The sequence below is a fragment of the Eutrigla gurnardus genome (genome assembly GCF_963514095.1).
Source record: "Eutrigla gurnardus genome assembly, chromosome: 7".
NCBI classification, from domain to species: Eukaryota; Metazoa; Chordata; class Actinopteri; order Perciformes; family Triglidae; genus Eutrigla; species Eutrigla gurnardus.
In genome coordinates this window covers 11,120,878-11,192,966 of record NC_139921.1, presented here as the reverse complement: position 1 = coordinate 11,192,966, position 72,089 = coordinate 11,120,878, and the positions used below count along the sequence as shown (strand labels likewise).

The following is a 72,089-nucleotide window of genomic DNA, read 5'->3' as shown; positions in this document are numbered from 1 at the left end:
ATTTATGCAATGTTTAAGTACATTCCTATGTTGAAATATCTGCTTATATTTACTGTTTAATATGTGAAATATGATTAAAATGATATGCCTTAGTCAACGTATTTTCGCAATATTCTTATGCTTAATTTTCAACTGAAGCCACTTTCTTTCTGTGCCTGGGGGGATTACTCCCAATGAAAATCAAAATGTATTAATTGCGCTACTTTGTGAACTACAGGAATTGAACCACTGCCACCTGCACCATAGGCAGCATTGCTAACCGTTACACCACAGTGTCGCTCTGCAAAGCTGAAAATGAACACTTATTACCTTTGGATCAATCGACTGTTTCATTCAGTTATACACATTAAAACGTAACACTGTTCTGAAACCGAAAACTCAGAGTTGCCCATCTCAGAGTTGGTCAACTCAGAGTACAGGGTTAGATTCAGCGTTTGTTGAACCTGCTTTGTGAAACGGGCCCCAGGTCATTAGTTTATGACTCCCAGAGGGGAGGAAGGGGTCTTCAACATGACTTAGGAGCAAATGGTGAGGAAGAGATAAGGTGTTATCCTTTATACTTCAATCGAGGCTCTCTGTCAAACAAAGGTGTTAATCAGTTTCCTGCTGTGTTTAGGTGCCTCAAAGTCTGGTGACTCTGAAGGTCTGGTCCTCCTCGTTCGGGGGTGCGAGGAGAACTTGTAGATGCTCTGATTTAAGGGTTCGTAAATCCTCTAACCGAGCCATAAAGCGGCCTCACATTATCTCCAGTTAGTCCAGTGACCTGTAGGAGAATGTTTACTCATCTGCTGCAATGGGACCTTTGTCGGTATATCTTTTAAGGGTGAATAGTTCATCTTTCGTTCGTTGAGAAGTCACATCCGAGAATCGTGGTGCTGTGGCCCCTACACCACTGAAGTCCAAGCTGAGGGCATGCAAACTAACCGAACTGCAAGGCCAGTATGACAGATCTACCCAACTCATCACAATTAATTTCATTTCAGAAACGTGCAAACGATCGCTTCGTTAAAGGTATCGTGGGTTTTTTGGGGCAACATAAAAAAGCATTAAGTGAAGTGCTTGAACGCCGATGCTGAGACATTATTTTAGGGGAAAGAAAGAGAAGAGTTGTGTTGTTTTTAAAGGCCTTAAGTTCATTCGCTTGGGACTACTTTATTTTATTTGTGGTAAATTATTTAGTTGATTACTATACAAGTGTTGAAAATTGACAATAAATATTGTTGAATCCATATGAAAATGTAGGTTAGGCTATAAGACATAAGTTGGACTTGTGAGGTTCGGACCTTCACTTGGAGGAAATTTTAGTTTTGGACCTCAGTGACTTTTAATTGAATGCCCCTGGACTAGAGGGAGCCTGACTCAGCAGTTGGAAGCTACTGATTTATGATCACAATGAAACGCAGTATATGCTTCCATGAGTAACCAACCACTGCTGACTGACGTGAAAAGCATCACTCATTTTGAATGTCGCCACAGACACGGAGATCCTATTTCTGGGCAAAGCAGCAAGTACAAGCACTTTCATTAGTGGGTCACATGATCAATCACCATTGTTTTAACTCACTCTTTGATAGATAAGTTAAAAGACAATTAAATAGAATTAAATATATGAAAATATTACGGACTGCCACTTCACTTAAATTAAATTGTATTTATAGTGTCATATCACAGCAGAAGTTATCTCAGGACACTTAAGGCTCATTTATGCTCTACGCTAGACCCACATACGGATACGGACGGAGCCTTCTGTCCGTTCTCTGCGTACATTTCGTCCGTATTTCTGTCCATATCCTGCAAGCTTGCGGATGCGTACCGATACGGACCAAACGTTGCAGTTCCAACGGAAATCGTGGGGGCAGTGTCGGGCATTGTACACAGAAAGTGCCGTGAATAGCATACACAAATTAAAAAACGTTTTAAAAATGACTGATCCCTGACGTGAGGAAGCGATTGGTGACCGCTAGTCGCTCAGCCGGCGTCACCGGTGAATTGTGTGAGTTCCCATACTTAATGTGAGCAGCCACCCGGCGAAGCCAGCTGTCGAAAGCCCCGACGGACATCCTGATATACTGAAAATTACGTTCGTCATCAATTTCTCTCATCTGTAAAACCAATGACTGGAATTCTCCGTCCACACTCGGGATGTATTCAGTGGTCTCACAGACCACCGCCGTCTACAACGCTGCCTGCATTGCATTATCTCCTCCATTGTCCAGTCGCCATGTTTGTTGTTGTGATAAACTTATTTTTTTTCAACTTTATTGGAGTAACGTTTTAATGTGAACGACGCCCTCTAGAGGATGTTTTGCTCAACTTCCATTCCAATGTAGAGGACGCATGAAAGCATGAGGGCAGCGACGTTTAGAACGTTGATAACGCACGTCTCTATTTACGCACGAAATGGAAGCATAAATGAGCCTTTACCCCCAATTTCCACTGCATACGTCTCCGCTGCGTTGCGTCTCCGCCACGCCAGCGGAGCAGATACGTTTCACTTTAGTCTATTGGTCAATCCCCAGCAGGTCTGCTGCGCTGCGTGTCCGCTGCGTCTTAGCTCCGGCAGTCCGCAGCTCTCCGCAACAAATACGGAGGACTTCTATTTCTGGCAGATGCCGGACCACGGCGCAGCAATTCAGCACAGAGCAAATATTGCGAAACAGGAAATTCGGTGCATAAAACATCCGGTTACTTACGATGGATCATATTTCAGTTAACTACGTCACAAAAACGTCAGAATGGGCGGGGCCAGGTACGGAGTCAACAGGTCAGAGGTTTTCAGAGTTCTTTAACTGCAGTCTCGCGCAATTACGTAATTATCGCGTCTCGCGACGCCACAGTCGTTCTACCGGACTGTGCCGTGGCGGACTCAAACGCATCCTGTGGGGATTGGCGGACGGCGGACCGAAGCCGGATCGGAGACGCACCGCAGCGGAGACGTATGCAGTGGAAATTGGGAATATACTCATGATTTTCAGAGTTAATACATTTTCCCAGTAATACAACACCATCATTACCGCATTCCAGCAATAGTGGCGAGAAAAACAGCCTTAATAGGCTTTTATGCAGAAATCTCGTACAGACCAGGCCCTTGGGTTCCATCTGCATTTGGTGTTGGTAGTAGTATAGTAGTAGTAGTATTAACAGTAGTTGTAGTATCAACAGAAGCAATAGTATGAACAGTAGTAGTCCATGGCGGCAGGCACAGCTACGCCGAGATGGATCCATCCCAACCATGTTGCCGTAGACCAAAAAGCAGTAGTTGTTCAGCAGTCACACAGTGGGCAGGTGGAGCTACAATATGGTGTTTCCAACATCAGGCCAGTTAGTAGCAGTCTGTATCAGTCAGGAACTCAGCGGACTCTGCTGGACAAGAAAATACTGCCAGACTCCCATTAGTAATTCTGGAGGAGTCGAGTAACAGTAGAGATGCTGATTTTAGTCAATTTCTTTAATCAATAGTCAGCCACCTTAAAAAGTGAGTTAAAGACTCACTTAAATGTTTTAGATCGTCAAACTAATTTTAATAAAAGACAAAGACAACCAGTTTTTAAATTATTATTTAAATTGTCAAAGGGAAAAACTATTCAACCCTACCAGGCACTCTGTGAAAGTAACACCCAAGAATGATTACTGCCAGACCTTTATCTGAACATTAATTTGATATAACCTGTCTGGCAATGTGAAGTAATTAAAAGTTCTCAAAAACAGCACTCAATGCTGTGATCAAAAGTACAAATGAGGAAACATTTCCATTGATCAGTCCGGAAAGGGTTACAAAGCCATTTCTAAGGTTCTGTGACTCAAGCGAACCACAGTGAGAGCCATTATTAACAAATGGAGAGAACATGGAACAATAGTGAACCTTCCCAGGTCTGACCGACCACCAAAACTCAACTCAACTCATTCACGAGGTCCCTAAAGAACCCAGAATGACGTAGCCCGGCAGTCTGAACAGCCATTCTAGTTCAGATTATCTATGTTTTCAGGTTTGGTGGCTCGCCGCTGCCACCTAGTGGTGTAACTGAGTGATAGGAAGTGGTGCACTGATGAGTGTTTCCAGTCAGAAAAAAACAACAGACACGAGTGTGGAGAGTGAGCTTAGCAGCATCAGCAGAGAGCTGTTATTAGCACAAAACAATAGTTCACTACTTGTCTTTAAAGGTTGTATCAGCGATTCTGGTTGCCCTCACTTCCGTTGCGAGATCCAAAACAAACAGAGCCAGCTAGCCCCTCCCTCCCGTGTTTTGAAAATGATCATGGACGTCAGCTGACCTCCTTTAGCTACTACTTGCACGAGCGTGAAACACCACAACACCCACCCCTTGTCTGTGATTGGTTGGAACACTGTTTATTTTGCTTTTGAGGTGTTGGTAGCACCATTTGTTTTTGTGTGCGATCTCGGAGCCTAGGCTGCCTAGAGAGACGCGTTTTTTTGACGGCCTGCTTATGGGGCGGGCAGCTAGCGGATCTTGAGGTAAAAACAGTTGAATGTGATCATTTATGTTTCGGCCCAGAATCGCTGATACAACTTTTAAAGTAGGAAGTAGCAAGGCTACGTTAGAAGAGTTTTTTGACTGTGGAAAGAGAAGTCGTCCGACGTCGCGGAGGTTCCTGACCCGTCCGAACGACAGGGCTATTGAATATCCCGGTGAGTTAGCTGTTAGCAAATACGGTGAATTAGCACATTCAACTAGCCTATGTGCTGACCTGCAACGTCTCTTTAGAGTATGAAAAGACCGAGGTGAACTCTGGCTTCTTCTACAAGAGTGCTTGGGAGAGGGAGAAGCTTGTGGCTGCAGAAAGGAAGTTAATTGAAGACCGCGTGCAGAAGATCATACCTTCTGTGTGGAGTTTGCATGTTCTTCCCGTGTAAGCGTGGGTTCTCTCCGGGTTCTCTGGCTTTCTCCCACAGTCCAAAGACATGCAGGATGGGGATAGGTTAATTGATGACTCTAAATTGCCCGTAGGTGTGAATGTGAGTGTGAATGGTTGTTTGCCTCTACGTGTCAGCCCTGCGATAGACTGGCGTCCTGTCCAGGGTGTACCCGGCCTTCGCCCAATGACAGCTGGGATCGGCTCCAGCCCCCCCGCGACCCTGAATACAGGATAAGCGGTAGACGATGGATGGATGGAACTAGCACGGTTAATTAGCATTCTGGTTGATAACTTGAAAAAGGTTTATAACTTCAGACTGTGGATTTATTGTGTTAAAAAAACAGTTGGGATATGCTGATAAGCTCATGAGGGGTATTCCACCAAACTCGCTAATTAAAGCGGCGCTTACCTGGTTAAGCCTGGTTAGAACTAACGCCAACTTCCACTTGCGGCTAAACCCGTTCCATTAACGCATTTCAGCCGCGCCTTGTTGAGGCTAATTCAAGCCAGGTTAAAGTTGTCTTGTGCTACGCCGTTCACAGGATATGAAGCCAGCCCAGAATTGTGAATGTCGAATCATCGAGAAAATGGCAGAAAAGACCAGATGGAAAAATATTGATGGAACTGTATGAGGAGTACAAACCCATCATAACCAATAAAGGGAATACTGTAGTGATAAATAAAAATCGCGAGGCTGCTTGGGCAAGAATTGCTGAACGATTAAATACGGAAGTACCGTTAAGAGTAACATGTTCTGATATAACTCTGACTACAATTTGTCGAACGTGACGATAGCGTAGAGATAATGTGCCGGCTTTGCATGCCGCCTGCCACGGTTCAATTCCCGACTATGGAAGTTTGAGAAACTTCTTTCTTTGTCCGGAACTCTCTCTCTCTTTTTTTTTTTTGATAGGCCTAGTAAATGCATCTACATTGATCAACTCATTTATCTCAACAATTCAATGAACACATTCAATTAACCTATTAATGAACTCACCTGAAAGGAATTTATGTGGCTGAAAATTGCATGCAGCAATGCCTTTGTCATTGGGATATACATGCTATTAATAATAACATCTTTATGCCTATCATGTTTTTGCAAGTTATATTTGGGTTCTGGGGAATTGTATGACATATTTATCATAGTTAAGGTAAAATGTTGGTCTAATTCTCTGATCTAAAGACAATTAAACAGGCAAAAAAACAAAAAAAAACACACATGAGATGTCTTCGCCAGGATGTGAACCTGCAATGCCCACATCCGGGGGCAGGAGCATCACCACTCACCCAACTGGGGGCTTTAGATAATGATATGGCCAGTTGGTCTTAAACAAAATAAACGATTTATTCATATTTTTTTAATTGCAAGCGTGTATTCTTAGACGCTTGATGAAAATATAGTCTGTTTGTACTTGATATATGTAATTTTGGTTATTTTTGGTCTTTCACGTGACGAAATCACGAGGACTAGGCTTGGCGGAACCTTCTGCTGGTACAGTTGTTTCCGACAGACGGACTTCTCGGAAACCCCCGCTAAAGTAAGCCTGATGGTTAGCCTGCCCCGGAGCAGGCTAGTTTGGTCGGATATATTCCCATGGTTACTTAGCGGAGAGTGCCTCAAGTCACGTTGATGGAACGCAACTCTTGCTAAAGGTAGCGAGGCTTATCGAAATTAGCCCGGCTTTGCACTTAGCGAGTTTGATGGAATACCCCTCAGGTGATATTACGAATGGTGTGTTTATTTTGAAAATGTGTAAATACTTAGCAGCATCAGCAGAGAGCTGTTATTAGCACAAAACAATAGTTCACTACTTGTCTTTAAAGTAGGAAGTAGCAAGGCTATGTTAGAAGAGTTTTTTTGACCATGGAAAGAGAAGTCGTCCAGCGTCACGGAGGTTCCTGACCCGTCCGAATGACGTGGCTATTGAATATCCCGGTGAGTTAGCTGTTAGCAAACACAGTGAATTAGCACATTCAACTAGCACGGTGAATTAGCATTCTGGTTGATAACTTGAAAAAGGTTTATAACTTCAGTCAGACTGTCGATTTATTGTGTTAAAACAGTCGGGATAAGCTGATAAGCTCATGGTGATATTACGAATGGTGTGTTTATTTTGGAAATGTGTAAATACTGTGAAAAAATGCTAATTAGGCCTGTTGGTCAGCTAATTCAGATAATTTAGCAGACATGGTTAATATTATGTGCTTAATGTGTGAATATATTCTTTGTGAGCTATTTTATTAAGCATATGGATGCAAAAGTTAAAGCATATGTGAGTGAAATGTTAGTATGTGAAGTATGAGGGGTTGTGTGATAGTGTGTGTAACTCCGAGAGATAAAAAAAAAAAAAGAAAGAAAGAGACAACACACAGTGGACTTTTGATAAGGACAATTATTAATTTTCCCTGCACGTTTTGTGCAGGCTGGTTTTTTGTTGCGCTGTTCTACAGACTGGATCGAGTGCTCAAGCTGCCTTCATCCTGCTGCCTTCTGGTTCCCCCTCATCATTCCCCTCCATCACTGCTCACTGGATCTCCAGTCATCATCCCCATCATCTTCAGTCCTCCTCTCCTCTACTCACCTCACAGCCTTCATCGTGTGTAACCAGGATGGACAGTCTTTCTCATAAAGGGTGGTAGGAAACTTGAGTGCACTCAAAATAAACTGAAACATTCACAAACTTGGGTTGAGTAACCAAAGACTGACTCATACTCACCCTGTTGACACAAGAGTACATTTTTTGTTCATTGAGATCTCCATTTTTTGTTTTTATTTTGGTTGGGTCCCAACGATTTATTTAACAATTTATTTGTACATTGATACAAGGTTGAATACAAGTTTATCGCTAAATTTAATGGTGATAATTAAGTTGCCATATTTGTTTTGGTATTGATAATTTAACTTCAAATTGGGCCAGATGTGTGTTTAAATTTTGTCATGCCCGATTGTGTACCAGGTTAAAGGTCCTCGTTACAAATATAAAAAAGTGTATTGAAGTGAAAAAAATCCATTTAAAGCTTTTGTTTAACTTAAAGGTGAATACCGGAAAAAAGTGAAACAAACCGTTAAACATTGAAACAGAAACCAATACAGTGAATTTAAACGGTTTAGCTGTTGGTCTGAGTTATTGTGGGAAGAAATAAAAGTGTTTAATTTACTACTTTACTGCTCTATTTTACTTTCAGTCTCCTCTTAGAACCTAGACATTAGACATACCTGCAGGGTTGGTGGAACCCACGCCAGGTGGGTTACACAAGCATCACATGTTGCGACGAAAACCACTGCTGTCCATAAAGAAGACAAAAGGCTCATCTCACATTTGTCAAAAAACATCTTGATGACCCCAAAGACATTTGGGATAAGATTCTATGGACTGACGAGTCAGAGATGGTACTTTTTTGGAAGACATGGGTCCCAGTCTGGCGGAAAGCTAACACAGCATCACACAATAAGAACATTTTTTTACAGTTTTTCTGCTATATATTTTACACTTTTTCCCATGTATTTTAAAAGCACAGGAAAACTTTAACTGTATGAATGGAATACTTTTATTATGTGTTTTTTAACATTACTGCAAAATTAAATTTTTCTTCAATGCCAAAAATAGCAGACATTTCTGTAATTTTACAAAAAAAAGGTGATATGTCACTGTCAAATACATTAAAAATACTGTTAATTATACATTTAAAAATAATCGCAAGAATATACATAACTAAAGAAAGAACTACTTTCTCATTTTGCAGTTTTTAAATATTGAACAAAAAATACCTAGATATTAAGTTATTAATAATTCATTTTTGACAAAATTAGCAAGTTTCTGTAATTTTCCCCAAATCATATTTGTTATGGCTATTATAACCCTATATTATATCCCTGTCAAATACATTAAAAATACTGTAAATAATACTTTTAAAAACATAATAGCAAGAAACTACGACTAAATAAAGAAATATTTTGTCATTTTGCATAACTTATCCTTACTTTACAAACAACTGAAAAAACAAAGGTATTGACAATCTTATGAGACAGTTCAAAACTACATTTTAACAGATTTTGACTACATTTTATTGCTAAATTTGCTGTCAAATACATAAAAAATACTGTCAGTAATACTTTTTAAAATGTATAATTGCAAGACAATATATCAATAAAGAAATAAATATTGTGCGGGAAACCGGAGGAAACCCACATGAACATGGGGAGAACATGCAAACTCCACACAGAAAGGCCCCTGTTGGGTTTTGAACCTAGGACCTTCTATCAGTGAGGCAACAGTCCGTTCCACTGCCATCTATGACCTGAACTTGGGGTCAAGGGCACCTGTCATCCTACATGACTGCCAGAGTTCGTCCATCAGGCGTAAGATGGGAGAGAGCCCGAGTGTCTTTCCACTATACATGCAATTCCCTCAGATATTCATTGAAGGGAGGAGCAGTAAAGACGGCGGGGCTAGAATGCATCTGCTAAGAAAGCACTAGCAGGGGCTAGTCTGATTGTTGCATATCCTGCAGGAGAGCCAGGGCCAGGCTGAAGAGGAGCCATACATGTATCACAACCATGAAAGATAATCATAACTGCCAGTAGAAACTCTGACCCCCAGCCAAAGCAGAACACTAGCACCAGGGAATAGTGTAGGCCTATGTAGTGAGAGGGGAGTGAGAGCACTCTCTTCACTGAAACAATACTCATGTTGTCAATCTTAGCTGAACGAACACATTGTTGTTACTGTAGCACCAAGTTAGCATTAGAGAACACACTGTGGGACCAGGATAGGAGACAGTGTATACAGTGAGAGGGAAGCCTGAACACTGGCACCAATCCTCACATCGTGTCAATATCTATTTTGTGAAAAATATTTTGTTGTCCCCCTTTTTTCCCAATTTAGTTGTATTCAATTCCAATGCACTTTAGTCCTTGTCACTGCGTTTTCCCGCTGTCTGACAGCGAGGATATTCAGCAGGGAAGCGTAGCGCGATATCCTGCATGCTATATCCTGATTAGACACTGAACAAATGCCACGACTAACCAGTAGTCACTAGTTTTGCAACAATGACACCCACACGTGTACACTGCCAATTGTGTTTGTGCGAAGCTCTGGCACTGCCAGGGATCGAAGTTGAGTCACTTGCAGTGGTTGACTTGTTTTTAGCTATCCTACTATCAAATGTGTGCTGCAGTTGCACAGTAAACACTTCACTTTACAGCAGAGTCCATGTACAGTTGAACATCTATAGGTATTCTATCTCATATCAAGCATCACTCTTTGGATTAAACCTGCAAATATCACTTGTTTTTGTCAATTTGAAAAAAAAAAAAAAACACAAATAAACACTAGCAATGAGGAGTAGTCAGTGGTGATAGTTGTGTAAAATAGATCTTGCTTATAGTTTTTAATGTCGTTTTCGCTATTGGTTTACCGGAATAATCATCCAACAATTTCACATAGTACACGTTAAAGCAAAACTTCACCCCCAAAATGCACACGTCGTCAACATTTCCATAAAATAAAATACATTACAGTATTACATCATAATAAATAGGGCCATAGTACAATAGAGGTTAAAACAAGAATAGTGCAAGAATAGTCAGCAGAGGCATCGCTCAATTGTTTTGTCTTGTCGGCCCTTTAGGAAGTGACGGAAAACATCAAAAGATACAAGTTCAGACATTTTCAGATCAGCCTGGAGATTGTTCTCCAGGGTTCTTTCCAAACCCGGAGGTTATCACCGGAGGTAGAGCATTTGGCTGGCAACCGCAAGATTGCCGGTTCGATCCCCGGCTCCTCCTAGCTGAGTGCCTGGTGTCCCTGAGCAAGACACCTCACCCTAATTGCTCCTGGTGTGTGAATGTCTGAGTGAATGGGTGAATGTCAGATATTCCTGTAAAGCGCTTTGGAGAAAAGCGCTATATAAATGAGGCCATTTACCATGCATAACTACTTGAATAATTCAAGTGTATTTGCCATACATATGTTCATCCAAGTGCAAGTGCTGGTTTATGTGTATCCTACCAGGCATATTATAACCATTATGAGCTCATCTACTTCTCTTTATTACAAAATCTATATTGGCTGTGGGATAAAATCAGTGACGTCATGAGCATTACTTGCGTGTTGATGAAATTGAATACAGGCGTGTGTGATTGCAGGCAGGAGGAAAATGAGAGAGCATGGGAGAGCATCTTACTGCCTCCTTTAGGAGGGAGTAAGAGGGAGTTGTTCGCACCCATCTAGGACTGCCGGCGATGAAGACAGGTAGAGCAGGGGGTTAGTTGTTCCTGTGTTAGGAGGGGAGGGTTGCTGCCTCCTGTAGAAAGTCAGGGCCGGGACTGTAGAAGAGTGCAGTAACGGCCACTGCTCCTTGTATGATCTTCCTGCTGTTGTGGGTGACACTGACACCCAACCGAACTCAAGCTGTTTCCCCGGGGAATTGGACAGCATCTCAAGCTCAGACCCCCGGGGAGGGTCTCGCCAAGTGGGAGAGTTAAGTATGGTTTAAATATTGTTGTTATATGTATTTCTGTATGTATGTGTATATAGGCCTATCGTGTAGTTTATATAGTGCGGGGAGGGAGTGAGGGAGGGGTAACTAAGTCATGAGCGGGACATCCACATGGTTTCACTTTAAACAGTGTATTGTGGATTGCTGTGATTTCTCAGGTTGCTGTGGTTGATAATTGTGGTTTGAAATGGTGTGTCTTAAGCGAGAGTCTAGTAGGCTGGGTGAACCCTGCCTGAACTTCCGGGAAATTTGGATTTCGCTCGGCAGTTTAGGCTGGACACCCTCAGGCTTACTTTCGCTGTTACATTGCCAGAATCTTTGGCTCCAATCAGAAACGGCCATTCTCTCCTGGCACGCTATTGGCCGGTGACGTGACGATGACGAAACATAATGGGCATCGTTCATTTGAACGATGCCCATTGATCCCGCCTCTTGAGCAGTAGAAACAAAGCGCAGCTTCCCGGCCATTCTCTCCTGGCACGCTATTGGCCGGTGACGTGACGATGACGAAACACCCGCCTCTTGAGCAGTAGAAACAAAGCGCAGCTTCCCCAGACTAATGTTCAATCTTAAAAGATTGACCTTAGTATGGTGAAAACCAGACTAAGAGTCTAGCCCTGTGTGTAGTGATTCTTCACTTAAATGAAGCGTATATTGGCTCTCCTGTTATAGATAGATAGATAGATAGATAGATAGATAGATAGATAGATAGATAGATAGATAGATAGATAGATAGATAGATAGATACTTTATTGATCCCAAAGGAAATTCAAGCATCCAGTAGCAATAACATACATAGAACATACATTAAACATACATTAGAATCTATACAAAAGCTATATAAAATAGAAAGTGACTAGAAATAAAATGTTTTATACAACTATAAACTATATTACAACTATAAAGTGACCAAGTGTCCATTGTCTATTGTGCCTCCTGCCATCACTGAGAGCTGTTGTATAGTCTGATGGCCAGGGCGACGAAAGAGTTCTTAAGTCTGTTGGTGGAGCAAGATTGGGACAGCAGTCTACCACTGAACACACTTCTCTGCCTGATGAAGGTGTTGTGCAGAGGGTGGTGGGTGTTGTCCAGTATGGACAGCAGTTTGTCCAGGGTCCTTCTCTCTGCCACTGTCACCAGAGAGTCCAGCTCTGTGCCCACCACTGAGCCAGCTCTCCTCACCAGTCTGTCCAGTCGGGCAGCGTCCCTCTTCTTGCTGCTTCCTCCCCAGCAAACCACAGTGTAGAAGAGGACGCTGGCCACCACAGACTGGTAGAACATCCGCAGCAGTTTTTTACAGATGTTGAAGGACCCCAGCCTTCTCAGGAAGTTATGTCTCTGTTATGACTGGATCCTCTAGTTGGTTGTAGCCCTCCTCACCTCAATGAATTAGCTTTTATATTTAACTTGTGATGATTGAATAAAAATGACCTTTTGGATTATACTCTTGTGTGATTATTTAAAGGCTCTGACACTGGCAGTATTTTTCTGCTAAAGGACAAAACTACATTTATTACAATATTTTGCATGTATCTTTGGTTAGTTCAGGCTTCAGGGTTTCTTTTTTAATTTTTTACATGTTTAAATCAACTTGCAGGGACATTATAATTTTGTAAATGAAATTAATCAAAAATGTACTTTTGCAATGTAAATATGTTGCACACCATTGTTTTTACTATTTTTACTGAGTAAAAATATTTACCTTTTAAAGAGTATTTACCTGAATGCTTAGGTTGTGGTGTAGATGGAGTCTGCTAACAGAATGTCTAAAACTTTTTAATTGACACAATTTGAGAACACAAAATATAGCAGAGGTCAGAAGAGGGCGAAGACCTACATCAAACAAGAAACAACTCTGCATCACACGAGTTAGGGCAATTGATTTGCAGCCAATCAGGGACGAGTCTGCTGCATTCACGCAGGGAGCACGCAGGGAGCATGTGATGTGGACAGAAAAGCACACAGTGTACACTTTCAGCCACAGCATACAGAGACGGAGCAACATGCAACATGTCCTCATGCCTTTGCTCTACTCAAAAACAAAAAACAACTGTTAGTGTGTTTATGCACCAGGCTGCTTTCCCTGGTAGTCACACGGCTCCATAATATAACTAAAAAATACAAAATACAAGAATTTCATGCATCGGCCTACAATGGGAAAATGGTTGAATATGGTGAAATACAGTAAAAATGTCAAATATCACTTCTTTTGTTCATAATGAAAAGCTAACATACCAGAATGCATGGTTTTATACTGCAATGCCAGTGAGATTAAAAAATGTGGTTTGAATGGAAGTCAATGGGGCGTTTTTTCGCCACAAAGGTGTCCAGAGGGAGCATCTGGAACTACAGAAAAAATACTAATCCAATCAAATCAATTTTGTTGCTAATCTTTGACATATCCAAGCCCATATGGAAAATAACTAATTTTTGTGGGGGTTTTTGCGTTAAATGAAATGAAAATACTCAAACTGGTATTTATAGGGTTAAAATTCTGAAAATTATTGAATGTTTGATTGTTTTGAGCAAGGTGGAAGTTGTTGAAGAAATTTATGGAAAAAAAATAGAAAAATATATTGATGTATGATGATTTTATAGCTTTTTTATAGTTTGTAAGTGCATGGCTTTTTTCGCCACGAGGGTGTCCAGAGGGTAGTAAATTTGAGGAGGGCATGAGGGTTAAACAGTGTAACAGTAACAGTAACTGCTACAGTGCAGGCTATCTAGCTTGCAAGTTAAACAGTGTAACAGTAACAGTAACAGCACAGATTGCATTTTCTCCATTTCAAACTCCCTTATTTTTCACACACCAAGTACTACTGGTATCCTCTGCATCTGTTCAGACTTGAAGGAAATGGAGTATTACAAAAACATCACAAAATACAATTGCGTTGTAGTTATGAAGTCAGAACTGTTATGTTTCTTCTTGCTTAAATCTCAGTTTCTTCTCTCTTAAAATCTAAGTGTGATTTTTTCCTGTGCACAACGAGTCACTAAATCAAGTCATTAACAGGAAATCCCTTCTGTTTGTTGTTGTTCTTTTTCAGCCCTGGTCCCCAGGTTTTTTGTGTTGTCCGAGGTGGATTTTTTCCCAGAGGATGGCTTTCCCCAGGAAGGACGGCAACAACAACTTTGGACACTGGCCACTCCCCCAGGTCACTCTGCAGAGGTAAGGCTCTGCACAAGACCCGTTTCTGTATTTAAAGTGTAAAGACAATTAATGGCTAGATAATCCTCAGAAATAGTGATTAGTGAAAGTTATTATTTTTAGCACTGCATTTAAGTTTTCCTTGTGTCTTAACAGATGCCTTTTCAAACAAAATACAGGCAAGGGGACCAAAGTGGAGAAGCTGGGAAACACAGCAAAACCTTCTTGTAGCTGGACTACCTCAGAACCTAATTGGGCTGCAGGCACCACCTCATGTTAGAAGTAGTGCCAAGGACACTAGCAGAACACATGACAAGAGAATAATCAGTCAGGAAGGAGAAGGAGAGAGCAAATGTTTGTCGCCACCACATCAAAACCTCCCTTTTTAGGGCTTGTCCTGCTGCCACCTCCAGTGGACCTGTTATCTCTTTTATTTGCATAAAAACAGGTGAAACTATTCACAATCACTTGTTTCCTTAATTGACAGATATATATCCCTGAAGTTTTTACTTGATGTTATACTGTTATGATTAAGTGCTCCCTTATTTTTTTTGTGTGGGGGGGGGGGGGGGGGGCAGTGTATTGAAGCATTTCAATTGGGTGCCAAAAAGATTTGTAGTGGATACCCAACCCTATATGTGTGTGTATATGTATATTTGAGTCTTGGTTGGTTTGATGTTTTGATGACACCAATATTTAACCAAGATTTGACCAGGAAATGAAAAAACAACAACAAAAAAACGAGAGAAAACAATGAGTGGTATGATTTTTTTAATTCTACAACAGCTGCAAAATTTCACTTTCAGAAGATTATGAAGACAAGTATTCTGCCTTTTAGAAGTGTATTCCATCCATCCATCCATTTTCTACCGCTTATCCTGTATTTTTTAGGGTTGCGGGGGGGGCTGGAGCCGATCCCAGCTGTCATTGGGCGAAGGCAGGGAACACCCTGGACAGGCTGCCAGTCTATCGCAGGGCCGACATGTAGAGACAGACAACCATTCACTCTCACATTCACACCTACGGGCAATTTAGAGTCAGTATCCCCATCTTGCATGTCTTTGGACTGTGGGAGGAAGCCGGAGAACCCGGAGAAAACCCACGCTTACACGGGGAGAACATGCAAACTCCACACAGCTACCCACTACACCACCGTGCAGCCCCCAGAAGTTTATTCTTACAATTAAAATATGTTAAAAGTAAAATATTTTGTAGTTATAGAGAGGTTTCTTGTAGATTAACAATATTCTTTGTCATAACAATGGTACAAATGGTACAAATAATTACTGTTTTTTTTACAGTTTAATTTTTTTAGATGACAGTATTGTTCCGTTTTTTACAGAAATTTTTTTTGTCACCCCTGCTGCCAGAAAATAACAGTTTTTTTTTATTAGTTTTTTTTTTTACAGTGTTTAAGTGTGATGGTCTGGGGCTGTTTTGCTGCTTCAGGACCTGGACGACATGCCATCAACCATGAATTCCTCTCTATGATACAATTGAAGCGCAGTTGGGTTATGCAGCAGGATGATGAAAGCACACAAGGAAGTCCACCTCTGAATGTCTAAAAATCAAACAAAATTAAGGTTTTGGAGTGGCTCAGGAGCCACCACGAGAATCCCCAGGCAGAGAGCCAATAGTTAGAGGAGTACATTTTTGACTGACAGGTCTTATAGCCAATGAGTTTACGATTCTAGCGGTATGTTACATAGGGGGAGGGGGCTTGAGGCTGAGAGCGCAGCAGCTCAGAAAGGTCAGACTGTGACCTGCAGATATGATAGTTATGCAGCGTCTCATTACAGAAGGCTGTTATGTAAAGAAACATTAAAAAAATGTTGGTTTTATTAGTAGTAGTTGTAGAACTGGTGAAATAAACAACAACAAAAAAGTAGAATTATATACCTAAAAATACCCATAATCTCATTTGGAACACTTTGTTCCAGATGCAGCTCCGTCTGACATTGCCCTACAACACTGCACTTGCAAAGCTCATTTTTGGGTGTCTTTTTATCTACTTTCTACCAGTTGTTGGTCAGGCTTGTGGCTGTGGCTTCATTCAACTTTTAGGCCTATCTATAACAGCCACAGCGAACTTGTTTCATTCAAAAAGAAAAATAATTTAGGCGAGGCAAAAAAAAATGCAATTTCCACTATGTTTGAGCTGCAGTAACTCAGTGTCAGTAACACTTAGAGTAAATCTGACACCTGCAGAAGAAAATTCAAAGGGTTATCTTTCAGGAATGCTCAGCTTTGTGCCTGTAGTCATAAGGGTTCAAAAACAGTAACCATTTTACTTTGGGTATGTCGTTTTCAGCCTTTTCTTCAAAAATAGGACGGCCTTGCAAGAGGCTAGGCTACTTCTGAGGTTGAGGTAAAGCTTAGCCTTGTGATGAAATGCATGCACATTTTATTATTATTTTCTTTCATGAATGACTTAAAACCATTGGTGAAACACAACACTGGCAATGTGCAGTTCAATGCACAACAGGGATTTCTGGGTTACTGTACAGTGGCGGCGACTAGCGTCAGGAGCTGAAACATCGCTACGGTAGAGCTAAGAAGGCTCTAAGAGTGCTCCAGACCACCCTTACCAACGTATGACGTACGAAAGAGATTTGTAGCAAAGAACGTTTCGGGAAACACGCAAAATGTTAAGTAGGAACTCTAAGTAGGGGTTACGAATGACGTAGTGTTAAGAAGGCTTTAAGAAGGCTTCGGGAAACCGGGCACACACATGCCCTGCGGGAGAAAGAGAACAGAAAGGGGAGGGGGAAGAGAGAGAAAAAACAAACACAACACAATATTTAAAATTTTAAACCATTAAAAGATTACATGACATTAACAAAATACACAGTTATTTTTCTGCTAATGTTTCAGGTTTGGGGAGGAACAGTATACATGGACCGGCGTTATAGTTAGGATACAAAAAATAAGCAATTGTATTCCATCACAGTTGTCTGACCATGCTTACGCACAGCATCTAGTGGTAGAATAGGGGAACTGCAAATAGGAAGCATTGCTAGTGTCACAGCATGCGTTAAACAATCATATCCACTCATGTTCCGTATTTTCTTTGATTAGTTATTACTCAATTAGTACTTTTGTGTAGTTAGGAACAGGCATGTAGTCTTATTGGTGTCAACATCTATAAAATACACCTGTGACAGGTATTTGAAAATGTAACTCATCTTGCATCACGTGAAGGGGTAGAAAACAAACGATCACAAGCAATCTTTTTGGTGAGAGCAGTGGCTTATGAGACTGTACCGCTTCCCCAAACAGATATTGGTATATTTATGCCATGATTTGGGACCAAAGTTGGAGTGAGACACTAAACGAACGCAAGCCGTTCCTGCTCACATTCAAGTCCTGTCCACTCTGGGTTTTTTGGCCACCGGCATGTTCCAGCGTGAGGTTGGAGACAGATCGGGCATTTCCCAGCCCACAATGAGCAAGATTATGCCGGCAGTGTTCTATGCCATCATTTCCCTTGGCCTAAACTACATCCAGTTCACTTACACAGATCAGGGATTTCACGCCATCACTGGATTTCCAAACATAATAGGAGCGATAGACTGCACCCATATGGAAATAAAGTCGTGTTCAAGTAATCTTGAAACCAGAGCGTTTAGATAGAACTTTGTTTACGGCATAACGCCGCAACGGTGTGTACGTTTAGATAACAATCCGGCTTTGTGAGCAAATGAGACAGCTACGTGACGTGTCTGAAAATCTGATTAGCTTGATGCGTCAAAACAACTATGAAAGATGAACTTTTGCTCCTCTTGCATATTTACACGACTCTTCAACCCCAAGCGAAGTTGCTGTGCATGTTGATACGTATAACGGCAATGAGCAACTGCCGCATTTTATCTTTGGAGCGTTTAGATAGCAGGTTGTATCGCCTCGTCTCTGTGACTACCTCCGTTGCCATCTCAGAGGTGTAATATATTATTATTATATATAGTATATATTATTCTGTTACGCCGTTACGCCTCGGCGAGCGTTTAGACTGATGACGGGGCAATATATAACAAAACGAGAAAGCTATCTAAAAGGGGCAACTATCTCTGTGATCACGATGCCAGAGAGAGCTGTATCGCCAATTATGCTGGCAATGTGCATGTCTAAAGGTGAGATCTCGGCTGTGGTCTGTCCTCCAGTTGAACAAATATTGTCTCTTTGCAGCAATCTCTTTTTTTGCAGTGAGCATTATATCTAACCATTTGTTTTATTTTATTTTTGTTATGAAAAGGATCTCTCCTCGGATCCGACAGAATTAACGGCACTGGTAACCATGTCCATGCGCTAGTTACATCGGCTCTAAGTGTACTAAACAACAGCTTTTGTATAGATTCAACATCAGTAACCAGCACCTCTGTTGCAGAAAAGTTCCTCTTAAAGTTGCTCTTTTGGCCATTATTCCAGTGAGGGGAAAATAGGAATTTTCACATTGTTTTTAAATGGATGTTTTGTTACCATATATGGTTAATTTGGGGCGTTTCCCAAATGTGCACAAGCATGGTGGTTTATAACGTGCAATTCATCAACACTGATTGTGCATATGACTGGAGTGCGCATATTTAAATTAAATACCATTTTTTTTTGTATGCACATTCTAAATTTGATTGGGAATAGACAAAAACCTTTTCTACGCACTGCTGATAAATGAGGGCCCAGAGCCCTGGAAACCAAGATCCTGACTTGTGTGATGCCAATTTTTTTGGGCCATACTTTGCGCTATAATTGCTGCTGGCTTCATCCTGTCTGTAGAGGTTCACCACCATCAAAACCCTACAATATGATGACAAATAGGCTGGTAGGTGGACATTCAAATACATGTAGCATAGACTATATGTCTCTTTATTTTGAGTGTTGACTCCGCTGACCAACCTTCACAAATTGTATTTTTTACCTGAGTTTTTTTTCACACATCACACCTCTCAGAGCGATGATGCACTATTTTTTCCACATATGTGAACATTCCAAGAGAACTCGGACCCCTCTGAAACTAACCATACTCAGACCACCTCGAGGTACGAGTATGGTTCGCTTTACCTGTGCATTGTAAGCACAAAGCTCTGCAGGTTCCATCATATTTTGCCCTCTAGGCTTTCTGTTAGCGACACACTGTCACAGCAACCACCAATTAATTCAGGAAGAATATAGAATCTGAATAAAATACCGGGTTTAACGCTTTCTAAACTCTCCAGCAACAGCGGCAGATCTGCTCCCAGTAAGTCTTTTCTTTGTTATGGTCTGTCATCTGTCTGACATATAAAGCTCAGGACAGACAGACACGGGCAAAACTCCTCTCCTCCATTTTCTACAGTGTTGTCACCAGCGCTTCTCTGTAAAGTTTTTCCAAGCTGAGTTGTCGTCCAGTGTTTCTGAACCTTATTGTGGTTGGCATGCTGATGAACTGGAATCTCTGAAGTCGCACTGTCAGCAGATATGCCTGTGTATACAGTATGTGTACTACATAAATGCATCTATGGTAAATGGAACGATCTATGTGCGAGCCCCATTTCTGATATTTGTCTAATATGTGATAAAGACCCAGCAAGGAATTTCTGTATCCTGTTGTCAAAACAACATGCTGTCAGTGTTTTCACCCAACAGGGTTGAGCAATAGGCCTCAGAACAGCAGGGGGAAGGAGGAAACTTCAAAAGTCATGTTTACAGAGGGTCCACACACACACACGCACACACAAGGTCAGGAGGAGGGGGGTGGAGCATCTATCTATCAACTTCCTGTCCCTCCTCACACAATCTTCTTCCCCTCTTCTGTTTCATTTAGGTTATAATTTACTGTAACATAAAACACTGCAAATAAAAGGAAAAATGCATTTATTTTTGTAATACAATATTTCCAAATCTTTCATACACACACGTCAAAAAAGACTCTTTTAAGGAATGTCATGGGGAAAGGAAAACATTTCAACACAGGTCGGCTCTTCAATGGAACAACTGAGCCCAAACAAGCTCTAATACCGGGGATTAGTTTAAATCAACATGGTAGCATTATTAGGTTACCTTGATCCGAGGGCATGCTGAAATGACAGAGGGTGGAGTTGGTAGACATGAAATAAACTGTAAACCTTCAAATTCCGAAATAATATTGGGGAAGTGCATGAATTCACTGGTTACTAGTACACAATTAAATGTAACGTTAGTAAAACAAGGGGACTGTGGTTCCAGAACTACGCATAGTAGATTTTCAACTTTTACTCGTACAAGTTTGATCGTGGGATAATAGGCCATGCTAACATCGTAGCTGTTCCATCAACACTCAAAATAATGCCATAAAATACAATGTTGTTTGTACCATGGACAGACCATGGTTTATAATCAAACAGCTACTGTTTACCAGGCAGCAACCTCCAGTTATGAAAAGTGAAGGAAAATCTGAAGTGCCTTAAACTTGCATTCTCTTTCATGGCCATCAGGGGGCGACTTTTCCAAGTCTGATGGAATGAAAGTCTATAAGAAAAATACCCTAATTATCACCTGATTTATTATCTCAGTAAGCATTAATTAACATAAGTGTATGGTCTCATTTGTGAGTTTCAACATTCTTCAATACAACATGATGTTCATTTCGTAAAAATGGCCATATTTCGAGACCATAAAGCAGGATATGCTTTAGGGTACTGATGGTACCTATACAATAAGCTACAAAGATTACTTTAACACACAAGTTTATCTTGTATTATGGTAGCTAGCTTTGTTAGCAGCTTCACACCAGAAACCAGATGAAGTCAGAAAAGATAGATAAGGTTGCGGCATGGGGTGCCGCTCTGGCGCGTTGGTCAGATCCATCCGTCGCTCCTCCACATTCAAGATGGCGATGGCTGAAATGACGAACTTGGGGTTTTAAAACCGTAGTCCTAAACAAATGGGTGACATCCTGATGACTTCATACGATCTATGTGTTGGACCCATGCACTTCCACACCCTTCCCCCCACCGTAAGTAATCTTTCGCAAGGACAACTGCTCTGGATGTTGCAGTCACATGGATGTGTTAATTTGTGTGTCCATCACAAAAATGATCCTGATTAACTTTCTATTATCATTGTGTGAAAGACATGAAATTAAATGTACAATTGGTGTCCCTGTATATAACAACAATAGATAGCATTTCATGATTATTTCATGACCTGCCTTTATACTGGGTTGAATAATGACATGGCAGACGTGGAATGGAAAACCGCAGACATGCTCTGGCAATAATTCTGTCAGATTTTCGGTAAAGATAAAGAAATAAAGCATTCAAAGTCCAAAGGTCCATTTGACTTTATTACCAACTAAACTGTCCTTGCGTGGGACAGTAGATCTGATTAAAATAGTTCAGGGGCCAATAAATAAGTTTTGTACACACTCACTCTGATACTGTACACTCACATTCACCTCAGGTAAGCACATCCCAACTGAGTAGCAGCATACAGGAACAGGGATTCAAACAGAACTTCAGTCCTGGTTTTCATTGCCCTTCCAATGGTACCAACAACAACTATCTTCGAGTATAAAAATGTTTCACATTTAATTTGAAAGTTATGTCTTTAAAAAACAACAACAAACAAAGTAGCCGAAGTGTCAACTCAATCCATGAGATTTCAAAAGTATTAAAGCTGACATGAGTTGATGGTAGAAGGACGTCAGCTGTTTTAACATTGGAGTTCAGTTTTTCTGTGCAGGATGGAGAAACTACCCTCTACCACCAGTCTCCATGTTGTCCATGCTACTTGTTGTGACTCAGTACTCCCTGGCCTCTTTAAGTTCCATCTGAAACACTGCGTCAAGGGGATTATCTGAACACTCCAGACCATTGTTGGGCGGCCTGACTGAGTGAAACAGACTCCAGTCCCCCTTGCACAGGATCCAGGGGAGCACATCCACCTTGTAATGCAGCTCTTGAGAGAACTCTGTACTGATCAAATTGGGTGCTCCTGATCCTTTTCCTCGTGTGATCAGTCTCATCTGATCATCGTAGCAGCAGTGCTGCGCTGCCAACGTTGTGCTGTCATACGACAGCATTGAGCGGATGCAGAATCTGGCTGAAGGTTTGTAGATGTCCAGGCGTTCTTTGGGTCCGCTTGCGTCCCTCCAGCGGTAGGTCTTGCGAAGTTTGCTGTCCTGGATGTTAACGGCGCTGTAAACAGCCTCAGAGGGGTAGGAACATGGGCAGCTGGGCAGCTCTGTTAGCACCTGGTGCAGGTACTCCTGGAGGAAGTCATTCTTGCAGCTTAGCCACTTCTCACAGCTGTCTACGTCTAGATGTGGGGAAGTGAGAATTAATCAAGAAGTGTTAACATTTATCAGTTAGTTTAAGAATAGAATTTAATGTTTATTTCACCTTAAATTTATTGTGGTTTTCACACTACGTGACCGACTGGCAATTGAGATCCCACACACAATTTCATAATTAATATATTGTTTGTATATTAACAAATAGAGCTGGGTTTTGAAAAAAAGATTTTCTGATTCATATCGATCTTCATTTGAAAGATCCAATATGGATTCATAAAATCCTTGCATTAATTTTTTTGATATGCCATTTCCTGTATCCTCTGCGTTAGTCTCGTGTGATGCGCAACCATATCATGTACAAAAACATGTCAGAAGCTGCTCCACTTAAACCAACGTCAGGCCTGAAGGCAGACGTGTCACAGCATTTTTATTTAAAAATTATGAGGACAGAGGAGAGCTGGACAAAAGTGAAGCCATATGCAAGATGTTCAAACTAGGGGTCACATGTTGTGGAACTAGTACAAATCTCTTAAACCATTTAAACAGACATCACCTGCTGTCAGCACAAACGCTATCAGCAAAGACGTCCGAGCCCAATCAAACCTCACTGGAGAAGACATCGACAATCGAGTTACCGTCAAATTCTCCAAGTGCTCAAAAAATAACTTAGGCTATAGCCTCATATGCGGTCATATGCAAGGATATACGGCTGTACAGTGATGATGAAAATGATGCTTCTGACGTCTTAATGATATTGGAGCCACGCTACGTTAGCTACTCACTAACATATGAGTGAAGTGGCGCTCCCGAAGTCTGGTTGTAGCCACCTTATTTACACTGTCTGACTGGTGATGTGATTTAAAATCTGAAGTTGTTGTAATACACTGGAGATATAACATGGTTCATACTGGATGGGTTAGCTAATTATGGTTGCTTGTCCTTTAACTGCTGAACTAAACAATGTTAAGTTAAATAAACAGTGCATTAATGTTACTGCTTAGGGGTCAATTTCTAACGTATACATTTTAAATAATGCACCAGCTTAGAGAGTTCCATCTTTGTACAGGCGGAACTTTTTTTTTACTGAAACTGAAATATCTCCAAATTAATTGATATTGAATCAAATCGATTAGGAAATCAGTTGCCATACCCAGCCCTATGAACAAAAGTTAGTCCCTAGCGTAGAGAACTGATTCAGCACCAGCTGTTTGCCTTCCAGCTGACTGGTAATGTCCAGTCATATCTGTGCCACTACACACTTCTCACATCACTCTGTTAAAAGGCTCATGCCAAGAGTTTTGAATTTACAGTCAAAAAAAGACTAAAAAGAAGAGTCTGAAAAATATCCTGCCATAAAACATTTAGTTATTGTGTGAGGTTCTCAGTGAAACCCACGTGTAAAAACGTTTTGGCCAAATTCTAAGCTACTCTGTCTCTTTGCCTCTTACAGTGAATATAGGCCTGAGAGGAGAATGTCAGACACTGGATCGTATTCTACTCTCCTGCTGAATCCTCTGTTATGTTTGTAGAGTGAAATGAACGATCATGTTCTCTGGCCAGAGCTCAGCAACAGGAGAGCAATAAAATGGAAACCAAAAAGCAATTCAAACATTTGTTGGGGTCAGTGTCGTGTTTCATGGTGTTTCTGACAGATGCAGCTCTCAACATGCTGGGAGGGGAGGTTTCTAAATATCAAAACCAGGCATGATGTTTCATATGCGGCCAACTGTATACTGTATATATCGCTCAATTTCCTGATTAATAAAGGACATGTATTAAAGTGATGGTTCGGAGTGAAATGCACCCTAGGTCATTTCCACCATGACATCCAGCCAAATACCCCCACGGAAGCATTTTTAGCGATGGTCAGCATTGGTCAAGATAGCCGCTATCAGCCGAATGGCTTAGTACTAGCACTATAGTACATAGAGTATATCTCGTAAATTACCCCACTAATAATGCATGGAATGTTACCAAACTTCTGCAGTAGTACACATAGGGTCTGGACTCACAAAACGAGGCATTTGAAAGTTTGTAAGTACACCAGGAGTTTATTTAAAAAAACACTTGCCTGATAGCTTCTATCCTCGGCTGCTATGCTACCGCAGCGTAGATGCTACTTCCGTGTTTACCCAGCCGATGCCGTGACGCATGTTTCACGCGAGAGTATGAAAACGCTAAATGATTATAAATGCTTGTATTATCAGGTCAACACATTTTTATAAATGCTTGTATTATCAGGTCAACAACTGTTGACAAGTGTTGACCTGATAATACAAGCATTTATAATCATTTAGCGTTTTCATACTCTCGCGTGAAACTCGCGTCACGGCATCGGCTGGGTAAACACGGAAGTAGCGTCTACGCTGCGGTAGCGTTAGTTAGCGTTAGTAGCCGAGGATAGAAGCTATCAGGCAAGTGTTCATTTAAATAAACTCCTGGTGTACTTACAAACTTTCAAATGCCTCATTTTGTGAGTACAGACACTATGTGTACTACTGCAGAAGTTTGGTAACATTCCATGCATTATTAGTGGGGTAATTTACGAGATATACCCTCTGTACCATAGCGCTAGTACTAAGCCATTCAGCTGATAGCGGCTATCTTGACCAATGCAGACCATCGGTAACACTGCATGAAAAGTCGGATTTTCGTCCCTGTAAACGCCCGGAAATCTCCCTTATTTTCAGGAGTTAACGACAATTTAGCAGCGAAACCGCGCCTGGCCAGAGATGGCTTGAATATCCTCACTCTGGATTGGATGAAACCACTAGTTTTAAACAAGTATAATCGCTCGTGATTGGTTGGCAGATCTGGTCATTATAAATGTAAAGCCAACCCGCGTTGGCAGATCTGTCACTATTGGTCAACCTGATGAGTCATTATAAATGTAAACCCCACCCCCGTTGGCAGATGTGTTACTATTGGTCACATATGTATATATATGTGTATATTTATACATATATATATATACACACACATATTTATTTTTATTTATTTATATATTTATAAATATAAATATGAATGAATTTATTGAGGAAAGGAAAAATTGCCAGGAGGAAGTATTCAAAGAAAGAGCTTTATTGACAACACAACACACAACTGTACAAATTTGCCCACACAACAAACAAATGAACTGGCGACATTCTGTCCGAATTTGGTCAATTTTACAGCCGCCTGCGGTGCGTGGCCCTGTACTTGGGAGTCTTCTCTAATCGCGACTGTAGAGTCGCACAGAGCTCGGTGAGCTCCTGGCTACGAGAGGATGGAGGTCGCACAATCCATCCAGACACCCCGCCAACGACGCCATCCTCCTCATCAGACATCATGTCTGTGGTGGCGCACTTCCAACGGTCCACCTCATCGCCAGCAAGCACACTCCGTCTCGCTTCCAGCAGCTGTAAAACAATCAATAAAGACAATCAGTACTGCGCGATGCACTGCGCATGGACACAACACATCTATTAATGCACCTGAAAAATAGGTTTAGGTAGGTTTGGTCACATTGACCAAAAACGGATCTAATAAATCTAATAAGTCTTACCCTCTTTCTCCTGGAACGACTCCGAGCTGACCTCTTCACAGCTTCCGCCTGCGATGCAAGATCAGGCTGTGTGTGTCTGAAGCTCCTGCGTACCGTTTCATAGAATGTCTTACAGGCAGCTGGAAAACAATTAAATGAGTGGTATGAATAAGAAAACTTAAGTCACAGTAAAATTAAAACAAGGAAGAAGAAAACAGTAAAAGTTACTTACACACAATGGCGTCACTATCAGCGTCATAGAAATCCGGACTTGCGGACAAAGCTCCGAGCAAGTAAGAGGTCACAGCTTCGTTATGAGGCGAGGTTCGTCTGTGAAAACAAAATGAACAGTTAAGATCGGTATCTACTGTTAACGCATCTATTTCCTTATACAGCAGAATGAAAGCATATTCTTTAAATCGTACCCTTGCTCCGGTTCGTAGCGCCTACAATTCGTCTCCGAGTTGTGAAGACGGCGTACTGCTTCCTGTAAAAGACCAACAACATACACTTAACAAAGCAACTTATCGTTACACGGGTTCCTCTCTCTTGTTCTTTTACAAGGCTACTATGCTACTTTTAGCTTGGACTATTAGCTTTTAAGCTACTTTTAGCTTGGGCTTGCTTCGCTAATTTTAGCTTAGCTAGCAGTCACCGAACATATTCTTACCGCAATCATCCTGAGAGTCTCCAGCAGTCCTGGATATAAGAATTATAACATTTAAACCACATTTTCTTAAGTGAAGCCTCTCAGAGCAGCATCCCTCCTGCCGGTGAACGTCTCCTCATCGTTCCCCCCACTGAATGAGGCGCATCCGTCCCTTTAACGGACAACGGTGCACGGCGTTATTAATCACCGTTAGTAAATATATAACCACGGTTTAACATAAGCACTATATTATTAGTTAACGTCGGTAAAAACGGCACATTTTCCGCTTCGCTTGCGCTCGCTAACCCCTATGGTAAATTACCGTCAGTAGGCTAGCCGGCTGGCAGGACCTTCGATTCGTAACGTTAACGTACAATGCCAACAACAATAAAGTAACGTTCATTATCAATACGATTTAAAAGTCAGCTGGAAACATAAAAGTCATGTTACAGTATACTTACATGTGTACGCGGTTTGTGTCGGGCTGTCGCCAGAATCACCGCAGTCGTCCGCCATTATCCAAAACTTGTGAAGTCAGACGAGCCGCAATGCATTTTGGGAAGTTGAGTAGATTTAGCAAGGTCCGCTGTATACTCAGAAATTCTTGCCAATGCAGTATACATCCGGGCATTTCTCGCGTACACAAATTCACATACTATTGTATGTGAACGCACTACGTACTCAAATTTACGTCACAATTAAGTATGAGTAGGACGTTAGTATGGCATTTGTAACACAGCCGAGGTCTATGATCTATGAACCCATCCTTGACCCTCTAGCAGAACTACGACCAGCCATTATAAAGCAGTTTATAGTTGTTAATGTTGTGTCAAAAGGTACTGCATTTAAACATGTTATTGCGCAAGTTTCCTGGCTTCATCCCCATCCGGACAGACATTTTTATGGAAAGCCAATAGAAGTTTGGAGCTTGCAGGGAACAGACACGTCCCAGACACGTCCCAGCATCATTTCAATTCCCGGCAATTTACGTCAGTTTTCGGTGTTTCCTGCAAATTGCCGTTTGCAGTCGTAAACCTGAACTTCCACGGCAATTTACAGGGCCGCTAACTGACGAAAATCCCACTTTTCATGCAGTGTAAAAATGCTTCCGAGGGGGTATTTGGCTGGATGTCATGTTGACTACTACAAGCAGCCACAAACTCATTACATACTTGTGTCCAGGGAGACTGTGCTGTTGGTCATCTGGATGGGTGTCAGTTCAGTCACTGAAGTCGCTGTGTCTACAAGACAGAAGGTAGAAGACTTGTCAAACATTAACACACATTTTTGAAAAAAATAGCAATACTACAATACAATTAAACAATGTCTGCTGCTGTTTTTTTGTTTTGATATTAGTCTGTGGATACCAAATGTGCATGTGCATTATGATTATGTTGGTGGGCAGCACTGTCCCCTCACAGCAAGAGGGTCCTGGGTTCGATTCCCAGGTCGGGCCCGGGTTCCTTCTGTGTGGGTTCTCTCCGGGTTCTCCAGCTTCCTCCGCACAGTCCAAAGACATGCAGGATGGGGATAGGTTAATCGATGATTCTAAATTGCACGTAGGTGTGAATGTGAGCATGAATGGTCTGTCTCTACATGTTGGCCCTGCGATGGACTGGCGACCTGTCCAGGGTGTACTTTGCCTTCGCCCAATGACAGCTGGGATCGGCTCCAGCCCCCCCCCCCCCCCGAGACCCTGAATACAGGATAAGCGGTAGACAATGGATGGATGGATTACATTGGCTCTTTACGTATCACAAATTATTTTCAAAGGATGCCATGGAAGTGGATGGCTCAAAATTAACGTCTTCAAGCAGAATGAGCAGAGATTATTTTAAATGTTTTATTTGTGTTAATATCCAGTTGATTGTTTCAATTTGGGAGCAATTTGTTTGAGTGCAACCCAAAACAATCAGTTACTATTTATGAACTCTTTATGGGCTGTAATAATCAATAACACATCCATTAATTTTTCCATCCGCTCCTCTATAGATCAGAATTTACCAAAATATTATGTAAACAAGCTTAGTAGTGGTGATGATTTCAATTCCAACCAGGTTTCTTTTGTTGGGACCTCACCATTAGGACTACACAATGCGGCCTACAAAAGCCTCCACATGCGGTCAGGACAAAGGAACAAAGGAGATAAAAAACTACAACCACCATTTTAGTTTCACTGAGGTGCGAAGTGCAACGTCACACAACTGGTGCCCTATTGGCTGACAGCCACAGGTACCCCAGGGGGGTCCCCGGGAGCAGCCGTGAGCTATATAAACCGACGCTGCCTTAAGGACTTTCTCTCTCCACCATAACACGTGTTACAATAGGAGGTGAACGTTACGTCTGCAGCATTTTCCTTTGTCCTAGGCCGCAGTCTTTTCCCCCAAGCTCGCTGGACGAGCAGCAGACTGTTTTCCCTCTCTTTTTCTCTACTAGCTTTATTTTTCTTTTTGTTTATCATTTTGGATCCTGAGGAGACCGCCGCGACCGCGCGGCTCCCCCTGTTCTTGTAAACGTGTTTTAAGTTTTGTTCACGGACCGCCGAGGCCGTGGCTTTCTGTATTGTTGTATTCGAAGACTGATTGTGTACCCACGCCGCTGGGTTGATTTCTGTAACGGTGTTTTGACTAACCTCAGCCATATTCGCGAGCTCAGTAAGCGTCTTCTATCAGTTAAAAGACCGGGGTCCCGCTGAACGAACGCCAGTTCATTCACGAGCTCCCGTGTGATAGTAACACGCCTCCTGAGCCCTAGAATATTGCGCGCGCATTCTCCCCCTCTCTTTGTTTGTGTCACGCTAACACACACACGCACACACATTCACCGCCCCCACACGTATCCTCCGCCAGCTGTTTCCGTCTCCAGACGCTGAGGAATAGCTCCATCTGGTGGCTGCACCCGGCCATCTCTCTCTCTCTCTCTCTCTCTCTCTCTCTCTCTCTCTCCCCCTCTCTCGCTACTCCATCTGACGTCAGTGGCTCCGCCCCTGAACGCTGTGAGGAATAGCTCCATCTGGTGGCCATATCTCTCTCTCTCTCTCTCTACACACACGCACACACACACACACAAGCACGCACGCACGCACACACACACACACACACCCACACACGCACTCCACTCGTGTCTCTTCCTTGTTTAGCTTAGCTTTGTGTGTTAGGTAGTTAGGTAATAAGGCTTTGTTAATTGCAGTGTTATTGATTGTGATCATTATTACTGATTTTAATAAATCTTATTATATTATAACTAGCGGTCTCTTGTGCTTGTTGTGTATATGTCACTGGATAACAGCAAGTTGTGAAGGTTAGTGCTCGAATTTCACGCCTTTTTAATTGTTCGATTGTTTTTATACTTTTATGCCAATGATCACAATGATTGGCATGTGAGTATAAACCTTTTTATTGAGACTGAATACAGTTTTAGGTTATCTTTTCCCTGATCCCAGGGTGGTGCCCCGTTTATTCATGATTATATCATGATAATATATTAAATATAACTATTAATATCGATAATCATATTGACATTAATAATTAGCTGTTGATAACCAAATCTGCTCCTGCTATTACCCCAATGGGTTCTCCAGCAAGTTAAAGACCCAAAGCACACATCCAAAAGAACACAGGAATGGTTGAAAAGGAAAAGTGGACTGTTTTAAACTGGCCAGCAATGAGTCCTGATCCGAATCGCATCAAAAATCTATGGCACAAGCTGAAATCTGCCATTGGGGCAAGGAATCCTGCAAATGTTCAAGAGCTTGAAGAAATTGCAAAGGAAGAGTGGAAGAAAATCCAAGCTGAGAAGTGCAAGAAGCTTATAGATGGCTACAAGAAACATTTGGAGGCAGTCGTCGCTGCCAAAGGGAGTGCAACCAAATATTAAGAAGGGTCTTTTTCAGTTTCCTTTTGGAAATTACAACTTGTAAGTTAAAACATAATAATATTTTTTGTTACATTACTTTGGACATTCAATTAAAAATTCTGATCATATGATTTTGGTCCATTTCCATTTATTTATTAAGATATTATACAAGTTATGCTAAAAATTAAACGGTGCCTATAATGGTGACCAGGACTGTATGTCCTTCCTCATGAAACATTTGGAAAGTTAAGATGAATTTTTAACATGCATTCAAGGTTTCCTCCAGTGTATTGCAAGACAAGGTGGCCCGTCAAAAGATGCTATACATTTGTAACACTTCGTTGAGATTCTCCTTCTGTCGTCCTGACGTTGCTGAATCAGAAAATGAGGGAAAAAATTATTGTATCCTTTGTGATCACCCAGAGTTCTATAATAGTGCGTTATATAAGTACAGAGCCCCGTCACCTCTATTGTGCTGCCTGTAGCTGTCCGTTAGTTTAAATATGCCACACAGTCTGTCAAGAGCATACTCACCCGAATTGTTACATGTGGAAACTGTGCATTTTAAAATCCATCCGCCATGCCACAGACAAAATAACTGTGGGTAACAACACAAGTTTTACAATCCGGCCTCATCACAGAGTTGCTGCCTCTTACCAGCACAGTGCTGCAGGTCACATGTACGTGACTCAGTTGCCGTGCATGCATAGCCACAGGAACGGGTGCGTTTTTGGGTGCCGTGTCCACAGGTGATGCTGCAGGGAGCCCAGCCGCTCCACTCCTCCTCATACTCTGGAAAACACGAAGAGAAAAGATGGATGACAGTGCGGACGGGAAAAAAGCCAACTCTGGAGTAATATATGAGGAACAGGCTTTGAAGTGTGGTTGTGAATTCCTCGCCCAGCTGGTGTATCTGTGTTAGGCAATTAAGGAGCGGCTGAAAAGAGCCAGCTCACGACAGCGTGGGAACTCAGAGACGTGGTCCTCCGTTTGGAGGGGAGGACTTCATCAGACTGAGGGGTGCATGCAAGGGGAGTCAGCAGGACTCATGTCTTCTTGCAGTGAGAGTGATGATGTCTACATGCTAACAAAACTCTTCAGTCAAGTGCCAACATTGTATCAAAAACTAGAGCTTAATCCAGAGACTTAATGCATACTTCCTTCCATTTGTTCATTTTTGCAATAAGACAACACAGTTTCATGACAGGTCGTTAAATAGCATAAAAATTAAATCTTTGTTGTCTGAATGGTCTATATTATTTGTATCTCTTGGCACCAAAACAATATCAATATAAAAGTTAGCTAACGTTGGTTTTGTTGTCTAGACCTAACTTTGGTTTTGTTGCCTAAACCCAGCCTTGATTTTGTTGACCTAAAATTGGTTTTGCCTTTTAAACCTAACTAAGAGGTTTTGTTGTCTAATGGAAACGCTGGTTTTCTTGTTGGAACCTAAGAGGTTTCATTGTCTAAACTAATGTTTTTTGTTGTTGCCTAAACCTAACGTTGGGTTTGCTTTTTTTGCCAACGTTGTGCTGAGCATCACAAACAAAACAACAAAAAACTGCTGAGACTGTGTTTAATAAGAAGCTCAAAATAACATTGCTAGATCACGCGAATAGGAAATCATCAGTGCCCTATAAAAAGAAGAGAAAAGTATATCGGTCTTTCTGACCTGACCTGACCTGATCTTTTGGCTCCATAAAAACATGCCAGTAAGTTGAGCCTCGCCTCAAAGATATAGAAGGTAATAATGCACTGCGACTGAATATTGCATACTTTTGGGGAAAGTCATGCATGCTAATGGTCAGGCAGGAAGTGCGGCCAGTTGGCATTTGTGTAGTTGAGGGAGAAGTCAGTCAGGGAGAGAGTGTGAGTGTGTGTGTTATCAGACAATTGTAAGCTCAGTCAGTTGGAGACAGAAACAGTGTGCAGGATCCCAGGGTATTTCTGGTGAAGCCAAATGGTTCTATATACTGTTTATATCCTGGAGATTTTCAGTTAAATGTGTATACAAACAAAGATTTCTCTCTCCACGTCATCAGCAGGATTACATGAGCCAATGAGATACTTGCAACCAGTTTTCTTTTGTTTAGTTCATCCGTGTAGAGCTTAAATAAAAGTTTATTTATATTTGACTATATCCAGTGTATAAACTATATATTTGGTTTAGCTGCTACCTGAATGTTTTCAGTGTTTCTTACCATAGTTCTCGTTTGCATCCCAGTCTTTGTTCCAGTGACCCCCCCGTTCTCCCCCCACTCCACTCAGAACAGGATCCTCTGGGTCATAGTTGTAGTCCTCAGTATGCTCATCCAAACTGGCTCTCTCCAGCCCATTCTCTAACTGCTCTGGGTACTCCCAGAAAAGAGGCCAGAACAGCTTCTTGTGGCTGTTGGCCCATTCTGAGGATGACACTGACCAGTCATTACGCTGACCTTCCTTTACCAGGTCCATCTCCACCTCCGTCTTCGTCTGTGTGTTGTCTTCCACCTCGATGGTCACCTGAAATAGCCACAAAATAACACCATATGGTTAATTCATGCAATGATTTTGCACTCCTGGGACCCGTTGCACAAAACTAGGATTAAGACATCCAGGATAAGTGACTGAGCTGAGCTCAATCGATCCAATACAAGAGTGTCCAGGCTTAATTGGTTGCAGAAAGACCAAGGGCCTGGGGCCTGTACTACGAAGCAGGATTTGTGCTTAGCGAGGTAACTTAAGCGTTAACTCTGGGTTTTCCGTCCTACGACGCTGGTTCACTTCTTACCGGGGTAGATCGCCATGGTAACTTACGCTGTGGAGCTAACCTGCTCCGGAGCAGGTTATGTTCCTGATAAGAGATCAACGTGGAGAAACACACCGCCGACTGACCAATCAGCTGTCTTGGTGCGCGGATAAAAAAAAAAAAAAGAAGCTCGGTGGATCGTGAGAGGGTCTCGTAGGAGAACTGTGTACAGAGACCGGCAAAACCCTTTTTCTGTCCCTGACGATGTTTTTTATGAGAGATACAGATTCTCATCGGAGGGAAAGACTTTTCTTTGTCAGCGTACAGCCTACTTACCACTTTGAATTATGTTTTTATATTTATTTGATTTGCTCCCAAGTCCGTTTTACACCGCCGGGATTGCAGCTGAAAGAATGAGGCTGATATTGTCATAAACCACGTTATAAGAATACATCCAAGCAACAAATTCATTATTTTAAAGTTATGTGTTCAACCTTTTATTGCTGAAGGACATCATAAGAGTTAAAGGGACTAAAGAAAGAGTGACGACATGATTTAGAAGAGGACCACAGGGCGGATTCGAACCCAGGGCCGCTGCAGGAAGCCTCGGTACATGGGGCGTCAACACTACCACTATGCTATCAGCTAAGTTACTGTTGTCATCAAATCAGTCAGATCTACTAGTGTCCTTATGATGGGGCAGTCATATTATACTACTACTAATACTATTAATACGACTTCCGCATTCACACAGTCGGCGAGTTTTTGCCAGCTGTCCTTCCTGCATTTGGCAGATGAAACTGTTGCCTTTTGCCTGCATTATATGTTTAACTTTTTCGTATTTCTGTAAGATTATGGTTCGCTCCTCGTACGTGAAATACGCCGCTCCGCTGCCGTAGACTGATCCATGTATGCGATTGGTCAAATGCTGCAAACGCCGCCTCTTTCATGTGCACGCGCTCGTAGCTGGACAGGTAAACCCTGGGTTGAGTTAACGAGTTGATAACCAGCTTCGTGTGACCTCAACTAATAGTATTAGTAGTAGTATAATATGACTGCCCCATAATAAGGGCACTAGTAGATCTGACTGATTTGAGTACAACAGTAACTTCGCTGATAGCTCAGTGGTAGAGTTACCGCCCCATGTTACGAGGCTCCTTGCAGTGGCCCAGGTTCTAATCCGCCCTGCGGCCGTCTTTTAAATCATGTCGTCACTCTTTCTTTAGTCCCTTTAAATCTTATGATGTCCTTCAGCAATAAAAGGCCGAACACATAACTTTAAAATAATGAATTTGTTGGTTGGATGTATTCTTATAATGTGGTTTATGACAATATCAGCCTCATTCTTTCAGCTGCAATCCCTGGTGTAAAGCTGGTGTAAAACGGACTTGGGAGCAAATCAAATAAATATAAAAACATAATTCAAAGTGGTAAGTAGGCTGTACGCTGACAAAGAAAAATCTTTCCCTCCGATGAGAATCTGTATCTCTCATATAAAACATTGTCAGACACAGACAAAAGGGTTTTGCCGGTCTCTGTACACTCTATAGTTCTCCTACGAGACCTTCTCACGATCCACCGAGCTTCTTTTTTTTTTTTTTTTATCCGCGCACCAAGACAGCTGATTGGTCAGTCGGCGGTGTGTTTCTCCACGTTGATCTCTTATCAGGAACATAACCTGCTCCGGAGCAGGTTAGCTCCACAGCGTAAGTTACCATGGCGATCTACCCCGGTAAGAAGTGAACCAGCGTCGTAGGACGGAAAACCCAGAGTTAACGCTTAAGTTACCTCGCTAAGCACAAATCCTGCTTCGTAGTACAGGCCCCAAGCCAGGATGAGCAGACACGGATTCATCAAGCCAGGTGAAACCAATCCTGGATAGGTGCGTGCTCATGGCTCCCTCAAATAGACCCCGCGGCCGATCACAGATTCACTGATTCACCATGGCAAATAGAGCGGCATACTTTTCCCCGCCAGAGGCAGAAATCCTCATGGAGGCATACCAGGAGGTCAGGCTGCTCTCACTCAGCTTTCGTACTAAAAAGTACGAAAAGTAAAGCACGATATTTTCGTATACTGTCCTACGTATTACACAGAGCCGTGGTCATGTTATGCTGGTTATTAGAGAGCATCAGACGTAAATCTAGACCTAAACTTGACCATATCCCTCTGGGGGCTTAGCTCAGGAGGTAGAGCGGGTTGACTGGCAACTGCAAGATTGCCGGTTCGATCGCTGGCTCCTCCTACGTGGTATTTACCTAACCTTAACTCTAAACCTAGCTAACGAAAGATCATATACATTCACTGAAGGAATAATATGAGAACAAAATGCAGTTTTTTTGCTAAGAATGTCATCAAAATGTACTTTAATACTTACCCACGGGTTACAATATTATGACTTCATTCTCGTAAATGTATGACTTTATTCTTGAAGTCTGTGAATTTTTATTTTTTCTCTGTGGCTCTAATATTCCATCATTTTATATATAGCCTTATAGTCTATGGGAAAATGTAAATTACCTAATGATAGCAACATCATCTAAAATCGTAATTTATCCAAAATGATTGAAAATAATGATCACAAATGTTTTAATAATGACAGTGGGTCTATATGTGATAACAATGTGTAGTGGGCAGTGGAATAGCTATTGGTTTCCGTTTGTGGTGACTGCTGACTGAGATAAGGGATGAGATTAAATAGATCCTGAAATTTAGCCTGGTCTGGAGCAGGCTAACTCCACAGAATAAATCTCCATGGTAACTTACACCATAACATATCCAACTGCCCCCTATCCAGCTTTTGTGCAACCGGATCACGGATAAGTTGAACCAGGATAACCAAGATATCCCGGCTTAATCCCTTATCCTAGTTGTGTGCAACAGGCCCCTGGTTAGGAGTGATTCACTGATCCGAGCAAGGAAGTTGAGGTATATCTAGGTCTCACCAGTGAGGGTAAAATGGAACTTGACATGGACATGCGATGTGGTGTGGTGTCAGTAGTGTTGATGGCCTTGTCCCGGACTGTTGTGGACTGTGTGTGGGAGCTGACCCAAAAAGCTAAGCTCTCGATTTACCATCTACATTCAGACCCTCAACCATGGTCAAAAGCTTTGGGTATTGACTGAAAGAATTAAATTGCAGATACAAGCGGCAAAAATTATTTTGAATTAATCCAAATTACTTAGAATTTTCCTTTGTATAGAGGCTGGGCTCAGCCTTAGCAAAAGGTTGAGGAGCTCAGACACCCAGAGGGAACATAGAGTAGATCCGCTGCTCCTTCATGTCAAAAGGAGCCAGTTGAAGTTGTTCAACATGTGATCAGGATCTTCCTTCCGCCCTTTAGAGATTTTCCAGGCAAGTCCAACTGGAAAGAGTATTGAAGATACTATACATTATATCTCTTCTGGCCTGGGAACACTCCAGGGTCTCCCAGGATTAGTTGGAAAGCATTGCTGGAGAGAGGGACGTCTGTAACACCCACCCAAGCCTGCTGCACCCGTAAACCCAGCCCCTGGTAAGAGGAGGAACATGAATGGATGGATTAATGGATTGACAGACGGACGGCTTATCCAAACAATCCCAAACGATTTGACTAAATTATCATTTTTTAGTACAATGTCCTAAAAACACCAGTATATTCACGAACTTGCCTCAGTGGCCCAAAGTTGACAGCTGTGACCAGCAGCCAACAGTAATAACGTCAAGCACAATGCATAGTGTTCCCTTTCCTTTTCTTGCAAGACATTAACAGCGGATGAGCCACACTTGAGCCTGATGTGATTCCAGATATAAGCGAGTGAATGCACAGAATCTCACCAGCTGTGCTTGTCTTCTACCGCTAACTCATCAGATTGATAACTGATAATAATGTGCAGCCAGAGTGAAAATGCAGCATAGCCTTAAAAGTTTTAAATTCAGTTGCCACAACATAGCGACTCTTCCAGCTAACGGTACAACACGTTAACAGAGCAAACAGCAACAGTGCTTGGCAATGCCATGACAATGCTGCTGGTTGGGACGGTGTGGTCAGCTGTACCCTGTATGTATCTGTGTGAGAGCAGAGGGACGGTAACTAAAAGGCACATGGTCAGTCGGCTATGTCAACAGGGTGAGGAGAAGCTCTGATAACAACACACACAGAGGGACAGTAACTTCTTGTTTGTGTATAGATGCAATAACATTTTCTTTTCATGGAATCACCCATCTCAGCATAGAGTTCATCTAAAATGTTACATATCACATATTTTAATTAAATGACTACATTTTACATGTATCAATAAAATAAACATGCATTTAAAAGAACTGTTCTACAAATAGTTATGTTATATAAAACTTTACAGGTTGGTACAAGCTCTCAGACTTGATGAGGGGAGTGATGTCACTGCTGTATTTTAACATCAGATTGAACCTTCTTTTATGAAAGAGGGTTGTTGTGCACTGGGGGAAGGGCCTGATGGAAAGATTAACTGATGGCAGGTTCACTTCTGATTATATCTGTTTCTCGCTATAAACATGTGTATACACACATACACTCACAGGACTCAACAAAACTTGCTTTCCCAATAGCAACTGTTTATAAAGACAAAGCTCAGGACAGAGACCAACCTGAATAACAGAGTAAACATGTATATTATTCCTGAACTAGTCACATTATATGAATAGAATATCTTATGAGTCTCGACTGTATGTTTGTGTGTGATATACAGTCAATGCATTGTTTTCTTCTCCAGGGAATAAAATGTTTCAGTTTTTATTTTACGGTATATATTACAGATGAATCATATACCACAACACCTCTGCAGAAAAATAGTGCGCCCTGAGATACGACTCTGTAACGACGCTCTGTAACATATGACACTCATAAGACAACTATGTGGGATGTACTGGTTGATTATCACTGGGAGAACATTGATAGCCTCACACACATCATCACTGACTACATAAACTTCTGTGTGGAGATCAGGTCCTCCTGAAGGAGAAGAAGAGGGCTTTTAAGTCAGGAGACAGAGAGGAACTGAGGATTGTGCAGCAGTAGATGAGGAAGAAGATCATAGAGGGAAAGAGCAGCTATAGGACGAAGATGGAGGACCAGCTGCAAAACAACGACGTCAGGGGAGTCTGGAGGAACCTGAATACCATCTCTGGGTATAAAGGGCCCACTTCCAAGCCTGTGAGGGACCTGCAGTGAGTGAATGACTTGAACTTTTTCTTCAACAAATTTGATAAGTCATTTGCCCCTTCCCCCACACAGTCGAGGCCATCGTCACCTCTCTGCCTCACCCCTCCCCTGCCCCCGACTCCACAACACATACAAAGACGTTTTTTGAGGCCTGCCATCCACATGGATCCGGCGTATTCGCTGCCTGAAAACGCACTTTTTTGAAACCAGCTCTCAGGGTGAAAAAGAAAAAAACGACACCCCTCTGTTTCGTGTTCGTTTTCATGTAGACGGCGAAAACGAAGACAATGACGTCATCGGCCCGCCCCTCGACCCTCGAGTCTGACTTCTTCCCCCGCGACGTCTCGTAACAACAACAACGGCGGCCGCCGTGCTTGTAGCAGATATTCTGCTCGTCTGTACAACCATGTGGATGGCCGGCCGTAACGCACAGGACTTGTTTGTTTACACACAAAAAACGTTTCCATGTGGATGGGGCCTTACTCTCACCACCAGCCAGGTACAGGGGGAACTGAGGAAGGCAGCGGGACCAGATGGCATCAGTCCAAGGCTCCTCAGGTCATTTGCTGATCACCTGTGTCGGACTCTCCCACCTTGGTCCTCCAGTGAGCTCGTCGATGGACCAACTTCAGTTTGCCTACCGGTCTGGCATTGGAGTGGACGACGCCATTATCTATAGTCCTGGTCACCATTATTGGCACCCTTTCATTTTTTGCATAACCTGTACAATATTTTCATAAATAAATGGAAATGGACCAAAATCATATGATCAGATTTTTTGAATTGGATGTCCAAATTAATGTCACAAAAATGATTATCATGTTTCAACTTACATGTTGTAATTTCCAAAAAGAAACAGAAAAAGACATGGACAATAATAAAGGCACCCCTCCTTAATATTTGGTTGCACAACCTTTGGCAGAGGGGCTGCACGGTGGTGTAGTGGGTAGCACTGTTGCCTCACAGCGGGTTTGATTCCTGGGTGAGGTTCGGGTTCCTTCTGTGTGGAGTTTGCATGTTCTCCCCGTGTATGTGTGGGTTCTCTCCGGGTTCTCCCACAGTCCAAAGACATGCAGGATGGGGATAGGTTCATTGAGGACTCTAAATTGCCCTCTAAAGTGTGAATGTGAGCGTGAATGGCTCTCTGTCTCTACATGTCGGCTCTGTGATGGATTGGCGACCTGTCCTGCCTTCACCCAATGACAGCTGGGATCGGCTCCAGCCCCCCCGCGACCCTGAATACAGGATAAGCGGTAGACGATGGATGGATAGATATTTCATCACCATTACTAACACAATTACTAACATTGGTTGTTCATTCTGTCACACATTTTTGGGGGGAATGTATTGCATTTGTGGACTTTGGGGGGTTTAGCTCAGGAGGTAGAGCGGGTTGGCTGGTAACCGCAAGATTGCCGGTTCGATCCCCGGCTCCTCCTAGCTGAGTGCCTGGTGTCCCTTAGCAAGACACCTCACCCTAATTGCTCCTGACGAGCTGGCTGTCGCCCTGCGTGCGTGAATGTGTGTGTGAATGGGTGAATGTCAGTCATAACTGTAAAGCGCTTTAGACAAAAGCGCTATAAAAATGAGGCCATTTATTTATTTTACCATTTGGACTGTATTGCGTCCTTAGAACATTAGAGGATTTTGTGTTCTGGATTTGAGATCTTCTGATTCATTCTTATTATGTGTTTCTTGTTTTATTTTGAAACTTGGCCTCTTTCATTGCAGACAACTTAATGAATCACGAAACAAACTTGGAATCATAAAGTTCAGCATTAAATGGTTCTTTATAAATAATATATATTGTACTTGAGATATTCAGGATGTTATGTGCATCTCACTTTGTTGAATTCCACATCAAAGTCACATCATCACGTCTGTAAAGCAGCTGCACATAGGGCTGGGCGATATGGAAAAAAATCTTATTGTGATAATTTTTCCCTATCAGTTGATTTATTCACAATATTAATAACTTTTTGAAATTAATTTCTGTCAAGCTTAAATGTTCCCTTTTACTCCTAAGTGAGATGTGAATATATGACAAGGTTAGTTTTCCTTTGTATAGATTCCAACTATTTTAAATATTTGGGAAAAAACACATAAATAGACAAAAACATACAGTACTCAGTACAAATTCAAGCAGCTTTCAAATGTAAATTAAGGAGAAAATCAAGGCTGTTGCTTTTCATCGTGTTTTTTTTCACTAGCATATTCCTCGGACCTGTCTTTTCAACAGTGTCCTCATCTTTCGAGCTTTTTTGTATGTCTTGTCTGTCAAAACATGGAAGGAATGATTTATATTGAAATTGTATCGACCCGTCTTTCTATCGAGGAAAAGTTCAATTGCGATAACACTAACGTTTTATCGCACAGCCATAGCTCCACTCTTTTCCTCACTTTTCGTAAAAGTCCACCTCCACCAGGTCTTGGCTTCAGAAACACTTGAAGGACATTTTGACCTTGTATATTCAGTTCTCATATGTTTTATATTTTAACTTTTTTCCCTTTTTCCTTTTATTTCTCCAAACCATGTGTAGATGTCTGGGGTTAATGGAGAAGTTGCAGCACCCCACTGTTAACGTCCTGCATATGGTAACCTAAGACGCTCTGCTGACTCAAACCAGCTGCATGGGATGAATGCAGCGAAAGGGAGATACATGCTGTTGAGAGTCAAAAGTGATGGAGGAGGATTCGGTCACACCCGCACCTATGTGATCACTGGTTTAATATGGAACACCTGCATGTCACTGGTAATGTGAACCCCTCATTCAATGAGAAAAGTGACCTACTTTCAAACATACATTTGTCAAACAGTTTAACTTCCTGCCTACCTGGATGTCGGGGTTCTCTGAGCCCATGTCTGAATTAGCCAGCTCTGGGAAGTTCCTCAGGTCCAGGATGAAGAGCTCAGGGTCCACCTCAGGTTCAGGTGGGAGGATACCCTGGTGATGGTGCTGGGACCAGCGTTGTCTGGACCTTGGGTCAGATGGACCAGAGGGAAGTGTCTGCAGCAGGTTCTCCTGCTGGAGCTCCTCAAGTGTCTGATGACTGTTGCCATGACTCGGCTCTGCTGTCAACTTGAGGGGGGAAACAGACAGGGATCATTTATGGTTATTTTATCTTCCAAAAATGCCATTGTTTAAAGGAAAACACCACCGCATTTCCATACTGAACTATGTTCTGCTCTGATCTTAGACGAGGTGATACATACCTCCCTCTCCTCTGTGCGTGCACTCAATGGCTCTTGCGCGCACTCCGCGCAGCGCTAATTTGCTAGCATGTAGCTTGTCCCAGTATATTCCTTAGGATCCAAAGGGGGGTGAAGTTAGAAGCAACCAAGCACTTCCACGTTGTCCCTATTTAAATACGGTTACGTGAGTAGTTACACGACCAAAGTTTGGTTACACAAAATGAAACATGCCAATTGTTCTAAGCGGTCGGCGCAGTAATATCATCACTCCGCTCCCCCTCTTACTTCCGTCAATAGAACCTATGTGACCTGCACGCCGTCGCCTGCACTACCTGTAGTAGTTTGTGCACAGTTGAGGAAGCATCAGGTTGTAGTAAGATAGTTTGTGAACAATCAAACATCATGGTTATAACGTGCATCGTACAGGGTTGTGAAAACAAGCAGAAGGTATATAGTCCCGTCATGTTTTGAGTGATGATATTACTGCGCCGACGTCGAAGTGCTTCCAGTTGTTATTCCGCCATACTATATAGTTATCCTTGTTATCCGCTTAGAAAAATTGGCATGTTTCATTTTGTGTAACCAAACTTGGGTCGTGTAACTACTCACGTAACCGTATTTAAATAGGGACAACGTGGAAGTGCTTGGTCGCTTCTAACTTCACCCCCCTTTGGATCCTAAGGACAAGCTACATGCTAGCAAATTAGCGCTGCGCGGAGTGCGCTCAAGAGCCATTGAGTGCACGCACAGAGGAGAGGGAGGTATGTATCACCTCGTCTAAGATCAGAGCAGAACATAGTTCAGTATGGAAATGCGGTGGTGTTTTCCTTTAAACTCCTTTAAGAAGCCATCCCTCAATCCCTCTGTTTTAAGTAATTTAGACCCATCTCCAATATTTTTAGAAAAAACTATATCCACTCGGGGGATTTCTGTTATGAATTACAATGAAATTAAGTTATCAGACTTGTTTCCACTCTCTACACAGCACTGAGACTTCCCTCGTCAAGGTTAACAATAACTTACTACTTGCAGCAGACACATGCCTCTCCTTGACCTCACCTCAAACTTTGACACAGAGGACCATAATATCTTAATCAGCTGTCTGAAAAAGCATGTTGACATCCGTTAGATGGCTCGGGATTGTTTCACCTCTCAGCTCTTTTCAATTTACATGCCTCCTTTGGGGGATATCATTTGTAAACACAATGTCCAGTGCCAATGTTATGCGGACGACACCCAGCTCTATGTCCGACTTAAGCATGGGGAGATAGGTAATTTGACCGGTGTCATGTCGTGCCTAGCTGACATAAAGTGCCCCCCCAATGCTATCAGCTCCATGCAGTCTAATCTTGGTGGCCTGTTCACCAATGTTAAATCTACTGCCCCTAATCTGGGGGTGATTTTTGACCCTAATCTCTATTTTAATGGCCAAATACGAGTGTTGTTCAATCGTGTTTTTTCCAGTTGAGGAATATCGCTAAAATCAGGTCCTTCGTATCTTGTACAGACCTTGAAAAGGTTATCCAGGCTTTTATTTACTCACGTTTAGATTATTATTACTCCGTATACTGGGCTGAGTCAGAAAGCCACATGCCGCCTCCAGCTGTACAAAAAACTGCTGCTAGGCTTTTAACTAATTCTAGGAGACGAGACCATATTACTCCTGTCCTTGCCTCTCTTCACTGATTGCCTGTAGTTTTTAGAGTTGATTTTAAGATCTTTTAAATTTCTGCATGATCTGGCTCCAAGTTATATTTAGTCCCCTATGAGCCTGAGTGTAGCCTGAGATCCTCGGGTAGGGGTCTCCTGGTTGTTCCCAAATCACGCCTTGTCACCAAAGGTGACCGGGCTTTTGGTGTACAGGCCCCTCAGTTGTAAAACTCCCTGCTTGAGCTAAATCAGCTACAAGCTAAATGAGTATCATCTTTTAAGTCTCTTCTCAAAATACATTTTTCTGTTAAAACTTTCTTGTAGTAGTTTTATTATTTTAACACATTGCTGTCTTCCGTTTGCTCTATTTTATGTTTTTGTTAGAACTTATTGTACTCGCTTACAATGTTTTTTGTGTGTAATTTTTTAAGTATGTTTTATTCTGTTCTGTGAAGCACTTTGTAATCCTGTTTCGAAAAGGTCTATACAAATAAAGTTTATTATTATTATTATGTCAAACCGGAACTGCTCTATAATGCTTAAAATGCATAAAATTGTGTCCCACTATTCTGTGTGGTCCCACAAGCTCTCTCTTGGATCCCCTTTTAGCCTCCGATGATGCTCAATTTGCGTCATCACTTTGGTTAGAGGGGGTAATACTACAACACTAGTTCCTCATGTTTTCAACCCGCTTATAGGGGGTGGGACACACTGAGGCTACAGACTTATTACAGATCAGCGGTGGGACCTCACTTGAGATCCAGGGTGTGAGCAGAACTGGACCAGTCCTTTTATAATAAATTGCCGCTCTGCGTTCTGTCCAAATTCCGGTCGCCGGCCATACCGCCAAGTTTGCCACCGGACTGCCAGCCCGGTAAGCTTGCAAAAGTACCGCCGCCACTTTCCTTCTCTGGTTACAAAGGAATCAAACCATAAACTCATTTTTTGAATGTTGAGAGATAATGAGTCAGGTGTGGAGTAGGGCCATTTTTTCATAGACTTCCATGCAATCTGAAACCAGAGGAGTTGCCCCCGGATGGCCAATAGAGAGAATGCAGATGTAAGGCACTTCAGATTGGCTTTACTTTTCTGAGTTTCTGCCTGGTCCCATCTCTAATTGGTAATGGCATCTGGTACATCCATGGTTCTACAGAATGAATCCTAATGACATTTCTTGAGCCTTAGCTGTGCTTTGCCTACACACAGCAGGGCTGTAGATTAGCAATCTTCTCACTTTTGACACGCTAAGTAAGTTTGACAGACATAAGGTGATCATATTTTCAAACCCTCAGTCCTTAAGTGTGTTGCATACATGCATGTTCATGCATGTATGCACTTATGGCGTTTTCATTGGGATGGGGTGACAGCACACTTACTTTGCGCATCTTTCAATACCATGGCTGAAAAATTATAACACTTGGACACAACAATACACACGGTTGTCTAAAATAACAAAAAATAGCATTTGTTAGATACCTTTTTAAAACTTCAAATGGGATCAAATCAAAATTAATCTCTGGCCGTTGACTACTGTAGATATTTTTCCAAAATTACTAGAAGCCTCTCTACGTGTGTGACCGCCTTATTTAAGCACAACATTGTCCAGTGAGAGCCCCAGCATATTCCCTCATTAAAACCACAGAGGCAACGAATCCATTCACACAATCGTCATGTGAAGCATATATATTCTGATACATAGATTGTGATATACAGTTTCATCTTTACCTCATCTTGGGTGCACGACATTTGAGAGCTGTCCATCTCACACAGCCCATTCTACAATAAAGCACACAACTTAAACTTGAACTGGCTCAAGAATTTGACGCCATCCACAACATGTGGCATCTGCTTCAGCGTGCCTCTTTAAAGGGACTGGAGAGTGACGATTGTCTATTCAGGATTATTATTATTAAAGCAGTAGCACCTTCATGTAATTGTTCCATGAATGTGAGTGACCCCTGCAAACAACACTCAATATCACCCTGTTCACATTCCTCTTACAGGAGGAAACTGGTTACTCCTTACTGATTGAGTAAAGTCGTTGTGTGTAAAATAGGAAATTGATATTGCAACGTTGGACTAAATCAGGCGTCAAGGCTCCCTGTGAGCAACATGAACCCAAGTGCTCGCTTGAATAACAACACAGAAGTCAGACAGAAGGAAGACAGGAGTGGAGCTGTGAGACCAGAGGGAAAATGACGCCAGGAAAATCAATCAATCAATCAATCTATCTATCCATCTATCTAACGTATTGTGTCATAGGATGTCGGAATAGGACTACAGACAGACTACAAAGAGAACTGGATTGATGAAATCATCTGGAATTCTGGTCTCTGCAGCTTCATATCAGTTTTCTCCTGTTTATCACACACAATGATACATCAATGATGTAGTAAATAACCATAAAATAGTTACATGCTCAGGCTATTTAGTAAAGGTAAACACAGCTGATAAATCTTAGCAACATTATCATTTTGGCAGAGGTAGCATGTAAACAGTTTAACTAGCTAAGGTTATAAAAGCATCATACGGTAATAATCTTTCTGTGATATGCCATTTAATTTTAACTATGACTGAGCACAAACTTTGCAAAGACTTGGGACACTTCATATCATTGGTTTTACGATGTAATGACTGAGGACGATAGGTCTACTGATTTTGCACCAACTTTAGAAGATGTCCGTCCACTGTAACTTAGTCTATTTAGTTGGATCTTTAAAATAAGTATGGTTAAGGAAACCCATTGATAACAGTAAGCTTATTAATGTCAGACAGCCCATCTTCTGCTGGAAAACCAGACATCCAGATGATCTATATTTTTTTGTGATTTTGGCACTCACATGTGACAACGCGACTACAAAACTGTCACTTTCTGACAGCAGTTTGGCTCCGCCCACAAAATACAAAATTGCTGTTGAAAAACATAAAATAAAAAAAAAGTTAATTGTGCACTGTGCAGACCAGGCCAGACTAGGTCCTGCACCAAGGGTCACAGATGATCTAGTGCAGTGTTTCCTTTAGAATTTTTTCCAGGCCCGGTGGTACCCTCTTATGATGGCATATTGGCCCAGTCGGCTTTGGTGCAGCAGGCAGTCAATGTATATTTGTGTTTACATTTTTATTTACTCTGTGCACCACCATTCCTATAACATTGGAGGGGAAACACTGTAGGGATAAACAATATCTGATTTATGTATTTCCTATTTATGTTGCCAAAAGTTGCATTTCACTTTGCAGCCTTGACAAGGCAGAACTAACTTACAAAAGTGAGTAAAAAGCAGGAAGAGTCAGTTAACAGCTGTTATCATGTAACTCAACTGATGGAGGGCACTGCTGATTTTTAGATTAAAATGCTGCTCACAAATGTTCTTTCACCTCTTCACCAACTGCGGTCCAAAACCCAGCCAGCCATTTGTCCATTCATAAGACTTGACTGAGAGTCTCTGTCTGAGCATGTTAATGTGAAGGTTACTTCACCTGGCGACTACATGCAGGGTACAGCTGCAGCATTAGCACTTCCACTACAGTTTCACTGCAGTTAACAACAGTCAAATGGTCACAAAGTCGATTTGTATGTACAAATTCTAAATGTTTTTGTGTTGCTCAGCATGACTTGCAAACTAATGTACTTCAGTTAGAAGTATCGTTTGTGCCTGATCCACATTACTTTCTTCTTAGTTAAATTTCAACAACAAACTCTGTTAGTTAGGATTAGTCAGCAAAACCTCTTAGTCAGGTTTCGGCAAAAAACAACAACAACAAAAAAACATTACATCTAGGCAACAAAACTGTTAGTTTAGACAACAAAACCAACATTAGGTTTAGTCAACAAAACAAAGACTTGGTTTAGCAAACACAACCAAAGGTAGGTTTAGCCCAGATATCTTCAACAGGGGGTCTGTGACCCCTAGGGGATCTGCAGAGTTACTGCAGGGGGTCCCAGAAATTACCTATTTTTTCTTCAAAAATGTACAAAAATACATTAACATGAATACAACCTATAATAAGCAATTATAAATATTCCTATTTGTTCATTGTTATGAGGTGAAATTGTGATGTAGAAATGCCAATATAGAATTCAAATGTTTTTTAAATATATGAATCTGTCAAAATTATTATTTTAATGGCTTAGCATTATATACATCATTACAACATACTTTTATAAATGGTAGTATAGGCTGCACTAGAGATTATTATTTGCCCGGTTTAATAAGCAACACAATTTTATAGGATATGTAAGCCAAGGGGTCCTTGGCCTTAAAACCATTGAAGACCTCTGGTTTAGACAACAAAACCAAGTTTAGCATTAGGTTTTCGTAACAAAAAAGGGTACCAATGCTTCACTTCACAACAACGATTTTGGACATGCGGTGTCCGTGTGGTCGTTAAATTCCTGTGTTGTTCGACCCATCCACCTGCCCACCACCCAACCATAAGTAGTCTCTCTCATTATTAATACGTTGTATTATAACTGACAATACAACATCACACACGTCACAAGCTCTGGATGTTGCATAGCCACATGTGTTTAATTCATGTGGCCACCATGAAAAAGGATCATAATAAACATCCAATTGACATAGTTCTAGTGCTGAGAGACATGAAAATGTGTGTCCCTGAACACGAAACCAGTGGACTATTTCATGACCTTATCACTAAACGAAGTGGAAATGCAAAATGTGTTTTAGCAGTCCTTCACAACCACCATACAGCTCAGCTCCTGTGTTGCTGCAGAACCGTAGCAGTGTCCATCAGAGCAAATGGAGTGGGCCAATGCAAGTAACTGCTGAACCTCCAGTTGATGTTGGGGCATCTTCACATGGCAGCAACCTCTGGTTCTGAAAAATGTGACACTAATAATCCTAATCCAAAATAACTGTGATTCAAGATTTAATCCAAATAACCATAAAAAATTACATATTTCACATATTTTTGTAAATTAGGGATATTGTGTATAACTAAAATGAAGAAAAAAATCCGTTAGCCTAATCCCTTATGTTTCTGCCATGTTAGTGAGCAAGAACAGCTTTAAAAGTCACGATTATCCCGTTTTTATTGCATTCGTTATTTAAAAATCCTTTATGTCCCATCCCTACTTCTGATGTAAAATGTTTTGAAACTGAAATTGATATAAGTAACACAATTTGTCGATATTAAATATGCAAGAATACTTTCGTGTAGGCTATAGTGTAAAATAAGAATGCGTTTCAAATATGCATGTCACAGTCCTGCAGCCGTTTAATCCTGCAGGACAGGACAGAACGGTTTTTACCTCAGTAGGAGCCGCTGCGGTCTCCGTGTCTCTGGCTGAATTCCCCCTGAAGTGCGTGGGGAGTCCGCGGACTGACACCGAGATCACGGTGAGGACCAGCAGCCACCGCTGCATCTTCCCGACTGTAACTGTGTCTCAGTGGACCGTTATGTCAGCAGCAGAGAAGAAGACATGTAATCGGTGTGTTGTCCCTGCGCCTCCTCGCTCCTCGGATTGTGAATATCCGCTTTCTAATGTTGGGGGCTCATTTCTTTCTCAAACCCACGATACGTTTCCGCTCGTTGTTCACGTCTCCGCTTTTAGTGTTAAACTCCGTCAGTAGTCCGCCGCTGTAGTCCACAGTAACCCGGGTCCTGGTCTCTGCTGATTGACATCGAGTCCCTCATCGCTTCCTCTGGTCTCAGTTCAGTTTGTAGTATTGGCTTTAAAGGAGCAACCCCCCCTCCCTCTACTGAATGACGCAACGGAGGGAGGGAGTAGGCCTACTACTAGTACTACTAGTCTTTGTTCTTTCTGTCATCACACAGATGGAACAACATATTTTTGGTGACTGTACCTTTGAGTAGGCTACCCTTAAAAAAGACTGCTATAGGCTAACAAACAAAAAAAACAAAACAAACAAAAAACACACACACACACACATTAAAAATGTGTTTTTTTGTTTTTGTTTTGAAATTCCTGACTGACAAATCTCAGTAACGCGCGTTACAATGCATTTTAAACCCGAAATCAATTGGTGTGTTATTTTTATACAAATTCACCATCACTGCGAGATCCACAGAGGAGAAATAAATCCGCGCAAATGTTTACTTCCTCTTACTGCTAGTGATTGAGGAGATGATGGCAGCAGCAGAGTCAGACTCTACATTCGCGATAGTGTTGGGCAAGTTACTTCAAAAGCGTAATGCATTATTTATTACTTGTTACTGTCATTTCAAAGTAATTAGTTACAATATTACTGTCTTTGAATTGTAAGGCATTACACTACTTTTACATTACTTTTGCATTACTTTTCGCCAAAATAAAAGGAAATATGGATCCTGTGTTCTCAATAGATCTTCTTGTGTTCAATGCAGCTCATTACAAAGCAGAATGTGAAGTTTTTGCTTCAAAATAAAAGAAGGAAAACGGAAAATGACTCCCATTATTCGTTTTAAAATCGGAAAACGAGAAACAGAAAATGGCTCGTTAACTGATATTAGATATTGTGTTCATGAATGGGATTCGGGGATGAAATAACAGTGCCATTTTTCATTCCAGATACTTCTTTTTTTAATGACCCGGAAGGTGCTGTGTTATGCTGCGAAATTACCTGAAAGCCTACCCTACCTAAAGAAAAGGACATTTAAGATTTCATTTTCAAAAGATGCCCCAGCAAATAGGTACCAACATTCAATTTGAAATGTCAAATTTGAAAATTGAAATGCATTAGCAGAAAGGCTTTTGCATTTCAGATCATAGCTGCGTTATTTGGCTCATAAATGAAATTAGTAATAAATAATCCAAACTGCATTTTCATTTTCTTATCAAGACTGCTCATTCTGTGACAAGACTGCTCATTCTGTGACACAACTAAAAAGAACATTGCTTTTTCGTTTTCATGCCCGCGACCCGCAAAAAAAGGTAACATAATTCAATTTGGATTCGCAATCCCAAGCGGCGCAGGAGAGTGACGTCAGTGGCAGTTCTTCTCCTTCCGGGTTGGTTGGGCTCACCTGCACACAAGTCCCAATTCAGGGTCTGCAGCCTTCGGAGGACCCAGCCTTCGCGGTCTACGGAGGCAACACCTTCGGGGCAAAAGGAGAGGCGGCTGCAGCGACACCGGCGGCTTGTTTATCTCCGGCTGGGAGAGAGCCGTGGGGAGGTAACGTTAAAGCTGTTATTTTAACCCATATTAATGTTCATTGTTACGACCCCAAATAGTATCCAGGGGGATCTGGGGAGTAACGAATAATATTTTTAGGTTCTGGGGGACAAGGAGGAGACACAGACAGAGGTAACGGTAAGCAAAAAAGGTTTATTGATGGGCCACAGAACTAAGAACCACTTTCCCAAAAGAGGAAAGCACAAATCAAAAGAACTAACTCCAAACCAACCAAATACTCCACTACTCAGGACTACTCAGAACTACAACAACGGCACTCCGTCACTAGCTCCCACACACAAACAATTGTCAACTGCTTGATGGCACAAAAGGCCCTGTGCAGCTGTCTGCTCCCAGCTTATATAGCCCTCAAGTGAGCACAGGTGCACTAAATTTCCTGATTGCCAGGGTTGCAATCAGAAAGGGGGGGGAAAGGTCATCTGGGGAGAGAACACAATGAAACACAAACACAACACAAACACAACACACTAGATCCGTAACACTCCCTCCCATAAGAGCAAACATGTAATTTTGCAACATCAGAGCCACCACAAACTCTATTTGTCACCACATGGGAAACCGACTACTCGCTTCACCATTCACGTGGGTCAGTTACCCTGTTGGGACCTAACCGTTAGGACTACACAATGCAGCCTACAGAAGCCTACACATGCGGCCAGGACAAAGGGACAAAGGGGATTAAAAACTACACCGCCATTTTAGTTTCACATCTCACCCAGGTGAGAGATGCGACGCCACCCAACGAGTGCCCCATTGGCTGACATCTTCAGGGAACCCCGGGGGGTCCCCTGGAGCGGCCTGAGCTTTATAAACCGAAGCCGCCCGGAGAACGCTCTCTTATTCACTCTTACTCTCTGGCTCCCACTCCTACCCGGGCGCTGGTTCCAGCGCTTCCATCGCAACACCACGTTGCCACGGGAGGCGACCCCTCCACCAACAGGAGGTGGACACGGCCCCGCAGCGCACTGTTGCAACAAGAGGAACCAAGCCGGTTCCTGCCTTCTAGCTACCAGACGCTGTCTGAAGTAAGCTGACTAAATCGCCAAGCCGCGATTATATCGCCGCTCGTGGAAGGAGGAAACACCAACTGTTTTCTTTATTTGAGTTTGATCAACGAGAGGAAACCCGCTCCGCTCTCGTCTGGACGAAGCCGACTCATCACGTCCCCCGCTCACGCCGGGGACTCACGAACCACCGCCGTTACGGAACGCCGTCATCGTCTTACGCAACGATACCAGTAAGAGGCTATCAGTCTGGGCAGAGACACAAGTGATAGTGTAGGATATGCTTGTAATTCTTGTTAATGTGTTTTAAGTTCTGATCGCGGACCGCCGAGTCCGTTGGTTCATGTGCTGCTGTATTTGAATACTGATTGTGTACCACGCAGCTGGGTTGATTTCTGTAACAGTGTTTCCGACTAACCTCCGCCATATTCGCGAGCTCAGAAAGCCTCTACTATCAGTTAAAAGACCGGTCTCGCGGAATAAACGCCAGTTCATTCACGCGAGCCCGTGTGATAACGGCACGCTTTCTGTCCCTCCGAATATCGCTCGCGCATCCTCTCTCTCTTTGTTTGTGTCCCGCTAACAGACACACATACACGCCGCACACACGTGTCCTAAGCCAGCTGTTCCCGGCGGGCGCTAGGGACATAGCTACATCTGGTGGCTACATACGGCTATCTCTCTCTCTCTCTCTCTCTCTCGCTACTCCGTCAGACCTCAGTGGCTCCGCCCCTGACCGCTGCGAGGAATAGCTCCACCTCTCTCGCACACACACTCCACGTGTGTATCTCCCTTTGTTTAAGCTTAGCTTTGTGTGTTAGGTAGTTAGGTAATAAGGCTTTGTTAATTGCAGTGTTATTGATTGTGATCATTATTACTGATTTTAATAAATCTTATTATATTATAACTAGCGGTCTCTTGTGCTTGTTGTGTATATGTCACTTGATAACAGCAGGTTGTGAAGGCTAGTGCTTGAATTTCACGCCTTTTTAATTGTTCGATTGGTTTTGTACTCCTATGCCAATGATCACGATGATTGGCATGTGAGTATAAAACCTTCATATTGAGACTGAATACAGTTTTAGGTTATCTTTTCCCTGATCCCAGGGTGGTGCCCCGTTTATTCATGATTATATCATGATAAAATATTAAATATAATTATTAATACCGATAATCATATTGATATTAATAATTAACTGTTGATAACCAAATCTGCTCCTGCTACAACCCCAACAACCCATACATTCAACCCCAAAAAATGTACAAATGGGTAACCTACCCTCTTCCCACCTTACCCGCGGGATAGTGCGTCCGCCACAACATTCTCTGTCCCCTTCTTGTGCTGGATCTCCAGATTGTAACCCTGCACTAACAAAGCCCAACGCATTAACCTCTGGTTATGGTTGTACATCTGGGCTAGGAACACGAGAGGGTTATGGTCGGTATACACAGTCACTGACGCAGAACTGGAACCAACATACACCTCGAAATGCTGCAGCGCCAGTAGCATGGCTAAGGTCTCCTTCTCTATCGTAGAGTAGTTCAGCTGATGTCTTTTGAACTTAACTGAGAAGTAGCACACAGGATGGCACACGTCTCCCCCTCCTTCCTGCAGCAGCACAGCACCGGCTCCAGAAGCACTGGCGTCAACCTCTAACTTGAACGGAAGAGAGAAGTTAGGCGCAGCCAGGACAGGGGCACTGCAGAGAAGAGACTTAGCAGCGTTGAAGGCATGTTGGCACTCATCGTTCCATGCAAAAGGCACAGCAGGGCTACACAATTTAGTGAGAGGTGCCACCACCACAGAGAAGTTTTTACAAAAACACCGGTAGTACCCAGTCATACCCAGAAACCGACGGAGCTCACGTCTGGTTGTAGGAACCGGATAGGACAGCACGGCGGTGATTTTAGCGTCCACTGGATGGACCTGTCCATGACCCACCTGTTTCCCCAGATACGTGACTGTAGCCTTACCAAACTCACACTTTGCAAGGTTTAGGGTCAAAGAGGCCTTCACAAGCCGTTGGAACACCACGTTCAAGCTGGCTAGATGGTCAGCCCAGGTGTCAGAGTACACCACCACATCATCAAGATACACATTGCAACGGGGCACATCTCCCAACACCAGTTGCATCAGACGCTGAAAAGTAGCAGGTGCATTCCTCATGCCAAAGGCCATTACGGTGTACTGCAGGAAATGGTCAGGCGTTACAAAAGCTGAGATATCCGAAGCCCGTGAGGTTAAAGGAACCTGCCAATATCCCTTTAATAGGTCTAATTTTGTAATGAACACTGCTGGGCCAATGCTGTCTATACAATCTTCCATCCTAGGCAGTGTGAAGGAATCTGGTACAGTAACTGCACTGACTTTGCGGAAATCCGTACAAAAACGGGCCGTGCCGTCAGACTTAGGAGCCAACAAACATGGTGAGCTCCAGGGGCTGTGACTGGGCTTAGCTAAACCATTTGACAACAGATACTCTGCCTCTTTTCTCATGACCTCCCTTTTTGCCATAGGGCAACGGTAAGCATGCTGCTTGATAGGGGCGGCATTACTGACTTCGACATCGTGGCTTAACACATTGGTGCATGATGGCACATCATGGAACAAAGTGGGACAGGAGTGAAGCAAACGGATTACATCTTCCCGCTGACAATCAGAGAGATAAGATAGATGTGCTCCTATTTCAGACATCGACTCTGAGTTCAGTAACCTGCCACATTGCGGACCGTTGGTAATTGAGGCCAAACCATCATCAGACATGGCTTCCCCACAAACCAATGAAGCAGAAATTGCTTCGGAAGAAACAGTATCCAAAGTTACCTTCTCCTTTACTTGGACCTCTTCCCTGGAATGATAAGGTTTAAGCATGTTGATATGGCATAGTCGTGTTTTTCGTCGGCGCTCAGGTGTGTGTATGATGTAATCGGTGATTGACACCTTATTCTTCACCACATACGGACCTGAGAAACGAGCCGTCAGAGCAGATCCAGGCAAGGGTAGTAATACCAGAACTTGATCACCAGGTTGAAACTGCCGTTCAACCGCTTTCCTGTCAAACCGTGTTTTCATACTCTCCTGGGATGAGGAGAGTGCCTCTTTAGCCAGCAAGACTGCCCGATACAGACGCTCCCTACACTGGGAGACAAAATCCAATATATTAGTCTCTTGAGAGGAATCTGACATAAACCGCTCCTTCAACACTTTAAGGGGGCCACGTACATTATGCCCAAACACCAGTTCAGCTGGGCTGAATCCGAGGGACTCATGTGTAGCATCATGAATTGCAAAGAGAACAAAGGGAAGCCCCTCATCCCAATCCTTCTCTGTATCATGACAGTACTTCCTTAACATCGACTTTAAAGTCTGGTGCCAACGTTCAAGTGCACCTTGGGACTCTGGATGGTATGCACTAGACACAGAGTGCGATATGCCTAAAGACTGCAACGTCTGTTGGAAGGTTTTGGAAAGGAAATTTGTTCCTTGATCAGTTTGCACCACTTTGGGTAACCCAAAGGTAGTGAAAAACTTAGTCAGAGCTTTTGTAATGGTCGGCGCGGTGATCTTCCGCAGGGGAATTGCCTCTGGAAAACGAGTGGTAACACACATCATAGTTAGCAAGAACTGATTACCCGACTTCGTTTTGGGCAGAGGGCCAACACAATCCACAATGACCCGTGCGAATGGCTCACCAACAGCAGGGATAGGTCGTAAGGGGGCCGGAGGCACAACCTGGTTGGGTTTCCCCACCATCTGGCAGGTGCGACAGGTGTTACAGAAACGCCTCACATCAGCTTTCATTCCTGGCCAGAAGAAATGTTTCAACATTCGGTCATACGTCTTCGTAACACCTAGATGACCAGACCATAGATGCTCATGCGCTAATTCTAGCACCTGCTGCCGACACCCAATTGGAACCACTAGCTGTTGAACCGTGCCCCAATCCTCAACTGAATCATCTGATGTTCCCATCCGCGAAACCCATTTACGCATTAACACCCCATCGTCAACACTGAAACACTGTTTCCTACTGCCCTTACAGTCGCCTCCCTTGACTGCGGCAAAACACTTTGATAGGGAAGAATCCCTTTTCTGAGCACTAATTAGTGCTTCACGAGTCAATGACACTGGTATTTCAGAAGCACTAACAAACTCTTTCAACTCCTCACTCTCCTTTGATGTGCAATCTACCAACCCGTCGCCAGGTTGCAACACTTCCTCAGATAACACTGAAGAAAATAAGGAGTCAGACAACTCAACTTCTTGAGCCTGTTTTTAAGCTTGAGCCCTAGTCAAAACACTAACCTTAAACACATCCGGATGGTGATTAACCAGGTCATCAGGTCCAGAGTCATGAAAAGGAACACTAACAACCTCAGGAGCAGGATAAACCTTACCTCCCGCTATGTCGTTCCCCATTATGAAGTCGACACCTTCGATTGGAAAGCAGGGGCGGACAGCAACTGGGAAGAGACCGGTAACCAAATCTGATGTAACATGGATATAATGTAGAGGTGCGGGTACAAAACCCATCCCGATACCTCTTACTATGGTACTTGTCGTACAGGCAGAGGTATCACTCACAGGCAGGACGCTGGCAAGAATGAATGATTGAGAGCCACCCGTGTCTCACAACACGGTGACTGAACGCTGGTCCTCCGACTTTCCGGTGAGAGACACCGATCCGGTAAAGATGAATGGCTTAAAACACTCATCAGGGATGTTTTTATCTCCGGGCCGGCTATCGGAGGACACTGTTTTAATTAAGCCCATTCCCTTCGTCGGCCTGTAAGCTGCCCCAGCTGGTTTCGGACCTGGCACCTGCTGCTTACGCTTCATGGAAACGCAATCTGCAATGAGGTGACCAGGTTTGTGACAGAAGAAGCACTGTCTCTCCGCCATAGGACCTGACAAGGCTGCTCTGGGCTGAGTGATACGAGCGTCATCAGACCTCTGCGAAAAACCACGATGGAAGGGAGGATCTGATTTACTAAAGACACTCTTGTGCATGAGAGCAAACTCCTCCGCCAGTGTAGCAGCCTGCTGTAGTGTAGCTACCTTCTGCTCATTCAGGTAGATCACAGTACGCTCAGTCACACAGTTTTTGAACTCTTCAACCAACATCAGCTCACGCAGTAAAGTATAGTCCTTTGCCTTACAGGATGCACACCATCTGTCGAAGAGGATCTCTTTCTCCCTGGCAAAGGCTATAAAGTTCTGGGTTACCGTTTTCCTGAGACTACGAAAACGCTGCCGGTAAAATAGCGATTTTTACCGTCTCATACACAAGACTGTCTTCCGTGGAGAGAAAAGCACACACTTCCTGAGCCTTACCAGTTAGTTTACACTGCAGGAGTATAGCCCACACATCCTTTGGCCAATGTAGAGCAATGGCAATGTGCTCAAATGCACCAAAGTAGGACTCTATCTCAGTCTCTTGAAACATAGGAACCATTGCCACATTCTTACGAACATCAAAGACGTTATCAGGATCTGACAGTGATCGTCTACCAGAGATAGAAGCGTCGGCTTCACTCTTCTGTAACTCTAACTGGCGCATCCTAACAGCCGTTTCTGACTCCAATTTCGAGCTCTGACTCAAACTCCAACTTCTTTAGTTCCAACTCTCTCCGGAGTTGAAACTCTCGCTCTTCCTTCTTATCCTGCGTCTCCTGCTGAAGACGAGCCACACGCATTTTTACCCAGGCACTTGCCATAGAACCCGGAGAGGTAGAGAGTGGCTCAAACCGTGGCATCGTGTACGGTTTTACCCCATCCCCACTATCCTCTCCCTCTGGAGTAAGACCACCCGGCTGAGGCTCAACCACCCTTTCCTGTCTCTCCTCCGAGGACACCGCTGCCATAGCCCCAGCTATCGCACCAGGTAACTCTTCCAAAACCTGTGAAGCAAGAATTCTCCTCTCTACCAATCCTTGCAAAAGGACCGCTTTCAGTTTTTTCTTAATAAGGGACCTTGACACAGATAGACCATAGTACTCGGCAATGGTACACAAATCATCCTTCCTACAGCCATCAATCTGACTTAAAGTAGGATGAGCCACAAACTCTTCTATGCTAAATACTGCCATATTAGCAGAGGGAAGCTAAGAAGAGCCACAAGCTAGTCATGTAGCTAAGCTACTAACAAATAGTGCAACAACACCAACATGTATATCCACTGAGCTTACTTCCTCTTTCACTAGTGACAAGTGCGATGAGTGTCAATGCTAGGTGCCCACACACACACACCAATTCCAAGCCCAGCCTTATAAAAAAAAAAACTTCCCCAGCTTCTACCTAAATCTACCTGTCTTCTGGAGCTTGCCGGGCTCGAGGCGACTTGAAAGGCTAAACTTCAGCGGCCGGAGCCCTGAAACGCCTACCTCCGTCAGGGAACCAGTCCCCACCCAGGATTCACTCCGAAAACAAAAAAGGTAAAATAACAAATGAGTGCCTGAAGGAAAGACCAATAAAGTCCAGCTGGACACTCCCCTACCTCACTGAGGAAGCCATTTTAACCGTTTAATTAAGACTGAACACCTGGCCAACCAGACAATGACACTCACCACGTAGCCACCACTGCTAATGCTACACCTACAAACCTGAGCTTTCCAATAGAACCAACTATCGAGCTACTCCTTGTCAGATCCCGGACGAGCCCCCACTTGTTACGACCCCAAATAGTATCCAGGGGGATCTGGGGAATAACAAAGAATATTTTTAGGTTCTGGGGGACAAGGAGGAGACACAGACAGAGGTAACGGTAAGCAAAAAAGGTTTATTGATGGGCCACAGAACTAAGAACCACTTTCCCAAAAGAGGAAAGCACAAATCAAAAGAACTAACTCCAAACCAACCAAATACTCCACTACTCAGGACTACTCAGAACTACAACGGCACTCCGTCACTAGCTCCCACACACAAACAATTGTCAACTGCTTGATGGCACAAAAGGCCCTGTGCAGCTGTCTGCTCCCAGCTTATATAGCCCTCAGGTGAGCACAGGTGCACTAAATTTCCTGATTTCCAGGGTTGCAATCAGAAAGGGGGGGGGGGGAAGGTCATCTGGGGAGAGAACACAATGAAACACAAACACAACACAAACACAACACACTAGATCCGTAACATTCATACATAGCTAGCGTAGTACGTGGTAATTAATATACCCGTTAATAAATGATACCGCTAAGTGACGAGCCATATTAAGTATAAATTGACATGGATAATGCCATTTAACCATAAGACTTAATACAGGGTTCGTACAGGTGCTTAAAATGTAAAATCTTTTAAAATGCTGTAATTTTAATGCTGTTTTTCAAGGTCTGAAAAGTGCTTGAATTTTAGTTTAAATGCTTGGCTTATAAAGTGATTGAATTGAATAGTAAAATGTGTACGAACCCTGTAAACAACCCCGACTTAATTCAATATTTTATTCTTGCCTCTCTTTTAAACATTTTAGTGACATGGCATCTGTCGATTGCATCAGCCCTGCAAACCCCGATAATGGACGATGTGGTGGACAGTGGAGACATGCATCCCACACCCCCCACCTTCCAGATGATGTCCCACTCAGAGCCAGAAGAGTCCAGGGTCCTTAGCATCCCATCCAGTCCAGCAGCACCACCAGGGACTCCTGCTCAGTCGATACTGTATATATGTTCTCTGTAAATAGTTATTTCTGCTGATCTTTTGTAAATAGTTCTACATGTTAAGAACACCCACTTGTCAATAGTTATTGTAACTTTGTAAATATTTGTTAATTACACGAAAAATAAATTATTTTCTTGTCACTGAAAAGCAGTTCAAAAGTTGACTTTAGTTGTAAATAAGAAATGGAACAGATAATGTTACAAGGTTATAAGATTTTAATTTAACTATATACAATATTTGGAAAAGAAAATGGAACAATACAATATTTTTAATTAACAATTTAAATTACAAATCAACACAGAACTTAATCGAACAGAAAAAAAACATCCACCACCCCCCAAAAAATTCAACGCCTCTCAACCATTCTCTCCATCCATCCATTTTCTACCGCTTATCCTGTATTTAGGGTCACGGGGGGGCTGGAGCCGATCCCAGCTGTCATTGGGCGAAGGCAGGGTTCACCCTGGACAGGACGCCAGTCTATCACAGGGCCGACATGTAGAGACAGACAACCATTCACGCTCACATTCACACCTATGGGCAATTTAGAGTCACCAATGAACCTATCCCCATCTTGCATGTCTTTGGACTGTGGGAGGAAGCCGGAGAACCCGGAGAGAACCCACGCTTACACGGGGAGAACATGCAAACTCCACACAGAAGGAACCCGGGCCGACCCGGGAATCGAACCCAGGACCCTCTTGCTGTGAGGCGAGAGTGCTACCCACTACACCACCGTGCAGCCGCATTCTCTCCAATAAACTAAAAAGTCTCTCCATCCTCTCTCTTTCTCCTTTCCTCGCTCTCCCTCTGTAACTTCATGTCCTCCCTGATCAAATCCAGCAAGTCATCCGTTTTCCTCTTTCTTGCTGCTGTCGGTGGCCCTGTGTTCTTGGCCTCAACAGGTGGTCGTTCTCATCCCGGACCCGGAGTTTGATCAAATCCTCAGTCTGCTCCTTGCTCTCTACAACAAAACGACATGTAAAGCACATTTCCTGTTATGTGCAAAACGATTGTACGATATAATAACGATATTAACAGTAATAATGATCCTAAGGTTAGCTCTGTATTCAATCCAAACGTTTACAGTTTTACAGCCTAGAAATACAGCGGGGCTCACAACCCATCGTTAACGTTATATATTCAGCTGCGAGAGGAGCGAACTGTAGCCTACACAACTTACGACGAGAACAAATTAACTTAACAGCTCCACGGTTACAATAACATATAAGTTACCATCGGAGCTTGTAACATTTAAAAGTGAAGGGTTTTAGGCTTACGTTACATTTAAAGGCTAACGTTAACTGAGCTCCTCGTATCAACAGCCTTAATCTACATCACGTAGCTGGCCCTACATTCCGGTGGCTACACGTATTAGCATTTTTAACTTCACGCAACACTAAGGCCCCTTGAACGTCCGACGTTAAGCAAAAACCCGTTACTTACATTTAAATTTGTATTCGGCACTGCTGCCGGTGCCGGTGCTGCTGCCGTCTTTGGCCGCCATTGTTGGTTGAACAGCGGTGTCAGACTGGGGGCTGAAGGAGAAGAACTGCCACTGACGTCACTCTCCTGCGCCGCTTGGGATTGCGAATCCAAATTGAATTATGTTACCTTTTTTGCGGGGGTCGGGCATGAAAACGAAAACAATGTCCTCTTTGTTTTCTTTTTAGTTGTGTCACAGAATGAGCAGTCTTGATAAGAAAATGAAAATGCAGTTTTGATTATTTATTACTAATTTTATTTATGAGTCCAATAACGCAGCTATGACCTTGAAATGCAAAAGCCTTTCTGCTAATGCATTTTAATTTTCAAATTTGACATTTCAAATTGAATGTTGGTACCTATTTGCTGGGGCATCTTTTGAAAATGAAATCTTAAATGTCCTTTTCTTTTTCATTTTAATTAAGTTACACAATGAGCAGTCTTGAAGAAGAAAATGAAAATGCAGTTTGGATTATTTATTACTCATTTTATTTATGAGTCAAAAAATACAGCTATATTCTGAAAATGAAAAAGCATTTCTGTTAATCCTATTTAATTTGAATTATGGAACAGATTTGCTTCGATTTGACAGCGTCTGACACTCGCGTTTTGAAGTAAACCTACTGTTTTAAACTCGCACCAAAAGCGTTATGACGCGGACATAAAATCGGTCCAAAAGCGACGGGGAGAATCGGAGCCTCCGCCTCCTCGCCGCCCCTATGCTGTTGATCCTCGGTGTGACCGGCTTTCACACTTTTCCAAAAGTGGAGCGTATGCCCATCTCGCGATCGCGAATGTAGAGTCCGACTCTGCTGCTGCCGTCATCTTCTCCTCAATCACTAGCAGTAAGAGGAAGTAAACATTTGCGCGGATTTATTTCTCCGTGTGGTCGGGACCAGCTGGTCTCTGGCACGACCAGTGGTCCCAACCACTAGGGGCGCTAAAGACACTGGTCCCGACCAGCTCCTCAGTGATCGCGACCAGTAGCTCTGTGGCACGGACCAGCTGGTCTCTGGCACGGCCAGTGGTCACAACCACTAGGGGCGCTAAAGATACTGGTCCCGACCAGCTCCTCAGTGATCTGCCCTGTGGTCCCTGTGGTCTGTGAAGCAGTTTTAGTATTTTCTCCCCTTTACACTCATTTTGGCAGCACTGTTAGCTGGATAAATGGCAGAGATCATAATCTTTTGTCTATAAAATACACTTTATCAGAATTATTATGATTAATATTGTTATTATTATTGATTATGAAGATCCGTGTGGTCGGGACCAGCTGGTCTCTGGCACGGCCAGTGGTCACAACCACTAGGGGCGCTAAAGACACTGGTCTGTCTTGTGGTCCTTGTCATCTGCCTGTTGTCTTACCGAGTGGTCTTTGGAGTAGTTGTACATTTAATACACCTTCTCCCTTTTCTCATTGTGTTGGCAACACTGTGCTGAATAAATGTAAAAATAATTCTTTTGTCTGACAAATATTTTTACTATCAATAGAAATCATAACGGAATAGAAATAACTTTGTCCCCGAGGGGAAATTTGCCTTGGGCACAGTGCTATAATTTGTTGCTTCACAGAAACGACACAAAAAACAATTATAAAAACATCTCAAAATATGGAACACAATACATTTCAACAGTTTAGTTGTTCAACAGCTTGGTTGAAGTCAGGAAAAATGATAACTTCAGTCTGGCACACAGAGTCTTCTTCCGGATTACAGAGTAACAATGATTAAATTATTAGTCATAGGACTACTACTATCGATTATGCAGGTTCGTGTCTTCCTGACTGGTTTAAACTTTACCAATGTGTTGCATTTTAGCTTGTCACATTACCCTTTGTATCAAATCTTGATCTAGAAACTAATGTCAATTAAATGTAGTGGAGGAAAAAAAATGTAGAGTTGAGTGACAAAACAGCAAACGGAAATACAAAAATGTAAAAGTTTAATTAAATACAACTTAAGTAGCCAACAGTACAGTAACAAAAGAGTAAGTTGAATTGCCTTGATCGTTCCAGCACCTGATTACTCAATGATTGTTCCAAGTATTTTTTCATCATGATATCTGGAAAACCCCTCCAATCTCACCAGGATGTCAATTGTGGTCTGCATAAAAGAAAACATTTTAGTTCAGAGGGGTATTCCATCAAACTAGCTAAGCGCAAAGCCGGGCTAATTTCGATAAGCCTCGCTACCTTTAGAGGGGTGATGCACCTGCCCTTGAATGTGGGCATCGCAGGTTCACATCCCAGCGAGAATATCTCATGTGTGTTTTTTTCTTTTTTTTTGCCTGTATAATTGTCTTTAGATCAGAGAATTAGACCAACATTTTACCTTAACTATGATAAATATGTCATACAATTTCCCCCGAACCCAAATATAACTTGCAAAAACATGATAGATATAATAGCATGTTATAGATCCCAATGACAAAGGCATTGCTGCATGCAATTTTCAGCCACATAAATTCCTTTCAGGTGAGTTCATTAATAGATTCATTGAATGTATTCATTAAATTGTTGAGATAAATGAGTTGGTCAAAGTAGATGCATTTACTAGGCCTATCCAAAAAAAAGAGAGAAAGAGAGAAAGAGAGAGTGTTCCGGCCAAAGAAAGAAAAAGAAACGACTATGGTCAGGAATTGAACCGTGGGCAGCCGCATGTAAAGCCGGCGCATTACCTCTACACTATCCTCACATTAGAGAAATGTAGTCAGTGTTATATTAGAACATGTTACTCTTAACGGTACTTCCGTATTAAATCGCTCGGCAATTCTTGCCCAAGCAGCCTCTCAATTTTTATTTATCACTACAGTATTCCCTTTTTTGGTTATGATGGGTTTGTACTCCTCATACAGTTCCATCAATAATTTTTGCTGTGGGCTTTTCTGCCATTTTCTCGATGATTCGACATTCACGGTTCTGGTCTGGCTTCATATCCCATGAACGGCGTAACACAAGACAACTTTAACCTGGCTTGAATAAGCCTCAACAAGGCGCGGCTGAAATGCGTTAATGGAATGGGTTTAGCCGCAAGTGGAAGTTGGCGTTAGTTCTAACCAGGCTTAACCAGGTAAGTGCCGCTTTAATTAGCGAGTTTGGTGGAATACCCCTCAGGACAACATAGGAAAAAAACAAACAAACAAGAGGACACATTACCAGCTTCATTAATGTTAAATTAACAGATGTAATTATATGTATCGGTGATCAAGTAACAGTAAGCTACATTCCGTTAGAATGGTGACATTTATGGATACCTTTATGTCTTTGTTCAACTAAAATTGGAACATACCTCTGGCACCATGACATCAATGATGAAGTTGATGTTTGGGAGGAGGCTGTAATCCAACGACAATGTTGGCTTTATCACATCAATGAGATCATTCATCTGTTGGACATAGTAAGGGTAAATAAACATTTATTCATACACTGACAAAATTACCACTTTCAAGAAATTACTTTAAGAAAATATTACTTACGTGTTTCTCATTGAAACATATTGGCTTTCCGTTAAGGATCGTTTTCAGGGCACGGTGTCCCCCAGGGTTTTGCCAAAGGAACATCCGGTTTGATTTCCTCTCCCCACTGTCCAGCATTTCTTTCAGTTCCTTTAAGAATGACATCTGTTAAGAACACTGGTTTGGCATTTACCATTTATAAATAACTAGAATAAACAATACACACCTTTATTCTTTCCTTGGAAATGAGGCCTTCTACCCCTTTGTTCTCTAGGCAGGTCAAAGTACTGCAAAGTACATAAAAACAAGCAGCAATACAGCACAGTACAATGTCACATTTGTCAAAGAATGGTTGTTGTATTCCTTGTTCATTATTATTAATTAATAAGTTACATTTCATGATGGCTGAATGGTTCAGATGGTTAAAAAAATGCAGTTAAAAGCAATGTTAGGTTAATTTCAAAGACATGAATTCATGTTGTTTGATGTTGCACTTTTAGACCACAAGTGATAGAAGATGAATAGAATGTTTATGTACTGCCATTTGACAGTATAAAAAACAAACAAGATCCCATGATGCCCTGCTTCAGTTTTTATACAAGCTGCAGCTAAATTCCCACAGCAGTTACTGCCATGCATATTGGTGTTTGATTAAATTAGTAGGAGAAGGGTGAAGATTGGTCAAACCTGGTGAAGGCGTATGGCTCAGGCAGGTCACACCCACATGTGAAAATGCCTGACTGACTGGGCTCATAACAGGCACAGTCTTTGTGCAGCCAGCCATTGCATGTCTCACATTTCACCCAGTCCTCCTTCTGCACATGTGGATACAACGGCCTACATTTCAAAAGACACGACAGTTGAGATCCAGATGCTACATTGATCCTACACTACCAACATTTTGTTGAACTGTACAAAGCTTAAGATTTTAAGATATTTCTCTTCCTGATGCAATATAGCCAATAGGTGCACAAGGTCAGCTCCAAGCTGTGAATCTGGTACTTGGTGCATTGTTTTAACAACTCTAATACTACTGTACCTTGACTGCCCCTTTCCAGTGCTGTCGTAGTAATTGCAGGCATGAATTGCCTCTGCCATGCAAGACTCGCGCACTTTCTTCCCCTAGAAAAAAAATAATATTTGTACTGTTCAAGATTTACATGCAACTTATTTCATAGCCTGCCTATATTATCAGTCGCCTAGTGTCTTGTGATTTTTACATCACCTTAGGAACAGAATCGGCAATCAAGCAGGCTGCGTGATACATCCTGAGATGCCCCAACTGTACTTGGTTCAAGGGTTCATTCGTCATGTCTGTCCCTTTGATATCAAGCTCAGCTGCCTGAAGTGACCGACATAAACAACCAATGTTTGTACAATATGAAGTTAATCTATGTAATAACCTTACCATCTTTTTAAACAATAGCAATTCCTAAATATAATTTGACAATACCAAGAAGGGGTAGGCCAAATCATTTTTTCCCCCCTTTTACAAAACAATATTTACCGTGCAGACGAAGACACCACAGTTGACGCCATCTTTCTGTCTCCACTGCTCTGGATATGAAATGGACCATTCCTTCAGCCTCCATGTGTTTTGAAATGCAAGGCTAAAAACAGATGCATCATTCTGTGTTATGTTTTTCATATAATGTCACAGTTTATTAGAATAAGTGTTTACATACCTTAGCATGTCCATATCAGCTGGAGAAATCAAGGTGTACTTTTCAAGGGAATCGTAGACTCTGATTTCTGTTTTTGAGCCATCAAATACCTGTCAACACAATGGCCAGTATAAGTATCTTGCAGTCCACTACATGCAAATAAAAATTACTAAAGCCTTTTTATGGTTATCCATGGTGGCTCAGTGGGCTACGCGCATAGCATAATTGTGATGTCATGTTTTAATCTGGCCCTGGACATTCCCACCTTCTATCCTGTCCCCGAAAAGTCTTGAGAAAAAACCCTCTCAATTTCACAGCAGTACTTACCCACAGAATGAAATGATTACCAGTCTCTGGAGTGTGATGGCCAACAACCCGTGCAAACAGAACCTTCAAGTCTTGCTTTAAGCCCTTGAACAAAAATTATTTAATACCAAATTACAGCTGCAACACTGAGGAATGTTGATGTTTTCTTCTGTTACTCTGTCAAAATTAAAGTTATTAGTAGTTGTGACAATATTTTATTTCTCTAAGATTAAGCAAAAGAATATGCAAATAAAACGTATGCATACCTGGATGCAATCCAAATGGCGGGAGCTGATTGATTCCCCATTGATCCAGTTCCTCCACCAAGCCGTGAAATGAAATGTTTGCAAAGTACACACCTGTAAAAAGAGCAATGGCTTTTGGGTAGCTGCACACCGTTTCTGTATGTCCTATCTAGGGGCCGATCTACCGGGGTGGCATAGGGTGGCAAATGCCACCCTAAAAGAAAGCCTTGCCACCCCTGCTGCCACCCCAGTTGGCAGCAACGAATTCAAAGAAAAGTTATGTCCAATTTGACATTTACGAGCGCAAATTTCCAATGTCCGACTGCAGTGAATGCAGCACGAGTTTACGTCAGAGCAGCAAGACGCTGCTTTGTTTAGAAAAGAGTGAGTGGCGGAGATTCGCGAAGCGAGGGAAGGTACGTGTCTACAGGCAGCGGTGTTTCCCCGCGTCCCATTCATTGTCTATGTGAAAAGCCGTGCAATGCATTCTGGTAGCGTTGCGGTGAATGTCGAGAGACGGCGCGCGAGTTGGCCGCTCCTCATTTGCATAACGTTGAAGTCGAATCTACTTTATGCTAATCAGAGGCGCTGGGCTCGACTCGCCGTCTCGCAAACACTCGCGAAAATCTTCTAAACTGAATGTTGTCGATCTAAAATAAAGACAGATTCAGCAACTGCATAGCTTATTTCTCGCTTAAAATGTTTTCAGAAACACCTTTCGGTGAACTATTTTCGTAAAATAAGAGAAAGTTCCCAAACGAGCCGCCATGTTTGTCTGCGTGAACTCCGGAGCAGAGAGGACAGCTGTGAAAGTGATCGTCCAATCAGGTGCAGCCATGAAGTGTACGCGTGATTGTATGAAGGAGAGCGCCTGTCAATCATCCTCTAGTGGCAGCCCACCAAGCGTGCAATACTGGGAAGCGGCGCGTCCACTCGCGTTTAAAATCGCCCCTGTGGACACGTACCTGGAGCCAGGGGTGCAGTCGAATAGTCAAAAAATAAGGTCCTAACTCCTATTCCTAACTCCTATTCCTTGACCTCTGGGGAAAACGTCACGGGGTTAAGGAAAGGGGATAGGAGAACACAAAAGGACTTAGGAAAAGTCGGCCGCGGTGCTCAGAGAATCCGACCGGACTTTCACTAAGCTACGTCATTATAACGCGGCCGCTGATGATCGACAGCTGATGATCGGCACCCGCGATTGACGTGTGTCTGCGCTGGAGAAACTACAATAATGGACTACAAAAAGCGCATCGTCCACTTCTCCCCATGTTGGTTTTATAAACAGCTGGTTCACTGACCGGCTTCAGGTCCAGCAGCTCCTCCTTCCTGTTTGACCGTTTGCTGTATTTACATTTTATTTGTGGTTTTAGTTTCGTTTTTGTCAAGTTTGTAACATGATTGAAATAAATAAAAAATACCATTCAATTATTATCACTGACCACACACATTTATCAACACTATTCCAATTACTATATGTCTGCATGAAAGTAATTGTTAAATATGCAAATACACATATCGTTTGTTTTCATGATCGGCCGACGTGTGCGGCACTTTAAATGTTGCTCTCGCAAAGAATTGTGGGTCGGCGTAATCTCCTTTCCTTTCGCATAGGAAGGTCCGTTGCATCCTATGCTAAAGGAGCTCTGAAAGGAAGCATTGGAGCTCCTTTCCTTTGCATTTAGAGAATCCGAACGGCTCTTATCATGGCGGCCACTTGTTTACTTCCGGGTCACTTCTTCAGTTAGGAACCTTCCTAAGCAAAAAAGACTATTTGACTGCACCCCAGGAGTCGCAAGGAAAGGAGGAAAGAGGTAAAAAACTGATTAACTATCTATCACAAAATGAAATAATAATGAAAGCACAGTGCTAGTATAGTTGCGATGCTGATTTTGAGATGATAAAAATCAGGTTGAAGAACGTTATTTCGCTAACTATACATGTAATGTTAGCTAGGTCTGACGTTAGTTCTGTGTAAAGTAGGCTAAGAAAGCTAATATTGATTCAACGTCTGTCAAGGAAAACATTGTACTAAACTTACTTTGAATCTTACAGAAATGAAGAGATAGGTAGCATATTTAGTTTTTTCTCACCAAGAAAAATAGAAAATGAACTGAGCAAGGTAGACGGAGGAGATGAGGTGGAAGGAGAGAGAAAAGAGGTGGAAGGAGAGAGAAGACGAATACGAGGTGGAAGGAGAGAGAGAAGGGCAACAGAAAGGTGCCAGAGATAGAATACAAGGCCAAGGCGACCAGGGACAGGAGAAGGTGGGAGAACACCACAGCGGTCAAGATATGGAGGAGGGAGAGCATAAATGTAATGTAAATGGCAGCCTGTGCCCTTATGTAGTGTGTACATACTATTTCTCATCAAACTGTGATAACTGTGAGTAAATTCAGTATATATACACGTCTGCCATATGTTGCCACCCCTTAAAAATTCCTGCCCCCCTCTCGCCACCCCATACATATTTTTCTAGATCCGCCCCTGGTCCTATCCATAACAAAGACAAATTACAATAAAACTTACATTCTCCAGAGGTCTTGCCAGCTGGAGAACTCTTGCATTCACTGCCTGTAAAGAAACAAGTAAAGCTGTCACTGTCACGACTAAAGGTAAAACAAAATGGAGGACCCAAGCGCAGACACACAAGGAGGCAGGGAATGGGGAAACAAAAAGCAAGCTTTATTAACACAAGAGACACAACACAAAAATCAAGGGATCCTAGACCCACAAGCAAACAAGACAAAATGCAAGTAGCAACTAAATAGCTCAAAAGGCAAAGTACAAAGAAAAAGCAAAGTTCAAATCAAAACGAGAAGTAAGAAACCAAAAAAAGGATACACCAGGAACAGACAGACTGACGGAAAAACAGGGGAAATCACAGACAGAGGCTGAAGGATGACTGAACGAACTGACAAACACATGAAGGAGAACAAAGACTATATACACAGACACCAACGTGGGGATCAGGAACAGGTGGAGTGAGGAGGGAAGAGGAACAGGTGAGGAAACGAGTGGTAACGTACTGGGAGGGAAAACACAGGAGGAACTGAAAAGCAAGAAGAGTCACACAAGGGTAAAACTACAAAGTAAAACAGGAAACAGAAACAAACAGACACAGAACCATGATAGTCACTATGTAAAACTTTGGTGTAATGATACATCACATTCTTTCATGTCTACTTACATCATCTGTAAGCCATGGATATGAGGTGTGGAGGTCATCTTCTAGGAGAGGTTGTGGGCAAATACTTAAAAGGTCAGCCAGATAAACTAATGCCCGGTCCACCTGAACAATGGCATAGTCCGTTGCTGGTGCCTTGTACAGCTCAAGCAGTTTTGCCTTTTTTGAGGGAGGGGTGCAAAGATTTAAACAGAAATCACTGTTACACATTAAGATTACAAATGCATTACATTTGATGTATAAATCCTAAGTAACAAGGCCTGTGCCATTAGCATCAGGTTGTTGAGGGTTAACATCCCATCCTAGCAGGAATCACCTCTACAATATTAAATAAAGTTACCCAGCCAGCCATATTTAAAGTCTGAGAAAAAAGACCGCGATTGGCATAAATTATCTTGTTCTACAAGATAATAATAATAAATTATTTTCATTGTAAGGAATGAATTTATGGGTTTATTGACATTTTTTTCATTTGTAGGTTTGCATTTGTCACAGGCCAATTACAGGCAAATGCTCAGCAACAAAAATGGATTGGACTATATGCCAAGCAGTCCACACTGATTTAACATACAAACAAAAATACAATTTTTGAACACAATTTTTTAATTACCTTCTGCTCTTCCTGGATTGGGAACTGCCCTATTGAGAAGCCCTTTTTGGCCACACTTTGCTCATTGTGTTGTACTGTCATTTCCACATCCACATTTCCTCCTGGGGCAGACACCTCTGAAGACATAAAAAAACCCAACATTACCACAATTTAGTATGAACATTCATATTGTCACAATGTGGAGAGGTCTGGACTCAAATGGGGGGGGGGGGGGGGGGGGGGACTTGACAGGAAGACAGGGGAAAGACAAGGACAACAAAATAAAAGAGGAAATAAATGATACAAGAGACGCACACCGTGACACGTATGTGCTTTATGACAATTTGTCACACAATTACCTGTACTTGAAAGCCTCAACTGTCCATCTGGCACAATTTGAAGATTTTCCTTGGTTTGTGTCTCCATTTTTTTGATGAATTTCTGATTTATGTTGTCGTTGTGCAAATGGAAGACCAACCTTGTACAAAACAAGAAATGTGTCTCCTTCATTTGACAGAGGAAGTATCGGTCAAAGGACAGCTCTCTGTTTTTTTGTTCTGCCTCTGAGGAATTGACAAAACTGCACAAATCAGGAACAAGGTTGAGGCTGCGGAGTAGTTCCTCCGGCCGGGTTTGATTTTTTTGATGGAAGCGGTCATACAAAGAGTACCGCTCAGCAGAGCCTGTGATGGGATGTGGCCTTTGCAAATGTTCAGGATTTGCATCATTTTGGGGGTTGGTGTTATTCCTCCTGTACAGAAGATTTTTCATCCAAGGAAGATTTACTTTTAGACTTTTATCTTGTGCTGCCTGTATTTTTTTTTTCTTGGCGAGCAAAGTCTTCCATCGTTTGGATTAAAAAAACTCTGCTTTGTCCTGAAGAACAAGTATTTGAATTTGCAAAACATTATCATAGTCATATTCAGTTGTATACTTGCAGGTGAAGTCAAAGGAAAAGCACTAAAGACAGTACATAAAGATGCATATCTATCAAAATCTGTTATAGTGATAACCACATTTCCATTAAATAAAGTAACACTGGTGGATGTAAAAAAAAATGAGTATATATGTATGTCCTTACCCCCTGTTTTCTGCAGCTTAGCAAACATTTTTGGATAAATATCCTTGTAGAGGAGCATTTCCTCAAGTAGGTTGATCAGATCAGTCTCAGATCCCTCAGTGGGAACACCCAGATCAGAGCAAGCTTTAATTAGCTCACTCTTGCTTGCCTGTAGGTGGCATAATACAGAAAGAGAAGCACAATAGAATTTAAGAGTTGAATGTGAATGCTACCTGCAGCAGCACAAAGCAATGTGTAACAGAGAAAATAAGCAGAATAAATTACCACTGATTTAAAAATATAAATCACCTTCTTTGATTCCATCAACCGAAGAAGCTCATCCTCATTGATTCGTCGATCTTTCTGCGTTTTGGGGTCGGTTGTTGGCTTTCTATTGAAACCTTTCAGGATCTCAGTCTTAGGTAGCACATCCCCAACTCTAGTAGCTGGTCCCATCCACGGCACAAAAGAGGAGTGTGTCAACTCCGCTGAATACGGGGTGGTCGGTTTTCAACTCTTAAACAGATGGAAAGGTATGTTTCATAATTTAATAATGTCATTACTTCCAATTTTTTCAATGTCACATTCCTTGTTCTTTATTGCTAGGTCGCCATTTGAAATGTCGTACAATAACAAACCTTCGCAGATGCCACTGGCTATAATTTCTTTTTCCAGTTGGCCCCACTTTGAGGTGATGTTGACTGAAAGAGCTTCACCCTTGACATCTTTGGTAGCTGG

General features: G+C 42.4%; 1 protein-coding gene across 1 annotated transcript; it reads right to left on the bottom strand.

The window, feature by feature from the left end:
- Positions 1-20,428: 20,428 nt before the first annotated feature.
- ism2a (isthmin 2a) lies at positions 20,429-49,204 on the bottom strand. Its single transcript, XM_084014050.1, has 6 exons — positions 48,823-49,204; positions 41,542-41,787; positions 33,001-33,301; positions 31,457-31,591; positions 28,117-28,185; positions 20,429-22,795 (listed from the first exon to the last, which is right to left on the bottom strand). Exons 1-6 carry the CDS (start codon positions 48,934-48,936, stop codon positions 22,278-22,280), a joined length of 1,383 nt encoding a protein of 460 aa, XP_083870176.1. The 5' UTR covers positions 48,937-49,204; the 3' UTR covers positions 20,429-22,277.
- Positions 49,205-72,089: the final 22,885 nt, after the last annotated feature.

What these genes read in the sequence shown, in the direction of transcription:
- ism2a (XM_084014050.1), bottom strand. Translation starts at nt 48,936, where the DNA reads ATGCAGCGGTGGCTGCTGGTCCTCACCGTGATCTCGGTGTCAGTCCGC. An exon ending in CCGCAGCGGCTCCTACTGAG is followed by an intron (nt 41,788 to 48,822) that starts GTAAAAACCGTT and finishes TCCCCCCTCAAG; the next exon opens with TTGACAGCAGAGCCGAGTCA. An exon ending in TGACCTGCAGCACTGTGCTG is followed by an intron (nt 28,186 to 31,456) that starts GTAAGAGGCAGC and finishes TCTGTCTTGTAG; the next exon opens with ACACAGCGACTTCAGTGACT.